Source organism: Musca vetustissima, unplaced genomic scaffold, assembly GCF_032173495.1.
Source record: "Musca vetustissima isolate MV318-11 ecotype Yass unplaced genomic scaffold, APGP_CSIRO_Mvet_v1 utg46367, whole genome shotgun sequence".
Lineage (NCBI taxonomy): Eukaryota > Metazoa > Arthropoda > Insecta > Diptera > Muscidae > Musca > Musca vetustissima.
Genome location: NW_026884756.1, coordinates 1 through 58717, shown reverse-complemented (window position 1 = coordinate 58717; position 58717 = coordinate 1). Strand labels below are relative to the sequence as shown.

General features: G+C 36.5%; 1 protein-coding gene across 1 annotated transcript; it reads left to right on the top strand.

Moving 5' to 3' along the window:
- Nucleotides 1-13941: 13941 nt before the first annotated feature.
- On the top strand, nt 13942-58652 carry LOC133331727 (discoidin domain-containing receptor 2-like; the record flags this gene model as incomplete). The annotated part of the gene is made up of 4 exons (XM_061540104.1): nt 13942-14118; nt 35379-35518; nt 51148-51355; nt 58515-58652. Coding segments are annotated over 4 exons (663 nt in total), but the record flags the coding sequence as incomplete, so codon positions are not given.
- Nucleotides 58653-58717: the final 65 nt, after the last annotated feature.

The window sequence follows — 58717 nt, the reverse complement described above, 5'->3', positions numbered from 1 at the left end:
CAAGGTCCTACATAAGGCGTGGATTTTTTAAATAATTTTTTAAATAATTTTTTCAAGTCCTACATAAGGCGTGGATTTTTTAAATAATTTTTTTTTTAAATAATTTTTTCAAGGCCCTACATAAGTCGTCGATTTTTTAAATCATTTTTTTTCAAGGGCCTACCCAAAAGGCGTGGATTTTTTAAATAATTTTTTCAAGGTCCTACATAAGGCGTGGATTTTTTAAATAATTTTTTCAAGGTCCTACATAAGGCGTGGATTTTTTTAAATAATTTTTTCAAGGTCCTACATAAGGCGTGGATTTTTTAAATAATTTTTTCAAGGTCCTACATAAGGCGTGGATTTTTTAAATAATTTTTTCAAGGTCCTACATAAGGCGTGGATTTTTTAAATAATTTTTTCAAGGTCCTACATAAGGCGTGGATTTTTTAAATAATTTTTTCAAGGTCCTACATAAGGCGTGGATTTTTTAAATAATTTTTTCAAGGTCCTACATAAGGCGTGGATTTTTTAAATAATTTTTTCAAGGTCCTACATAAGGCGTGGATTTTTTAAATAATTTTTTCAAGGTCCTACATAAGGCGTGGATTTTTTAAATAATTTTTTCAAGGTCCTACATAAGGCGTGGATTTTTTAAATAATTTTTTCAAGGTCCTACATAAGGCGTGGATTTTTTAAATAATTTTTTCAAGGTCCTACATAAGGCGTGGATTTTTTAAATAATTTTTTCAAGGTCCTACATAAGGCGTGGATTTTTTAAATAATTTTTTCAAGGTCCTACATAAGGCGTGGATTTTTTAAATAATTTTTTCAAGGTCCTACATAAGGCGTGGATTTTTTAAATAATTTTTTCAAGGTCCTACATAAGGCGTGGATTTTTTAAATAATTTTTTCAAGGTCCTACATAAGGCGTGGATTTTTTAAAAGTAATTTTTTCAGGTCTACATAAGTCGTGGATTTTTTAAATAATTTTTTTTAAAAGGTCCTACATAAGGCGTGGATTTTTTAAATAATTTTTTCAAGGTCCTACATAAGGCGTGGATTTTTTAAATAATTTTTTCAAGGTCCTACATAAGGCGTGGATTTTTTAAATAATTTTTTCAAGGTCCTACATAAGGCGTGGATTTTTTAAATAATTTTTTCAAGGTCCTACATAAGGCGTGGATTTTTTAAATAATTTTTTCAAGGTCCTACATAAGGCGTGGATTTTTTAAATAATTTTTTTAAGGTCCTACATAAGGCGTGGATTTTTTAAATAATTTTTTTAAGGTCCTACATAAGGCGTGGATTTTTTAAATAATTTTTTTAAGGTCCTACATAAGGCGTGGATTTTTTAAATAATTTTTTCAAGGTCCTACATAAGGCGTGGATTTTTTAAATAATTTTTTCAAGGTCCTACATAAGGCGTGGATTTTTTAAATAATTTTTTCAAGGTCCTACATAAGGCGTGGATTTTTTAAATCATTTTTTCAAGGCTCTACGAAAAATTTTTAAAATTGTATGGAAACCCTCATAAATTGGACATTTATCCGTCATAGTGGTCAGCTATTTCATGTAGTGGCTAATTTCAAAAATTGTGTTTGCTTGCCGTTCCGAATTTCGGGTGGGGGAGGGAAGTGGACTTTGTGGCACACACACACAAAACCGAAATAAATCAGATTTCATGTTATGTAGTTTTGTGTTACATCAGATTTTCTCCCCCCAAATCAGTTATGAATGCCATTGTGTGTATGTATGTGTGTGTGTTGCTGTGCACTGGTGTTTGTTGCTCTGTGGTAAAATGGAATTATACAAAACAATTCAATTTTCGGGTACCTAGTTATGGTTTTTTTTCGGGAGGTGGCAGCAAAATTGAAAAGGAAATCAATAAATTTCGTTATCATATTTAATTATAGAAAAATACCGAAAAAAAAAACAACAAATATCAACAAACGAACCAAAAATTGTATAACGAATTGCCAAAGCTGAAAATCAAAACCTTGGCAACGAAACCGTATGTTTTAAAAATTTAATGGAATTTTGTGGCAATTTGTGAAAATAAAAACGGAATTTTTGATATGACATGAAACGTTTTGGCAAAGCGATTGGTTCGCTCAGATTGGTGGTCACACATAATTGTAGTGGTTTGTTGGTGCGAGTGGGTTTTGATGTTAGTTGACAAATATTTTCAATGGGTCAGTTGAAAACCAAACATTATAGAGGGTCTAGAAAAAAATATTTGAATAATCCACGCCTTATATAGGGTCTAGAAAAAAATTATTTAAGTAATAAAAATGTATAAATAATCCACTCCTCTTGTAGACTAGAGAATTGAATAAATTCCGCCTCTTTGGGAGCCTATAAAAATTCCTCATGGTAGATTTTTTTATACCCTTCGCCACACTGTGGTACAGGGTATTATGTCTTCGTGCATATGTTTGTAACAGGCAAGAGGAAACGAGATAGACCCATAGTTAATTTTGAGAATATACATAGAATCACATTCTGAGTCGATTTATACATGTCCGTCAGTCCGTCTGTTGGTGTTAAATTGTAAACAAAGTACAGGTCGCATTTATAATCCGATTTGGATGAAATTTGGCACAAGTCACTTATTTGGCCCAAGGACGAACCCTATTGCAATTGGGAAAAATCTGTTCAGATTCAGATATAGCTCCCATATATATTTTCGTCCGATTAAATATAAATCGTGCACCAAAGTCGCTATATACTTTTCGACTTGCACGAAATTTGACACAGCTTAATGAATTAGGTCTAGAATGATGTGTGTTAAGTTTCCTGAAAATCGATTCAGATTGAGATATAGCTCTCATATATAGTTTCGTCCGATTTTATGTAAATGGTGTACCAAAGTCCCTTAATATCTTTCGGTTTGCACGAAATTTGGCACAGCGTACTGAACTATGTCTAGAATTATGTCTGCGAAGTTTCGTGAACATCGGTTCAGATTTAGATATAGCTCCTATATATAGTTTCGACCGATTTACTGATATATATATAAATAATCCACTCCTCTTGTAGACTAGAGAAAAAAATATTGAATAAATTCCGCCTCTTTGGGAGCCTATAAAAATTCCTCATGGTAGATTTTTTTATACCCTTCGCCACACTGTGGTACAGGGTATTATGTCTTCGTGCATATGTTTGTAACAGGCAAGAGGAAACGAGATAGACCCATAGTTCCTTTTGAGAATATACATAGAATCACATTCTGAGTCGATTTATACATGTCCGTCAGTCCGTCTGTTGGTGTTAAATTGTAAACAAAGTACAGGTCGCATTTATAATCCGATTTGGATGAAATTTGGCACAAGTCACTTATTTGGCCCAAGGACGAACCCTATTGCAATTGGGAAAAATCTGTTCAGATTCAGATATAGCTCCCATATATATTTTCGTCCGATTAAATATAAATCGTGCACCAAAGTCGCTATATACTTTTCGACTTGCACGAAATTTGACACAGCTTAATGAATTAGGTCTAGAATGATGTGTGTTAAGTTTCCTGAAAATCGATTCAGATTGAGATATAGCTCTCATATATAGTTTCGTCCGATTTTATGTAAATGGTGTACCAAAGTCCCTTAATATCTTTCGGTTTGCACGAAATTTGGCACAGCGTACTGAACTATGTCTAGAATTATGTCTGCGAAGTTTCGTGAACATCGGTTCAGATTTAGATATAGCTCCTATATATAGTTTCGACCGATTTACTGTAAATGGTGCACCAAAGTCCCTCCAAGTCTTTTGATTTGCACGAATTTTGGTAAAGGGTACTGAATTACGTCTAGAGTGATGTCTGAGAAATTTCGTGAAAATCGGTTGAGATTTAGATATAGCTCCCATATATATTTTCGTCCGATTTAATGAAAATGATACACCAAAGTGCTTATATATCTTTCGATTTGCACGAAATTTGGCATAGGGTAATGAAATAAGTCTAAAATTATGTGTGTTAAGTTTCCTGAAAATCGGTTTAGATTTGGTATAGCTCCAATATATATTTTCGTCTGATTTAATTTCAGTGGTGCACCAGTGTCCCTATATATCTTTCGATTTGCACGAAATTTGGCATAAGGTACTGAATTGAGCCTAGAATGATGTCTGAGAAATTTCGTGAAAATCGGTTGAGATTTAGATATAGCTCCCCTTATATAGTTTCGCCCGATTTTAGGTAAAAGGTGTACCAATGTCCCTGAAAATCATTCGATTTGCACGAAATTTGGCACAGCGTTATGAATCAGGTCTAGAATGATGTGTGTTAAGTTTCCAGAAAATCGGTTCAGATTTATATATAGCTCCCATATATGTTTTCATCCGATTTAAGGTAAATGGAGCACCAAAGTCCCTACATATATTTCGATTTGCACGAAATTTGGCTCATCGTAATAAATATGGTCTAGAATGATGTGTGTTAAGTTTCCTGAAAATCGGTTCAGATTTAGATATAGCTCCCATATATATTTTTGTCCGATTTAATGTAAATGGTGTACCAAAGTCCCTTTATATGCTTCGATTTGCACAAAATTTGGCTTAGCGAACTAAATTGAGTCTAGAATGATGAGTGGTGAGTTTCGGGAATATCGGTCGAGATTTCGATATAGCTCCCATATATGAATGTTCGTCCGATTTTAGGTAAATGATGCACCCTATATATCTTTCGATTTGCAAGAAATTTGGCATGACGTACTGAATTGAGCCTAGAGTGATGTCTGCCAAGTTTCCTGAAAATCGGTCCAGATTTAGATATAGCTCCCGTATATAGTTTCGTCCCATTTAATGTAAATGGTGCACCAAAGTCCCTATATATCTTTCGACTTGCACGAAATTTGGCACAGCGTACTGAATTAATTCTACAACGATGATTCAGATTTCCATATAGCTCTCATATATATTTTCGACCGATTTTAGGTAAACAGTGCGCCAAAGTCCCTTCATATCCTTCGATTTGCACGAAATTTCGCATAGTGTACTGAATTAAGTTTAGAAAGATGTGTGATAATTTTCGTGAAAATCGATTGAGATTTAGACATAGTTCCCACATATAGATTATATTTTTAATGACGCGGCATACCGAATAACGTGTATCAATTTTGCTATAAATCGTTTTCCATCAATTTTCCCCCTTTTATGCAGACGGCTCTAAATCTGCTCGAACGAAAATAAAGTTAGCATTGGTAGGAGAAAGAGGGAACATGGCCATGCAATTGTTAGGATACATATGTAGAATATACCCAAGTGAAGGGTATCATATAGTCGGCCCGTCCGACTTTACTCCTTCCTTACTGTTTTTTTTTTTCTTGTTTAATTTTTTTAAATTAAATGTTCCATTTTAATTGAAAATAAATTACAACCCCCTGATTTCTACTCTGTGATTAACTTCAGATTTAATTCAAGTCGCTATTCAAAACATTTTAACAACATGGTTTCTAAGATTATGGTGTTGCATGTTGTAACAGTAGAAGTAGAACGATTTAAAGCCGTAACAAAACTGCTGGTCACTCAGTCAGTCAGCCAGCTAGCCGGGTTTTGGAATTTAATTTGTTAAACACGCAATTGTAAGAAACTGCAACCAACATGAAGTTGGTTAGTTGCACACAAATTATATGCTTTGCTGGAAAATTCGAATGTCTGGTTGTTGTTAAAAGGCTACGGGTCCGACATTGTTTGCACCTTGTACATGTTAAATGCAGATTATGCTCAATTCAGAGACAACATAAGCATTTGGAGATAATCATGAGCTGAAAGGCATAACGAGTGAGGATATTATGATGGAATAAAATATTTTAAAAAAATATTTAAAAAAATCTACGCCTCTTTCTCCAACCTATCCTAACTTTAATTTCATTCGAAAAGTTTTAGAGTCGTCTGCGTAACATGGGGAAAACGATTTATATTCAGTACACAACGTTGTTAAAAATATAATCTATATGTGGGAGATATATCTAAATTTGAAACGATTTTCATAAAATTTAACACACATCTTTCTCGACTTAATTCAGTACGCTATGCCAAATTTCGTGCAAATCGAAGGATATATATAGGGACCTTGATGCACCATTTACATAAAATCGGATGAAAATTTATATGGGAGATATATCGAAATCTAAACCGATTTTCCGAAACTCACCACCCATCATTCTAGACTCAATTCAGTACGCTATGCCAAATTTCGTGCATATCGAAGCATATAAAGGGACTTTGGTGCACTATTTACATAAAATCGGACGAACATATATATGGGAGCTATATCTAAATATGGACCGATATTCACAAAATTTAACACACATCGTTTTAGACTTAATTCAGTACGCTGTGCCAAATTTCGTGCAAATCGAAGGATATATAGGGTCGTTGGTGCATCATTTACATAAAATCGGATGAACATATATATGGGAGCTATATCGAAATCTCGACCGATTTTCCCGAAACTCACCACTCATCATTCTAGGCTCAATTTAGTACGCTAAGCCAAATTTGGTGCAAATCGAAGCATATAAAGGGACTTTGGTACACTATTTACCTAAAATCGGACGAAAATATATATGGGAGCTATATCCAAATCTGAACCGATTTTCCAGAAACTTGACACACATCATCCTAGACCAAATTCATTACGCTGTGCCAAATTCCGTGCAAATCGAAAGATATATATGAACATTGGTACATCATTTACCTTAAATCGGACGAAGATATATATGGGAGCTATATCTAAATCTGAATCGATTTTTCCCAATTTAAATAGGGTTCGTCCTTGGGCCAAATAAGTGACCTATGCCAAATTTCATCCAATTCGCATCAAAAATGCGACCTGTACTTTGTTCACAAAAATAAATGGGCGGTCGGACGGACGGACGTATGGACTGACGGACGGCAGACGGACATGCGTAAATCGACTCAGAAAGTAATTCTATGCACATTCTCAAAAGGAACCATGGGTTTATCTCGATTATTTTTGCCTGTTACAAACATATGCACAAAGACATAATACCCTGTAACACAGTGTGGTGAAGGGTATAAAAAGGAGGGGTTATATGGGGACTACCCCCAAAAAGGGGTGAACATTAATAATTTTTGGTTGGGAGATTTGTTACCATATACGACTACAAAATACCAAATTTCAGCGAATTCGGTTGAAAAACGCGCTCAAGAACCTCAAAATATCGAAAATTGGGGGTACCATTATATGGGGGCTACCCGAAAAAATTGACCTATATTTATAATTTTTAGTACCGAGATTTTCTACCCAATAAGAACTCAAATTACTAAATTACAGCCAGTGCGATTGAAAAACGCGCTCAAGAACACCAAAATAGCGATAATTGGGGGGACCCTTATATGGGAGCTACCAGAAAAAAAATGACCTATTTTAATAAATTTTTGTAGAGAGATTTGCTACGCAATAAGAACTCAAATTACTAAATTACAGCCAATTCGGTGAAAAAATTCGGCCAAAACCACCCCCCGCCCCAAAAAGTGGGAATTGGGTGGTACCCTTATATGGGGGCTAGCAGAAAAAGTGGGCATTTATTTATAATTTTAGTGGGAAAATTTGGTACCCAATAACAACTCAAATTACAGCGAATTCGGTGAAAAAACAATCGATTTTATGAGGGCTACCCGAAAAAATTGACCTATATTTATAACATATTTATAGAGATGGGCAGTGGGTAAATACCCAAAGGGTAAATACCCGGTAAATTGGGTAAATACCCATTTGTGGGTATTTATTTGGGTATTTACTATATTGAATCGGTAATACAACATCTTGCACCCTATTTCCGGGTTTCTGTTATTAAATCGATTTAGAATGGATAGTTTTACGATACTTTAAAGACGTGGGTAAATACTTGGGTAAATACCCGAGTTTTTACCCAAAAATTGGGTATAAACTCATTAACTGCCGAACCACTTGACATAGGCGGCCAAAATTTTGCACACATGTTTCTAATGACAAAGCAAATATAGAAATCCAACACGGGGTCCCTGGGTCCAAGTTTTGATATAGCTCCCATATAACCGTATCTCCCGATTTAAGGTATTGTTTGTCTATTAGACACATTTTACAACCAAATTGGCTGTAATTTGGTACAGAGTGTTCTTTTTGGGTACCAAATGTCCATGCAAAATTGTATGTATGTAGGCCCACGTTTACTGGTAGCCCCCATAGCAAGGTAACCATATTTTGAGTATTTACCCAAAAATTGGGTATAAACTCATTAACTGCCGAACCACTTGACATAGGCGGCCAAAACTTTGCACACATGTTTCTAATGTCAAAGCAAATATAGAAATCCAACATGGGGACCCTGGGTCTAAGTTTTGATATAGCCCCCATATAACCGTATCTCCCGATTTTAGGACATTTTTATCTATTAGCCAATTTGATTGGCTGGAATTTGGCTTAGAGAGTTCTCTATGAGTACCAATTGTTTGCTCTGGTCAACTTTTTCTGTCCTATATAGCGGTCCTGATTTTGGGTATTTATATATATATTTATAAACTCTTTTACAGCCGAACTATTTGACGTGTGTTTTGAAGACCCCTTTTCCCATACAGGAAATAATATTGATTTTAAACCATGTGTGTCAAAAACCACATTTTGCATGAATATTTTGTGCAAAAAAAATCTCACTATGCCAAATTACAACCAATTTGATCGTAAAAGTACCTTAAATCGGTAGGTACGGTTATATGGGGGCTATATCAAAACTTGGACCCAGGGGCCCCATTTTGGATTTCAATATTTGTATTGATATAAAAACCATCTGAGCCAAATTTTGGCCGCCTATGTCAAGTGGTTCGGCAGTTAATGAGTTTATACCCAATTTTTGGGTAAATACTCAAAATAGGGGTGCCTTTGTATGGGGGCTACCAGTAAACGTGGACCTACATACATAAAATTTTGCATGGATATTTGGTACCCAAAAAGAACACTCTGTGCCAAATTACAGCCAATTTGGCCTTAAAATGTGTCTAATAATAGGCAAAAAATACCTTAAATCGGGAGATACGGTTATATGGGGGCTATATCAAAACTTGGACCCAGGGTCCCCATGTTGGATTTCTATATTTGCTTTGACATTAGAAACATGTGTGCAATGTTTTGGCCGCCTATGTCAAGTGGTTCGGCAGTTAATGAGTTTATACCCAATTTTTGGGTAAAAACTCGGGTATTTACCCAAGTATTTACCCACGTCTTTAAACTATCGTAAAACTATCCATTCTAAATCGATTTGATAACAGAAATCCGGAAATAGGGTGTAATATGTTGTATTACCAAGTCAATATAGTAAATACCCAAATAAATACCCGCAAATGGGTGTTTACCCGGTATTTACCCACCCCTTGGGTATTTACCCGGTAAATACCCGGTAAATACCCGGTAAATACCATCTCTACATATTTAGTACAGAGATTTGCTACCCAATGAGATCTCAAATTACTAAATTACAGTCAATTCGGTCGAAAATTGCGATCAAACCCCCCAAAATACCGCAAAATTGGGGGTACCCTTATATGGGGTCTATCCGGAAATATAGACCCATATTTATAATTTTTAGTGGAAAGATTTGCTACCCAATAAGAACTCAATGTACCAAATTTCAGCGAATTCAATTGAAAAACGCGCTCAAGAACCTGAAAATACCGCAAAATCGGGGTATCCTTATATGAGGGCTATCCGAAAACATGGACCCATATTTATTATTTTTAGTGGAAAGATTTGCTACCCAATAAAAACTCAATGTACCAAATTTCAGCGAATTCAATTAAAAACCCCGCTCAAGATCCTCAAAATACCGAAAATTGGGGGGATACCCTTATATGGGAGCTATGCCTAAACGTGGATCGATAAAACTCATCTTTGAACTTGACCTGAGGCAAAAATAAAATGTGGACTGAGATAAATCTGAGTTTTTAAATATGAATTCAGCTTCACCTTTGTTAAGGAAAAAAGTAGATTCAGCTAAATATTACTGTCGATAGAATTAAAGCAATATTCTTTTACATAAAACAATGTAAATTCCCTCTTGAATCCTTAATTCAACAGCGTTTTTTTCGTAGAAAATAAGAATTGAATAGTATTTCTCCCTTGGAAAAATCAATTCAACAAAGATTCTGTTTAAAAAATATGAATTCAGCAAACTTTTTCTATGGAAAACGTCAATTCAGCTAACTTTTTCTATATGGCAAAAGGACTTTGCATTAGAACGCGCAAATTCAGCAACAATTTTCATAGAAAATATTAATTCTGCAACATTTTCCCCATAAAAATGGTAATTCAGCAAACATTTTCTACAAAAAAAAAAAATCAATTCAGCACAATTTTCACGCCCGAGAAGCTAATCCAACAGAATCTTCTTATATAAAAACTATATTCAGCAAAGTTTTTCTTAAGACAAATTCAATTCAGCTAAGTTTTTCTTAAGAAAAATTCAAAAAGTTTTCTGACGAAAAAGTGAATTCAGCGAACTTTTTCAAACCAAAACGTCAATTCAGCTAACATTTTGTATAGAAATTTTCAATTCAGCTCATATTTTTTATAGAAATTCTCAATTCAACTAACTTTTTTAAGAAAAAAATAAATTGCTGCAGACAAAAGGCGACTCTATGCTAAATTTTGGCGATGTATCTCCATTCGTTTAGACTTTAGAGTGATTACAACAGACAGACGGACATAGTTATATCGCCATAGAATTTTACGCTGATCAAGAATTTATATACTTTATAGGGTCGGAAATGATTATTTCGATGAGTTACAAACGGAAAATCAAAATTGATATACCCTTTATAGAGCCCTCAAAAATATCCACGCCTTGTATAGAGCCCTGAAATAATTATATAAAAAACTAGCATATACCCGGTACTTCGTTAGCGGATGTGGGATGTGTTTAAAACCACTCTATATCGACCATTATTAAAATTTTAGAACCATTTAGTACCATAGTATGTTATCAAATATACCTCTGTATCTCAACCCTACACGCCCATTCCGGCCGCAACAGAAATCTACCTCTATACTAAATTTGGTGTAATTTTTTACCATTTGTACTCTTGTTATACTTATTTAAAAAAAAAATCACCCAAATCCAAATTGAGTATCGGTTAGTGCACATTAATATAAATTTCCATAACTTCCTACTTTAGCAATCAAAAGTACGAATTTCCAACACTTCCCACATACCCCAATCTTAATTCCAAATTTCAGGATTCTATCGGTTCACTTAAATCCAATTTGTATCACATTTAGTACCATTTAGAACCCATAAGTAAAAATTTCCACTACCACCTACATCAAGCAATCAAATTGAAATCATGAATTAGATAAAATCTTAATTATAATCCAAATAGCATCAAATTTACTACACAGTAGTACGAATTTCTAAAACTTCCTACTTAACCCAAACATACACTTCCACAGTGATCCTAAATCCAAGTTTCAGGATTCCAACTCTATTGGTTCACCCACAATTCAAATTGTAGCAAATTTAGTACATAGTTGTACCAATGTCCAAAACTTCCTACACCCCCACAGTCATCCTAAATCCAAGTTTCAGGATTCCAACTTTATCGGTTGACCCACAATTCAAATTGTACCAAAGTTAGTACACAGTAGTACCACTTTCCAAAACTTTCTACATTGTACCAAATTTAGTACACAGTAGTACGATTTTGCAAAACCTCCTTCTTAGCCCAAACCAACACCCCCACAGTGATTCTAAATCTAAGTTTCAGGATTCCAACTCCTTCGGTTCACTAACAATTCAAATTGTACCAAATTTAGTACACAGTAGTACGAATTTCCAAAACTTCCTACTTAACCCAAACCTTCACCCCAGAGTGATACTAAATCCAAGTTTCAGGATTCCAACTCTATCGGTTCACCCACAATTTAAATTGCACCAAATTTAGTACACAGTAGTACGAATTTCTAAAACATTCTACACACCCCAATCATACCCCCACACTGTTTCTAAAACAAAGTTTCAGGATTCCAACTCTATCGGTTCACCCACAATTCAAATTTTACTAAATTTAGTACATAGTTGTACTAATTTCCAAAATTTTCTACATACCCTAATTCTACACCTCCACAGTGATCCTGAATCAAAATTTCAGGATTCAAACTTTATCGCTTCACCCACAATTTAAATTGTACCAAATTTAGTACACATTAGTACAAATTTCTAAAACTTCCTACATATTTCAATCTTACACCTCAACAGTGATCCTGACTCCAAATTTCATGATTTTAGATCTATTGGTTCACCTAAAATTCAAATTGTACCAAATTTAGTACACATTAGTACAAATTTCTAAAACTTCCTACATATTTCAATCTTACACCTCAACAGTGATCCTGACTCCAATTTTCAGGATTTTAGCTCTATTGGTTCACCTAAAATTCAAATTGTACCAAATTTAGTACCATTTAGTACCCATAAGTATTATATTCTTAAACTGAATCCTGACCCTAATCCTACATCCCTACAATGATCCTAACTCCAAACTTCATTGTTCCAGCTCAATCGATTCACCCAAATCCAAATTGTACCAATTATAGTACGATTTAGTACTTTTCGTACACGAAAGTAAAAAATATACATATCCCTATACTAAACTCCGATAGTAATGTTAATTTCAATTTTCAGAATTCTAGCTCGATTTGTACCTCCAAATCAAATTTGTACCAAATATAGTACCATATAGTACTTTTCGTACACATGAGTACACGCATTCCACACTCTCCTCATATCGACCCTACTTCTCAACGTTATTTTACATTCCAAATTTCAAGTTTTTAGCTCAATCCATTCACATGCTACGAAATTGTACCAAATTTAGTACATTTTCGTACTTTTCAGATAGTTATAGTTCGAATTTCCAAAAACCCTTTAGTACATCTATCCTACAGTCAATCAACGACCACCAACCCAAATTTCAGAGTTCTAGCTCCACCGGTTCGCCAAATACAAATGGTATCACATTTAGTACTTTTTTGTACTTTTCGTTCCGTTCAAGTACGAATTTCCAAAAACCCAGCCTTATCTGTCACCTTTGGACCAAGAGTGACCCTCACCCAAAATTTCAAGATTCTAGCTTCAGCCGTTTCGTCTGGGCGTTGATGAATCATTAAATCAGTCAGTCAATCACTTTACTCTTTTATTAGTATAGATTCACGCCCTATTAACATTCTAGAAAATAATTATTTAAAAAAATCTGCGCCTTATATATGGCTTTCAAAAATTATTTAAAAAATTTACGCTTCATAATTTTGAATCTACATGGCAATTTACATAAAATATGTTTTTTTTAATATTGCAATTTTAGACAATTATTTATTGTTTAAAATTCATTGAAGCTTTAAAATTAATTACAAATAATTCAAAAAATTTATATAAATTTTTGCGCACATGTTTGTTTGCATTTAATTTCCTCTGACGACCAGCCTTTGAGCCATCCGAACGACCACAAATTGTTAAAGACCTACTCCCAACTAACAACACAGGAGTAGTGGAAAATTCCAAACTGTTGATAAATTATTATGGTATTAAATATCCAAATTTAAATAATTTAATTTGATAAACTGGTTGCTGTGAAGGCAGCTGGGCACATTATGCAGATTACCGGTTAGAGATGGCTTAGTCGGAGATAGCCTTCAACTGAGTCCACAATTGAAGGATATTAGTAGAATAATGTGTGGTTTACATCAGAGGCGAGGAGGGGAATACATATTATTAATAATCTGATTTAATCTGCCTTATTGTATAAGAGAAAGAACAACAACAACAACTCAATTAATTCCATCCACATAGAACAACAACATCAACAAAAACCACACCCAATTCCCGAACATTTATCAATTAATATTTAATTTGATTGCCATTTTCTTCCATCTTCTCATTTTCCACATTTTTTTCTTTCTCTTCTCTTTTGCAGAGGGTATTCTCTCGTACAGCATTCCCAAGGGTATACCTCGTGGCATTGAAATCGATTTATCCGATAAATCATACGATGGCCACGAAGAAGATGAACGTTATGTCGATGGCCTGGGTCAATTGGTTGATGGTCAAAAGGGCAAAGATAATTTTCGTTTGGATCAAGGATTTGGCAAAGGTGAGTACACACGATATTTAATTAAAAAATAAATTTAAATAAAAAATAAATTAAAAACCAGTAAGGAAAGTAGTAAAGTCGGACGGGGCCGACTATATGATACCCTTCACCACTATGGGTATATTAAACAGGACTATTAACATGAAATATATATGGGAGCTATATAGACCGATTTTCTCGAAACTTGGCAGACATCACTCTAGGCTCAGTTCAGTACGTTATGCCAAATTTCGTGCAAATCGAAGGATATATAGGGACTTTGGTGCACCATTTATATGAAATCGGACGAAACTATATACGATTTTCACGAAACTTAGCAAATTTCCAAATTTCGTGCAAATCGAAAGATATATAAGTACTTTGTGGCACCATTTACATGAAATCGGACGAAACTATATATGGAAGCTATATCTAAATCTAGACCGATTTTCTCGAAACTTGGCAGACATCACTCTAGGCTTAATTCAGTACGATATACCAAATTTCGTGCAAATCGAAAGATATATAGGGACTTTGGGGCACCATTTACATGAAATCGGACGAAACTATATATGGGAGCTATATCTAAATCTGAACCGATTTTCTCAAAACTTGGCAGACATCACTCTAGGCTTAATTCAGTACGATATGCCAAATTTCGTGCCAATCGAAAGACATATAGGGACTTTGGGGAACCATTTACATGAAATCGTACGAAACTATATATGGGAGGTATATCTAAATCTGAACCGATTTTTTTAAAACTTGGCAGACATCACTCTAGACTTAATTCATTACGTTATGCCAAATTTTGTGCAAATCGAAAGATATATAAGGACTTTGGTTCACCATTTACATGAAATCGGACGAAACTATATATGGGAGCTATATCTAAATCTGAACCGATTTTCACGAAACTTGGCAGACATCATTCTAGACCTAAATGATTAGGCTGTACCAAATTTCGTGCTAATCGAAATATATATAGGGACTTCGGGGCATCATTTACATGAAATCGGACGAAACTATGTATGGGAGCTATATCCAAATCTGGACCGATTTTCACGAAACTTGGCAGACATCATTCTAGACCTAAATGATTACGCTGTACCAAATTTCGTGCAAATCGAAAGATATATAGGGACCGTTTACATTAAATCGGTTAAATATATATATGGGAGCTATATCTAAATCTGAACCGATTTTTCCCAATTTCAATAGGGTTCGTCCTTGGGCTGAATAAGTGACCTGTGCCAAATTGCATCCAATTCGGATCATAAATGCGACCTGTACTTTGTTTACAATTTAACATGCACAGACAGACAGACGGACGGACATGCATAGATCGACTTAAAAAGTGATTCTATGCATATTCTCAAAAGGAACCATGTGTCTATCTCGTTTCCTTTTGCCTGTTACAAACATATGCACAAAGACCTAATACCTTGTACCACGGTGTGGTGAAGGGTATACAAATGCGGTTATATGGGAACTACCCCAAAAAGGGAACGAATGTTAATAATTTTTGGTAGAGATATTTGTTACCATGTGGGACTACAAAATACCAAATTGCAGCAAATTCGGTTGAAAAACGCGCTCAAGAACCCCAAAATGCCGAAATGGACCTATATACATAATTTTTTGTAGAGATATTTGGTACCTATTAGAAACTCTAAATACTAAATTAAAGCCATTTCGGTGGAAAAATACGATCAAAACCCCCAAAATACTTAAAATTAGGAGGTACCTTTATATGGGGGCTACCAGAACAAGTGGACCTATATTTATAATTTTTTGTAGGGACATTTCGTACCCAATAAGAACCCAATGTACCAAATTTCAGCGAATTCGGTTGAAAAACGCTCTCAAGAACCGAAAAGTGGGGGGTGCCCTTATATGGGAGCTATGCCAAAACGTGGACAGATATATTTCCAATCTTCGACCTTGACCTGCCTTCAGACAAAGACAACTCAAATTTCAGCACCCTATCTTAATTCCTTCAGAAGATAGCGTGATTACAACAGACGGACAGACGGACGGACGGACATGGCTAGATCGTCTTAGAATTTTACCCTGATCAAGAATATATCAGGGTCGGAAATGAATATTTCGATAAGTTACAAACGGAATGACAAAATTAATATACCCTCCATACTATGGTGGAGGTTGTCGCTTTGGCGGTTGTACTCAAGAAGTACAAAGCCGATATTATTGCCTTACAGGAAATACGATGGAAAGGGACTGGTGCAAGTAAATTAGATGATGTATTATAGCTGCCATGAAACGAGACATGAATTTGACTGTGGATTTATGATTAACAGGAGAATAAAAGACCACGTCTCCAGATTCACTCCAGTAGATGAGCGAATTGCTATAATCCGTATAAAAGCGAAATTCTTCTACATCAGTCTCTTTTGCGACCGAAGATAAAGATGAACAGACCAAAGACATGTTTTACGAGCGCCTAGAAAGTCCACCAATTTATGGTTAACAGGAGAATAAAATACCTCGTCTCCAGATTCACTCCAGTAGATGAGCGAATTGCTATAGTCCGCATAGTAACGAAGTTCTTCTACATCAGTCTTATTAGCGCCCATGCTCCGACCGAAGATAAAGGTGAACAGACCAAAGACATATTTTATGAGCGGCTAGAAGCAGCATATGACAGCTGCCCTGGCCATGACATTAAAATTCTGGTAGATTTTAATGCAAAAATCGGAAGGGAAAATATCTTTGGCACCACCGCCGGAAAATTCAGCCTTCATGAAGAAACATCATACAAAGGCATGAGGTTGATTGACTACGCGCCAGCAAAAAAAACAAAAAATGGTAGTTAACAGCACCAGATTCAAGCATCTCAATATACACTTGGATTCCTCCCGATCGAACAACGAGAAATCAAATGGATCATGTTGTGATAAACGGAAGGCATTTATCCAATGTTTCAGACGTCTGAACGATCCGGCGAGCGAATATCGATTCGGACCATTACCTTGTGGCGGCCGAGGCCTACTTCGCTCAACATACCCAACTGCTTGACGAAAGCACCCCTTGTCCTGATAATAATATAAAAGCACAATGACAGAGAATTGCCCACTCCCTACAAACTGCAGCAAAAGCGGCACTTGGGTACCAACGACCACCATCAAGACATCCGTGGTACGATCAATAGTGTCGTAATGTTGCTGATATGAAAAACTCAGCGTATAGGGCAACCCTGCGGACAGTAGCAACACGTAATGCGATGGAGAACTATCGAGAGAAAAGGCGAGAGGAAAATCGTATTTTCAGAAAAAAGAAGAAAGAGCAATAAAAACGTGAGCGTGAGCAAATCGAGATGTACAGGAGTCAGAATGAAGTCCGAAAATTCTACCAACGCGTTGGTAAAAGGCTTGGAATGAAGTCCGATAATTCTACCAACGGGTATAACACCAAACCGAAGGGCTTTGGTGCAGGCACATCCTCCTGTAGAGATAAAGAAGGAAACCTGGTGACAGATACAGACAGCGTGCTGAGGATCTGAAAGGAGTATTTTGAACAAATTCTGGTATCAAATAGTAGCAGTGAAGTGGATACCCCAGAACCAATAATAGATGACCGTATAGTGTGTATAGCACCTAGCCAAGATGAGGTCAATGAGGTCAAAGCAATTAATCGGCTCAAGAACCATAAAGCAGCAGGTGCCAATGGGTTACAAGCCGAACTATTCAAGACTGGTGGTCAGATGCTGATAAGGAGCATGCACCAGCTGATTAGTACAATTTGGCTAGAGGAATGAATGCCCAATGATTGGAACCTCAGCATCCTTTGACCCGTGCACAAACAAAGAGACAATACGATATGTGCCAACTATAGAGGCATAAGTCTCCATCCCATCACATATAAAAATGCATGCCCAATGATTGGAACCTCAGCATCAGCAACGTACACAGGATTTCATTTCGGGTGACCCGGTAGTACAAAATGAAAAAATTCGCTGTTGCAAACACAAATTTACTGTGAGAAAAATTCATTTCCGCCCCCCCCCCCTGTGTCGACCCTGCTCAGCATCTATGTCCCGTGCACAAAAAAGGAGACAAGACGATATGTACCAACTATAGAGGAATAAGTCTCCTTCCCATCGCATATAAAGTGCTATCCAGCGTACTGTGTGAACGATTGAAGCCAATGGTCAATGACATCATTGGACCATACCAATGCGGCTTCAGACCTGGCAAATCCACCATTGACCAGATTTTCACTCTGTGCCAAATCCTCGAAAAGACCCACGAAGAACACTTCGACACATTCCACCTATTCGTCGACTATAAAGCCGCATTCAACAGCCCTATCCGTTCAGGGGTGTATAAAGCCATGTCTGCGTTTGGCAAATTAATTCGGCTATGCAGCATAACTTTAACAGGCACAAAATCAGCAGTTATAGTCGGAAAGGAACTCTCGGAGCCCTTTAATACCGAACGAGGTTTCAGACAAAGTGATAGTTTGTAGTGTGACCTTTTTAACATCCTGCTGGAAAAGGTCATACGAGAGGCAAAAGTGGAACTGAAATTGCACTCTGTGGCACAAGATCAGCAGTTACAGTCGGAAAGGACCTATCGGAGCCCTTTAATACCGAACGAGGATTCAGACAAGGTAATAGTTTGTCGTGTGATCTTTTGAACATCCTGCTGGAAAAGGTCATACGAGAGGCAAAAGTGAAGAGAAATTGCACTCTGTACACCAAACAACACATGTTACTCGCCTACGCCGATGACATCGACATAATGGGTCGAACATTGAGAGCCGCAACAGCATCCTTTGAACAAATTGAAAAGGAGTCTGCAAAAGTGGGTCTGACAGTAAACGGCGAGAAGACCAAGCTGATGGTATCAACGTGTAAGACGTCCAGTAGACTCGGACCAACTGTGGAACTTGAGAATTACAGCTTCGAGGTATTTAAAGGTTTTATATACCTTGGTACCGCCATAAATAAAACGAATAACATCACTTTCGAAATTCGGAGAAGGATTGTGATGGCCAACAGATGCTACTATGGTCTAAGTAAGCAGTTTAGAAACAAGGTCACCTCCCGCCAGACCAAACCCACACTTTACAAGACGCTGATACTACCCGTGCTGTTATATGGATCTGAAGCATGGGTATTTACGCAAGCAGATGAGGCAGCTCTGTTTGAGAGAGGCAGGAGTGTTTGAGAGAAAAATTCTCCGAAATATCTACGGGCCGATCTGCGTTGACGGTGAATATCGCCGTCGAATGAACCATGAGTGGCACCAGCTATTGTCGGACATCGACATTGTTAGACGTATTGAGCTGCAGTGACTACGATGTGATTCACTGCTTACAACTCAAAAGCAAGGCCACCTCCCGCCAGACCAAACTCACACTCTACAAGACGCTGATACTACCCGTGCTGTTATATGGATCTGAAGCATGGGTACTTACGCCAGCAGATGAGGTAGCTCTTGGGGTGTTTGAGAGAAAAATTCTTCGAAAGATCAATGTGCCGATCTGCTTTGACGGTAAATATCGCCGTCGAATGAACCATGGGTTGTACCAGCTATTCTCGGACATCGACATTGTTAGACGTATTGAGTTGAAGCGACTACGTTGGCTAGGTCATGTTGTGAGAATGTATGAAGAGGCCCCAGCCCAGAAGGCATATAATAGCGAACCAGCTGATGGTTCACGCAGAAGGGGAAGGCCAAGAATACGTAGGAAAAGTCAATTCGAAGACAACATCGCCGAAAATGGTCTTTCATATTGGACAAACTGCACAAAAGACCGACGCGCCTGAAAATCTTTTCTAAGTTCGGCTTATGGAACGAAAGTTCTGTCACAAGCCAGCTAAGTATATGTCAGCGTATCTCTATTAAGGGGATTGTAAATATTTTAGATTTTTTTTTATAACTACCCTCCCTATATCAGTATTGTGGGTGTTTGGCCATTAAGATATCCACTAATGTTGTCGTTCAAGACAACTTTATAAATATTTTAGTCGATTTGTGTTGCTCTTTTGTTTTTCAATATCCTTTATAATTATCCTGTCGTGCTATGTTTCTATCAACAACTTTGTTTTGTGCCTTCGCCCATTTAATATCCTGGCAGTTAAATTATCATCGTTGATGACTAATTTTCTATTTGATGTTCAACTATGAGAGTGGATGGATATGAGGGTTGAATTTCCATTTCATTGACCGACCTATTCCCAGCAGACCTAATTTTAGTCTTAAACAAACTTTCAGTTTCATTTTTAATGATTTGTTTATTATTTGCTGGGCGGTTGCATATACGTGAGTGTGTGTAATTGCATGTATATAGTACAAGTGTTTATATGTGTGTGGTTATTTGTCTTTAAAGGGAGGGGTAGGGTGGGAATTGGGAGAGAGAATTTAACAACATTTAATTTTTTTTTATAAATTTTTAAAATTTATAAAAAAAATATAAAATGTTATAAATAATTTTTTCGAGGCTCTATACGAGGAGTGGATTTTTTAAAGATTTTTTCGAGGCCCTATACAAGGCGTGAATGTTTATGTATGCGTGTTGTGAGTTGCTGAGAGAGTTGCTGGTGTCTATACGACTCCTAATCTCCAGGTCGATCAGTCTTCCGAAAGTCTTGAGGAGAAAGGATAATAAGCTAATGGGTCTATAGTTCTTTGGTGGAGTGTTGCTTGGTTTCCCGCTATGGGAATGTAAGTAACCTTTACCTCGTTCCATAGATCCGGAACATAGGAGAGAGTCAAACCCACCGTATAGATTCTCTCAAGAATCAGATATATACTTGGCGAGGCAAGTTAAAGCATCGCCGGTAACATTCCATCTGGTCCTGGCGATTTATACGGTTTGAATGTATTGACTGCCCATTGTATCTTATTTCTTTTAATCACCTTGCCAATGAGATCCAAATCCGGAGTCACAAGAGGCTGAGTGTCATCACGTTCACCGTCGATGGTACCCATGTTTTTACAACCTGCCAAATGAGTCTCAGCTAGGAGATTAAGAGTCTCAGAACCAGAGTCCGTCCACGTCGAATACTGCTACTTGACACTTCCGATGGACTTCGGATCCTTGGATAGTAGTCTTCGAATCCTAGCAGCGTCGTTGACGCCTTCTATTGACTCACAGAAATTTACCCAAGACTTTTTCCTTGCGCGTTTTATCTCACTCTTGTATTTGTTGAAACTAGCTTTGTAGGATTCCAATCAATATCGAGTTTTGTCGTCTGGTCGCTTTTCTGAGCTCACGACGTTCCTTGTTCCACCACACTGACTGAAATTTTTCCCAGGTTATGTACGCGGGCAGGATTCCTTACGGCATCTGAGAAGAACGTCCGTTAGATTATCCACGCTTCCATTAAGTTCCACAGCTGTTCCTAAGTTTGTATTAAGAGTCAGCTGGGAGTTCGTTAGCTCCGTGAATTTCTCCCAGTTTGTTCTCCTTGGATTCCGATAAGGCTGTTGTTTACCCCCGTCAAAAGAGACCTCGAAGAAAACCTTTGAATGATTCCTTATGGCATCTAAGAAGAACGTCCATTAGATTGTCCACGGCCCCATTAAGTGTCTCAGCTGTTCCAAAGTTTGTATTAAGAGTCAGATGGGAGTTCGTTAGCTCCGTGAATTTCTCCCAATTTGTTCTCCTTGGATTCCGATAATGCTGTTGTTTACCTCCGTCAAATAAGACCTCGAAGAAAATCTTTAAATGATCCGAAAACGGACATTCATCAGATACCCTCCAATTGCTGATGTCGGAGTCATCTAGCTTTTAGAGTGTTAAGTCAATGACCTCCTCTCTATCCCTAATTTTAAAGGTCGGATCGCTACCCCTATTACATATACATACGTAAATTATAGGATAGAATTAAATCGAAAATGAACTCACCTCGCTTATTGGATTTAAACTCTTCTTACCTACTATACATGTCCTCACCTTGTCCACATGGACGCGGCGAATATGTCGAAGTTGGCATTTCTTAATCCAGAAACCATATTTTTATAAATATATGGCTGCGATTTTTATAAATATATGGCTGTGAGGGACAGAAGTAGTTCGGCGGCTGCGGCCTTGCAATGATGCAGATTGATCTGCAGGATGCGCAGCCTATGCCGCTTTCTTACTCCTATTGAGTTTCGGTGGATGTGTTCAGTCGAAACCGAACTCATCCTGAACCGAAATTTAATTTTCCCTCACGCTCTCTGAGATACGCTTCCCCGGTGGGTCAACTGCAATTCTTGCAACCATCCCTCCATCATCGTGGATCAACCGCAACTCTTGCAACCATCCCTCCATCATCGTTACAAGGTACTAGACTGACAACAGTTCAGCTCGATGTAGTGAGGCTGGGATTTTGCAGCGCCAACATTTTCAGCAGGATCTCCTTGTCCACTGAAGGTGGGGGAACCCAGGCTAAGAGAATCCGTCTGGTTGGGATATCGGATAGGGAGACCGCAGCAAGTTTGGCTCCTTCCCAGAGTACACCAAAGCCGCCAACGGGTTCCACGAACATATATAACCGTAGAGTTAAACAGGGCGTTCCCCAGGGTGGTGTGATTTCACCACGCCCTCCGGACGGCATAGAAATAATTACATATGCAGATGATTGTAACGCCTATATCATCGATTTAGCGGCATTCTTCAAAGCGAGGAATATGAAAATATCCGCCTCGAAGTCGTCAGCCACACTATTCACCGCATGGACTGCATAGATGAGAATGCCGTTTAATGTGCAGGTCGAGGGGCATACTATTCCGACCACCAACTATCCCAAAATACTCGGGGTCACATTCGACAGCATGTTCAAATCGACCACGCAAACCACAGCTCTCTGCGATAAGTTGAAAAGTAGGAACAAGGTTATGGGTTCCAGTGTGGTCTGCGAATTCCAGTGATACGCATTGGAGAAGTATTCAGACGTGTCAGAATGCCGCCCGGAGGACAGCGACAGGGTGCCTCCTCATGACACCAGTGGACCATCTTCATGAGGAGACGAAGATCCTTCCCGTACGTCAGCATAGCAATATGCTTTCGTTGCAGTACCTGCTCGGGTGTTTCAGGGACGATCATCCCAACCATCATATGGTGGATATGACACCCCCACCCAGGCGTGTCAGGCGTGGTATTCCAGGCTGGTTGGGATTTCGGATAGAGAGACCGGAGCAAGGTTGGCTCCTTCCCAGAGCGCGCCAAAGCCGCCAACGGTTTTGCCAAGTAAATCCTTGGATTTCTTGTTTAGACAGTTGATGACTTTGGCACCCTTCTGCATGCATCCCCTTGGTCCGACCGCCGGGCTACTTCAAAGAGCAACCAATGACTATCACTGATCCTGCCATGAGGATCAGATTTGTCAATGATTGTCACTTGAAGGTCTTCATCAGTGGCTACCTTGGTCGGCCTGTCATATGACTTACGCCGTCTTTGGTTACTTTGGAGTTCGCCTTTCCAGAGGAGGTTGATGACTTCTCTGTACTAAGCTGTTTCTCCGCTGTTTGTTGTCCAGCGACAGCCGCATATGAAGTAGAATGGTCTGCCAGACGAGATGTCATCGTCTTCTTGGGTAAGGGTTGCGGGCCTTCTGAAGAGCGGATGCGCTTTACAGATTTGCTCTGTGGGGTAATATTTGCTCCCCCAGCAGACGATGGTTCCTTGCCTGACTTTCCATCATTCCTATTTCGGACACTAGTGGATCCACCCAAAACTTTTGCTTCACCTTTGTCGCTGGGCGTGTAAAATCGGGCTTTGAGACAGAGCCCTCCACACGTTGTTCACCCTTATTGGTTACATTTTGCTTCGGGATTTTCTCAATAGCCTTTTCCTGTGCCTTCTCACTAGGGTTCAGCTACGAGTTGGGCTTCAGGTAAGAAGCCGGCTAAGCATCTTTGTCAGAGGCAGTGGGCTACGCCAATTCTACCACTTTTGTGCGAGCAGTAGGATTCGGGAGGGAGATCCTGTCCATCTCGAGTTCACGATGGAGAGCGTGCGGATAGATTCTTTCCAACTTCCTTCGCATCAGCTACTTCTCGGGCCTACCCAACCTTCGAGCCGCTGTCCGTTGCTGGGGTTTCGACAAATTCCCCATCGTCGGACATCCCTCCGTCGCAGATTGCTTCTGAATTTTGAGGCTCTATACAAGACGTGGATTTTTTAAAGAATTTTTTCGAGGCCATCCATCATTCCTATTTCGGCCACTAGTGGATCCACCCAAAACTGTTGTTTCACCTTTGTCACTGGGCGTAGAATCGGGCTTTGAGACAGAGCCCTCCATACGTTGTTCACCCTTATTGGTGAAATTTTGCTTCGGGATGTTCTCCATAGCATTTTTCCTGTGCCTTCTCACTAGGGTTCGGCTTCGATCTGGGCTTCAGGTCAGAAGTCGGCTTAGCACCTTTGTCGGAGACAGTGGGCTTCGTCGATTCTACCACTTTTGTGCGAGTAGTAGAATTCGGGAGGGAGATCCTGTCCATCTCGAGTTCACGGTGGAGAGCGTGCGGATAGATTCCTTTGAACTTCCTTCGCATCAGCTACTTCCCGGGCCTTCCCAACCTTTGAGCCGCTGTCCGTTGCTGGGGTCTCGACAAATTCCCCATCGTTGGGCATCGCCTCCTTCGCAGATTGCTTCTGAATTTTGAGGATCTATACAAAGTGTGGATTTCTTAAAGAATTTTTTCGAGGCTCTATACAAGGTGTGGATTTTTTAAAATATTTTTTTTTTTTTTTTTTGCAACCATACCATCCTCGTTTTTTTCCTTGTGTATATTTATTTCCCATTACGACGATTTGACATATTTTGTGTTTGTTTGCTATTTAAACAAAATTTTAAATGTCAACAAAGTGAAGGCAAATATAAATGTCGCATTATAATATTATTTTGTTTCTTTTATTGTCCTCTAATAAACAGTTGTTATTGCCTCTGTCGTTCTTATAATCTATTCTCAGTATCCTTTTTTGGAAAGGATACGGAAAATATTGTTGACTTCATCATAAATATAAACCATTTGTAATGGTAATGATGACAATTTATGTTTGCATGTTGAAAACTATTTACTTTTCGGTTTCAAGGTCCAAACACACAATATATACAAATATACACCATAATAAAATGGAGATATTAATGAAGATCCAGTAAGCGGAGCAGTACAGTCGGACGGGGCCGACCATACGATACCCTACACAACTACCACGGAACTCAAATTTTCTGCGGATGTTTATTCCGAGTCTGGGCAATATTTCGTGATATTTGCACCCTCTTGCCCGATTAGAGGTAAACAGCACCTCTTCCTCACACTGACATATTTTCCGAATATTACGAGTATTCAGTACAGCTATTGTAAAGATTCCCTTCGCCGTGGGTTGTGTTGTGATGTTCGGCTTTTATTTTTGGTCTATAGATCGACTCGAAAATAACACAAAAAATTAAGTTTTCGGTCCAATTCATCCCAAAATTATTATCTGATCATCACCGAAAATTGAACATTTCAAATCGATCAGCGCTATAGTTCCGCTCTCTAGAGTGATAATGGGTTACTAAATAATATACGAATACGGAGATACCTGTAAATATTTAGGTGTAACTCCCACATCCGAGAACATACAACAATATAATTGGTATTAGTTTAAAAGTCAACCACTCCTCTTGGATATAATATCAACTTCTCGGGTCTATGTCCTTCAGAGGTAAATATCTACGCCATAGAATACAAATTTTGTCATTTTTCACACAAAAGTCAGGGTCCATTTGACCTGCTAAATATTGATCGATCTTTATCAAAACAGGAATGCTTATTCTTTGGCCCGATCATCTTCTCCATACAAAATTTCACGATTTTCAGATCATAACGGCGGCCTCTGGAGCGACCAGATAAACCGACAAAAATTTAGTATTTGGTCCATTTCATCCCCTAAATATTAACCGATCTTTCCCAAAAACAATAGGGATCTTCATTGGCCAGAACCCATCCTACATGCAAAATTTCGTGAAGATTGGTCCATAACTGTGGCCTGTATCGTGTTTACAAATTATAATGGACAGACGGACGGACACACATGTCTAGATCGACTCAGCTAGTCGAGATATGACGATCGGTATACTTAAGGGTGGGTCTAGGACCAATATTTAGCGGCGTTACAAACTTTTGGGGCTGCACAAAGCTATAATACCCTGACAACATAGTTGTGTAGGGTATAATAAGAAATAAAAACAGTAAGGAAAGTAGTAAAGTCGGACGGGGCCGACTATATGATATCCTTCACCACTTTGTGTATATTCAACAGATGAATCCTAACAGACGTCGCATTTTTAAAGGACCAGTAAAATGAAATTTGATTCATAAACATGTCATTCTGCAACCGATACTAAATTCTTCATTTGGCCAGATATAGAACCTATATATAAATCTAAATCGATTTTAACGAAACTGAACAGACATTATTCTAGACTTAATTCAGTGCCCCATGCAAAATTTCGTGCAAATCGCAAGGTATATAGGGTCTTTGGTATACCATTTACATTAAATCGGACGAAAATATATAGAGGAGCTATATATAAACCTGAACCCATTTTCACGAAACTTAACATACATAATTCTAGACTTCATTTGGTACACCATGTACCTTAAATCGGACGAAAATATATATGGGAGCTATATCTAAATCTGTACCGATTTTCAAGAAATTTTACACACATCATTCTAGGCTCAATTCAGAACGCTATGCTAAATTTCGTGCAAATCGGAAGATATGTAGGGACTTTAGTACACCATTTACATTAAATCGGACGAACATATATATGGGAACTATATCTAAATTTGAACCGATTTTCAAGAAATTTTACACACATCGTTCTAGCCTCAATTCAGAACGCTTTGCCAAAGTTCATGAAAATCTAAAGATATATAGGGACTTTGGTGCACCATTTACATTAAATCGGATGAAAATATATATGGGAACTATATCTAAATCTGGACCGATTTTCAGGAAACTTAACACACATCATTCTAGACCTAAGTCAGTACGCTGTGCCAAATTTCATGCAAATCGAAAGATATATTGGGACTTTGGTACACCATTTACATTAAATCGGACGAAAATATATATGGGAGCTATATCCAAATCTGAACCGATTTTTCCCAATTTCAATAGGGTTCGTCCTTGGGCCAAATAAGTGACCTGTGCCAAATTTCATCCAATTCGGATTATAAATGAGATATGTACTTTGTTTACAATTTAACATGGACAGACATACGGACGGACGGACATGCATAAAGTGACTTAGAAAGTGATTCTATGCGGACGGAAAAGGAACCATGTGTCTATCTCGATTCCTTTTGTCTGTTACAAACATATGCACAAAGACATAACACCCTGTACCACAGTGTGGTGAAGGGTATAAATATCGTCATGTCAGAAGTTATAGAATTGGATGAAACCTTATTTCAAGGATCTCCAAGAGACGTAGAGTTTTTAAGAATATTTTTTGAAGGATGTCCACAAGGCCTTTTTTTAAAAAATATTTTTCTTCAAGCATCTCCCCAAGACGTGAATTTTTATACCCTACACAACTTAGTTGTCAGGGTATTATAGCTTTGTGCAGCCCTAAGAGTTTGTAACGCCGCGAAATATTTGTCCTAGGCCCACCTTTAAATATACCGATCGTCATATCTCGACAAGTTGAGTCGATCTAGACATGTATGTCCGTCCATCCGTCTGTCCATTATAATTTGTAAACACGATACAGGCCACAGTTATGGACCAATCTTCACGAAATTTTGCATGTAGGATGGTTTCTGGCCTATGAAGACCCCTATTGTTTTTGGAAAAGATCGATTAATATTTAGGGGATGAAATGGACCAAAAACTTTATTTTTGTCGGTTTTTCTGGTCGCTCCAGAGGCCGCAATTATGGCCCGAACATCGTGAAATTTTGCATGTAGAAGGAGATCGGGCCAAAGAATAAGCATGCATGTTTTGATAAAGATCGGTCAATATTTAACGGGTCAAATGGACCCTGACTTTTGTGTGAGAAATTACAATTTTTTTATTCTGGGGCATACATACTTGCTCCTGAAGGACATATACACGAGAAGTTGATAGTATATCCAAGATGAGTTGTTGACCTTCAAATTGATACCAACTATATGGCTGTATGTACTCCGATGCGGGAGTTATACGTAATTAATTAAAGGTGGCTATGTGCATATTATTACTATTTCTCCATTAGAGGATGGAAATCTCGCGCTGATCGCTTTGAAATTGTACATGAAGTTCCGATTATGGTCAAGGACGACGCTTATAAATTTCGGTGAAGTTGAGATTTCATTCAGGACGTACAATGAACCGAAAACTTTAATTTTGCCAGATTTTCTAGTCGCTCTAGAGGCAATTATTATATACAGAACATCACATATTTTACAAGGTGAAGGGGATCTGACCAAACACTTAGAGCGGTTGTTTAGATGATGATCGGTCAGGTTTCCGAGTGTCAAATCAACCAAAACCTAAAGTGACCAATTTTTTATTGTATGGCGTAAAAATTCAAATTCATTTCAAGAAAAAACATTTTGGAAAATATGCAAGACTTAGAAAGAGGAGTTGTTGATCTATAATCGGTAAAAAGGGTGCAAGTATCACGAAATATTGCCCAGGCTTTTCGTAGTAGTTGTGTAGGGTATCATATGGTCGGCCCCGTCCGACTATACTGCTCCGCTCACTGGTTTTTTGTGTTTTTTTATGAGTCGATTTATAGGCCACTATTGAAAGCCGGACATCACAACACAACCCACGGTGAAGGGGATCTGGGCAAGTAGAAGAGCTGTACTGAATATTAGTAATATTTGTAGACGTCTAGTCGATCAAGGGGGAACAAATATTGCCCAAGCTCAGAATATCGAACCAAAGAAAATTAGATTTTCGTGGAAGTTGTGTAGAGTATCATATGGTCGGCCCCGTCCGACTATACTTCTCCGCTTACTGGTTTAAGAATAACTTTTGAAGGATGTCCACAAGGCCTTTATTAAAAAAAATATTTTTTCAAGCATCCCCCCAAGACGTGGATTTTTAAAGAATATTTTTTCAAGGATCTCCACAAGGAGTGGATTTTGAAAAATATTTTTTCAAGGATCTCCTATAGGCGTCAATGTGTAAAAGGTGTTTTGTATTAGTGTATGTGCATATTTTAAATTCTGACTCTAACATTCCGCTGCAGCTAATTTATTATTCAAAAGCATAAATATGTCGATTTCCCACAATAGTTTATTATTTATGGGCAGGCGTTGAGCTAGAAAAAAAACACAACAACAACAATCACCACATTCTTCTTCTTCTATTGCTGCCTTTAAATTGTAAATTATTTCACATCAACAATGCAAATTGCCAATAATTCAGATAAACAAAGGGACACTCACACACACACATACAGGCACATGAAAAACAATTACAACAATTACCGGTATTTGTTGAAAGTTGCTGGTGTTGTTGTTCTTGAAATTGTTGTCGATTGAAAAATTCATCCTGCAGTTGTTGTTATTTTGTTTGGCTGCCTAGAAATAAACCATTATCCTTTAAATAAACATTTGCATTGGGCTGGCAGAGTGACTGACTAGCTGGTAGGTGGACTGTATGTGTGAACGTATATCTGTGTGTGTGAGTGTGTCATAATTTGTATTTATTGGCCAAAGTACTGGCCAACAAAACGGCCATTAACAGAAAGGCAATAATCATCTTTTGTACATTGACTAAATAAATATTGACTTTAATTGTTGTTGTTTTGTCGTTGTTGGGATTTTCTCTAGCCTTTGAAGTCCTATAAGGCTGGTGGATTTAAATGAAGATGTGTAAATATAAAATAGAGTCTTCAGAAAAAAAACTTGACATTATTAAAATTAGATAACAAAATATAAACAAAGTTTAGAAATAAAAATAATGGATAATAAATAAATAAAAAAAAACAAAAACTTGTGGTCAACAAGGATGCGATGCGATTTTTAACGAATATTTCAAGGCCTACCCAAGGCGTGGATTTATTAAAGAATATTTTTTCAAGGCCTACCCAAGGCGTGGATTTATTAAAGAATATTTTTTCAAGGCCTACCCAAGGCGTGGATTTATTAAAGAATATTTTTTCAAGGCCTACCCAAGGCGTGGATTTATTAAAGAATATTTTTTCAAGGCCTACAAGGCGTGGATTTATTAAAGAATATTTTTTAAAGAATATTTTTTCAAGGCCTACCCAAGGCGTGGATTTATTAAAGAATATTTTTTCAAGGCCTACCCAAGGCGTGGATTTATTAAAGAATATTTTTTCAAGGCCTACCCAAGGCGTGGATTTATTAAAGAATATTTTTTCAAGGCCTACCCAAGGCGTGGATTTATTAAAGAATATTTTTTCAAGGCCTACCCAAGGCGTGGATTTATTAAAGAATATTTTTTCAAGGCCTACCCAAGGCGTGGATTTATTAAAGAATATTTTTTCAAGGCCTACCCAAGGCGTGGATTTATTAAAGAATATTTTTTCAAGGCCTACCCAAGGCGTGGATTTATTAAAGAATATTTTTTCAAGGCCTACCCAAGGCGTGGATTTATTAAAGAATATTTTTTCAAGGCCTACCCAAGGCGTGGATTTATTAAAGAATATTTTTTCAAGGCCTACCCAGGCGTGGATTTATTAAAGAATATTTTTTCAAGGCCTACCCAAGGCGTGGATTTATTTTTTTAAAGAATATTTTTTCAAGGCCTACCCAAGGCGTGGATTTATTAAAGAATATTTTTTCAAGGCCTACCCAAGGCGTGGATTTATTAAAGAATATTTTTTCAAGGCCTACCCCAGGCGTGAATTTATTAAAGAATATTTTTTCAAGGCCTATCCCAGGCGTGGATTTATTAAAGAATATTTTTTCAAGGCCTACCCAAGGCGTGGATTTATTAAATAATATTTTTAAAGGGCCAACTGAGGCTTGGATTTATTAAAGAATATTTTTCAAGGGCCAACTGAGGCGTGGATTTATTAAAGAATATTTTTCAAGGGCCTTCCCAAGGCGTGGATTTATTAAAGAATATTTTTTCAAGGATCCCAAGGCGTGGATTTATTAAAGAATATTTTTTCAAGGCCTACCCAAGGCGTGGATTTATTAAAGAATTTTTTTTCAAGGCCTACCCAAGGCGTGGATTTATTAAAGAATATTTTTTCAAGGCCTACCCAAGGCGTGGATTTATTAAAGAATTTTTTCTAGGCCTACCCAAGGCGTGGATTTATTAAAGAATTTTTTTTCAAGGGCCAACTGAGGCGTGGATTTATTAAAGAATTTTTTTTCAAGGGCCAACTGAGGCGTGGATTTATTAAATAATATTTTTCAAGGGCCAACTGAGGCGTGGATTTATTAAAGAATTTTTTTTCAAGGCCTACCCAAGGCGTGGATTTATTAAAGAATATTTTTTCAAGGCCTACCCAAGGCGTGGATTTATTAAAGAATATTTTTTCAAGGCCTACCCAAGGCGTGGATTTATTAAAGAATTTTTTTTCAAGGCCTACCCAAGGCGTGGATTTATTAAAGAATATTTTTTCAAGGCCTACCCAAGGCGTGGATTTATTAAAGAATATTTTTTCAAGGCCTACCCAAGGCGTGGATTTATTAAAGAATATTTTTTCAAGGCCTACCCAAGGCGTGGATTTATTAAAGAATATTTTTTCAAGGCCTACCCCAAGCGTGGATTTATTAAAGAATATTTTTTCAAGGCCTACCCAAGGCGTGGATTTATTAAAGAATATTTTTTCAAGGCCTACCCAAGGCGTGGATTTATTAAAGAATATTTTTTCAAGGCCTACCCAAGGCGTGGATTTATTAAAGAATATTTTTTCAAGGCCTACCCAAGGCGTGGATTTATTAAAGAATATTTTTTCAAGGCCTACCCAAGGCGTGGATTTATTAAAGAACTAGCATCGCTACTTCGTCAGCGAATGTGGGAAGTATTTAAAACCCAATACCAACCAATATTAACACTTTTAAAACCGTTTGGTACCAATGTTCTCTTATAGTACTCAACCCTACACACAAATTCTGACCGCAAAATAAATCAAGCACTATACAAAATTTTGTGTCATTTAGTTAAATTTCCAAATTTCAAATATAGCTTCACCCAAATCCAAATTAAGTACCAGTTAGTAAACATAAATATATAAATTGTCATAACTTCCTACATTAACATACGAATTTCCAACACTTCCCACATACCCCAATCTTAATTTCAAATTTCAGGATTCTATCGGTTCGCCTAAATCCAATTTTTTCAAATTTAGTGCCATTTAATACACATAGGTACAAATTTGCATTACTACCTACATCATGCAATCCAATGAAAACCTTATTACTCAATTTCAAGATTTCAGCTCTATCGGTTAACTTTTAATCCAAACTGTGCCAAATCTAGTGCCATTTAGTACACATTTCCAAAACATCCTACATACCCCATTCGAACCCCCCAACAGTGATCCTAACCACCATTTGGTACCATTTAGTAAACATTATTACGAATGTCCAAAACTTTCTACATAGCTCAATACTACACCCCGACAGTGATCCTAACTTCAAATTTCAAGATTCTAGCTCTGTCGGTTTACTCAAATCCACATTTGGTACTATTTTGAAACTGTAACCCTAACTCCAAATTTCAGGATTCCAGCTGTATTGGTGCACCAAAAATTTAAATTGTACAAAATTTAGTACACATTTGTACGAATTTTTAAAACTTCCTACATACCCCAATCCTACACCCCCACAATGATCCTAAATCCAAGTTTCAAGATACCAATTCTATCGGTTCGCCCACAATTCAAACTGTATAAAATTTAGTACAAAGTAATACAAAAGTTCAACACTTCCTACATACCCCGGTCCTACACCCCAACAGTGATGCTAAATCCATGTTTTAGGATTCAAACTCTATCAGTTCACTCACAATTCAAATTGTACCAAATTTAGTACACAGTAGTACTAATTCCCAAACTTCTTGCATACCCCAATCCTACCCCCCACACTGATCCTAAATACAAGTTTCAGGATTCCAACTCTATCGGTTCACCCACTATTTAAATTGTACCAAATTTAGTACACATTAGTACAACTTTTTAAAGCTCCCTACATATCTCAATCTTAAACCTCAACAATGATCCTGACTCCAAATTTCATGATTCTAGCTCAATTGGTTCACCTAAAATTCAAATTGTACCAAATTTAGTACCATTTAGTACGAATTTCCACAACTTCCTACTTAACTCAAACCAACACCCCCACAGTGATCCTAAATCCAAGTTTCAGGATTCCAATTCCATCGGTTCACCCACAATTAAAATTGTACCAAATTTAGTACACATTAGTACAAATTCTTAAAACTCCCTACATATCTCAATCTTAAACCTCAACTATGATCCTGACTCCAAATTTCATGATTCTAGCTCAATTGGTTCACCTAAAATTCAAATTGTACCAAATTTAGTACCATTTAGTACGAATTTCAAAAACTTCCAACTTAACCCAAACCAACACCCCCACAGTACTTCAAAATCTAAATTTCAGGATTCCAACTCTATCGGTTCAACCACAATTCAAATTGTACCAAATTTAGTACACAGTGGTACGAATTTCCAAAACTTCCTACTTAACTCAAACCAACACCCCCACAGTGACCCTAAATTCAAGTTTCAGGATTCCAATTCTATCGGTTCACCCACAAATTAAATTGTACCAAATTTAGTACACATTAGTATAAATTTTTAGAACTCCCTACATATCTCAATCTTACACCTCAACAATGATCCTAACTCCAAATTTCATGATTCTAGCTCTATTGGTTCACCCATAATTCAAATTGTACCAAATTTAGTACCATTTAGTACCCATAAGTAATAATGTCTTAAACTGAGTCCTGACCCCAATCCTACACCCCTACAGTGATCCTGACTCCAAATTTTATTGTTTCCGCTCTATCGGTTCACCCAAATCCAAATTGTACCAATTATAGTACGATTTAGTACTTTTCGTACACATAAGTAGCAAATTTCCAAAACTACGTACATATCACAATCCTATACTCCGACGGTAATGTTACTTTCAATTTTCAGTATTCTAGCTCCATTTGTACCTCCAAATCAAATTTGTACCAAATATAGTACCATATAGTACTATTCGTACACATGAGTACACGGTTTCAAAACCATCTCCTTATATCGACCCTACTTCCCAACCCTAATTCGCATTCCAAATTTCAAGCTTTTAGCTCTATCCGTTCTCATGCTACAGAATTGTACAAAATTTAGTACATTTTCGTACATTTCGGATAGTTGTAGTTCGAATTTCCAAAAACCCTTTGGTACATCTATCCTACACTCCATCAGTGACCCTCAATCCAAATTTCAGAGTTCTAGCTCTACTGGTTCGCCAAATACAAATGATATTATATTTAGTACTTTTTAGTACTTTTCGTACCCTTCTAGTACGAATATCCAAAAACCCAGCCTTATCTGTCACATTTGGGCCAAGAGTGACCCTCACCCAAAATTTCAAGATTCTAGCTTCAGCCGTTTCGTCTGGGCGTTGATGAATCGTTAAATCAGTCAGTCAATCAGTCAGTCAGTCAATCACTTTACTCTTTTATTAGTATAGATATTTTTTCAAGGCCTACCCAAGGCGTGGATTTATTAAAGAATATTTTTTCAAGGCCTACCCAAGGCGTGGATTTATTAAAGAATATTTTTTCAAGGCCTATCCCAGGCGTGAATTTATTAAAGAATATTTTTTCAAGGCCTACCCAAGGCGTGGATTTATTAAAGAATATTTTTGCAGGGCCTTCCCAAGGCGTGGATTTAGTGAAGAATATTTTTCCAAGGCCTACCCAAGGCGTGGATTTATTAAAGAATTTTTTTTCAAGGCCTACCCAAGGCGTGGATTTATTAAAGAATATTTTTTCAAGGCCTACCCAAGGCGTGGATTTATTAAAGAATATTTTTTCAAGGCCTGTCCCAGTCGTGGATTTATTAAAGAATATTTTTTCAAGGCCTATCCCAGGCGTGGATTTATTAAAGAATATTTTTTCAAGGCCTATCCCAGGCGTGGATTTATTAAAGAATATTTTTTCAAGGCCTATCCCAGGCGTGGATTTATTAAAGAATATTTTTTCAAGGCCTATCCCAGGCGTGGATATATTAAAGAATATTTTTGCCAAGGCCTATCCCAGGCGTGGATTTATTAAAGAATATTTTTTCACAAAATTTAATTAAATTAAATTTATTTTCTATTTTCCAGGTTATGAATGGGTTGGCTGGCGCAATGATACCCCAAATCTCCAGGGCCGTCCCGTGGAGATCACATTTGAATTTGATGGGGTGCGAAATTTCAGTGCTGTCATCATACACACAAACAACATGTATATTAAAGATGTTCAAGTAAGTATTGAAAATTCTCCATCCCCTTTAAAATTTATTACTTAAATCTAAAGTGTATCCAAGTAGTTTTTTCTTCGGGTCATAATTCATTGAAAATGTTTTTTGTTAAATGGACACAAATCGAATTGTCATAATTTTGTGTAGATTTGACTATCATAACTCATTTTAATGATTAAAACAAAGAGGGGTTATTTAGTTTTTTTTATCACAAAACGATTTAAGTCATTTATCATAAATAATAATGTTATTATGTCTCCCCTCCCCCTCCAAAAATGAAAACTCATCAACCTCCAAAAATTATGGTTGCTTGTTTGTTTTGTTGTAATTTATGGTGACACAAAAAGATAAGTTTGTGTGCGTTGCTTAAAGGGTTGGGGGAACTATTTTTGAAAACCCTTTCAATTATAGTTCCACCAAGTGGCATGCCAAGTGGAAAAGCGTTAAAACATTTATGGTAATGATAACAGTCAAATGGTTTTTCCTATAAGTGGAAGATAAGTGTTGGTAAAGAGAGGGAGGAGGGGTAGAATCAGATAAATTGTTCAAATATTAGCTTTTGTTTTGTTTTTTTTTTTTTTGGGAATCGAACATTGGTCGTTCATCGATGATTAATTTGTTTTAAATTTGACACACTTCTTCAGCACACAGGGTAATCATAAACCGTTTCCCTTCCTGGGGTGGGGTGGGAGTGGTAGTACGGAACAACCAACGAGTGTTAATCGAATTATTACTCTTGGGGGGTAACAAAAAATAAAACATTGTAACGAAACGATTTATGACGAGCGGTCACTTTGAAATTGTTGCGGAATGATTTATTTATAGGATCATAAATAATATTATCGGAGAAAACTTCTACGGTCTGCAATAAATATTTTTTCAAGAGCCTACACGGGCAGAGGATTTTTTAAAAAAACTTTTTCTCCACCCTAAAATAGGCTTGGATTTTTAAAATAATTTCTTCTTGAGCCTAAAGGAGGCGTGGATCTATATAAGGCGTGCATTTATTAAATATTTTTTTCTCGAGTCTATATAAGGCGTGGATTTTTAAATAATTTTTTTCTCGAGTCTATATAAGGCGTGGATTTTTAAATAATTTTTTTCTCGAGTCTATATAAGGCGTGGATTTTTAAATAATTTTTTTCTCGAGTCTATATAAGGCGTGGATTTTTAAATAATTTTTTTCTCGAGTCTATATAAGGCGTGGATTTTTAAATAATTTTTTTCTCGAGTCTATATAAGGCGTGGATTTTTAAATAATTTTTTTCTCGAGTCTATATAAGGCGTGGATTTTTAAATAATTTTTTTCTCGAGTCTATATAAGGCGTGGATTTTTAAATAATTTTTTTCTCGAGTCTATATAAGGCGTGGATTTTTAAATAATTTTTTTCTCGAGTCTATATAAGGCGTGGATTTTTAAATAATTTTTTTCTCGAGTCTATATAAGGCGAGGATTTTTAAATAATTTTTTTCTCGAGTCTATATAAGGCGTGGATTTTTAAATAATTTTTTTCTCGAGTCTATATACGGCGTGTATTTTTAAATAATTTTTTTCTCGAGTCTATATAAGGCGTGGATTTTTAAATAATTTTTTTCTCGAGTCTATATAAGGCGTGGATTTTTAAATAATTTTTTCTCGAGTCTATATAAGGCATGGATTTTTAAATAATTTTTTTCTCGAGTCTATATAAGGCGTGGATTTTTAAATAATTTTTTTCTCGAGTCTATATAAGGCGTGTATTTTTAAATAATTTTTTTCTCGAGTCTATATAAGGCGTGGATTTTTAAATAATTTTTTTCTCGAGTCTATATAAGGCGTGGATTTTTAAATAATTTTTTTCTCGAGTCTATATAAGGTGTGGATTTTTAAATAGTTTTTTCAAGCCACTATAAGAGGCCTGTGTTTTTGTATTGAATTTGTTTACCAAGTTTTAGTCATGTGGAGAATGGTCATTGGCTGTTGTGGTCTAAACGTTCCTCCTTGGAGATATTGAAATTTGAAATCAATATTTCAATAATGAAAATCAACACCAAAAACTCGCATTACATACCACCCAATATTCATTTTATCGTTTTGTTTAAACACAAATACAATATTAAAAGATTAGCCAAATGTAAACAAATATGAAATTAATAAATGTTCAAAAAAGTATTGTTTATTTTAAGATATTGAAAATAAACACGATTTTATGGCAAACTAATAAAAACAACAAATGGTGTTGCATTCAACATAGAATTCGGGAGGTCTACACCACAGAGAGTGGCTGCCCGCTGATATTTCACCCAGTTTTTGGTTGTTGTTTTTACATCACAGATTACACCTGAACACAAAAACACAGATAAAGGGGCCGGTATGCAGCTGTCCCAAATTAGCCACAAAATATTGTTTCTATTTTTTAATTTTCAACCGGACTCGATATCATAAAAAATCAACATCAGAACCAATAACCACAACAACTTTGTTTATGGCTAACAAATTGAAACTGTCATGTCACGCGAAGAGGTGTAACTAGTCCCAGAAACAACACCGATCGATGGGCAATAAAAAATTGACATTTCCAAGTGTTTATTTGACAGTTTAATAACTTTTTTGTTACAAATTCATTTCAATTTTTTTATTGTTGTTTTTGATCTTTTATGAGCGATAATGTAAAAAAGTGAAATGTAATAATGTGATCGGGTGATAGTGGGGCCTGTGATAAGGGACGGACAAAAACTATCTCAGGTGTGTTGACTGATTAGTGAAAGTTTTGTGGATGGAGGGAGAACATTAAAGAAACATTTGTTGATGGTTTTGGTTTTTTTTCGAATAAAAGAGGTGTTAAAAATAAATAGATACGGTAATGATCTATCGGTTTATTTACACAATAAATGTTTATTTTTTACGAGTTACAAATTCAAATATTTGTAGTTTAACACCAGGTCAGAAAAAACCCATAAAAAAGTATTTGATACCCATCGCCGCTTTGGGTATATTTTACATATGTCTCCTAATAGACGTTACGAAACTTAGCACAAATCAGTTTAGACCCAATTCAGTACGCTATGCCACATTTCGTGCAGATCGAAAGATATATCGGGACTTTGGAACACCATTTAGAAAAAAAAAATCGGAACAAAATACATATGGAAGCCATATCTAAATCTGAACCGATTTTCAAGAAACTTAACAATTCGGAACCGATTCTAATTCGTTCTAATTCGGAACCGATTTTCACGAAATTTAGCACATATCATTCTAGGCTTAATTCAGTACGTTGTGCCAAATTTCGTGCAAATTTCGTGGTGTACCATTTACATAACATCGGACGAAAATATATATGGGAGGTATATCTATATCTGAACCGATTTTTACGAAATTAAATACACATCGTTCTATACTTAATTCAGTACGCTGTGCCAAATTTCGGGCAAATCGAAGGATATATAGGTACTATGGTACGCCATTTACATAAAATCGGACGAAAATATGTATGGGAGCTATATCTAAATCAGAACCGATTTTTACGAAATTTAACACACATCGTTCTAGACTTAATTCAGTACGCTATGCCAAATTTCGTGCAAATCGAAAGATATATAGGGACTTTGGTACACCATTTATATTAAATTCGAACGGAAATATATATGGGAGCTATATCTAAATCTGAACCGATTTTCACGAAACTTAACACACATCGTTCTAGGGTTTATTCAGTACGCTATGCCAAATTTCGTGCAAATCGAAGGATATATAGGGACTTTGGTATACCATTTACATTAAATCGGTCGAACATATATATGGGAGATATATTTAAATCTGAACCGATTTTCAAAAAAAAAAAAAAAAATACACACATAATTCTAGTCTCAATTCAGTTCGCTATGCCAAATTTGGTGCAAATCGAAGGATATATAAGGACTTGGGTGCACCAAAGTCGGACGAAAATGTATATGGGAGCTATATCTAAATCTGGACCGATTTTCAGGAAACTTAGCCCACATCGTTCTAGGGTTTATTCAGTACGCTATGCCAAATTTCGTCAAGAATTTAACGATACATTTAATCGGACGAAAATATATTTGGGTGCTATATCTAAATCTGAACTGATTTAGAAAAAATATTTCAAAAAAAATCCAACCCTGCTATATGTTTTAAAACCCACACTGCTTTGTGAGCCTAGAAAAAAAATGTTTCTTTTTTTAATAAATCCACGCCTCGTTGGGAGCCTTGAAAAAATATTTTTTTTTTTTTTTCAATAAATCCACACCTCGTTGGGAGCCTTGAAAAGATATTTTTATTAAATCCACGCCTTTTTGGGAGACTAGAAAAAATCCACGTCTCTGTTGAAGAAAAAATGTTAAAAAATGCGCCTATGTGGAGCCTAGAACTATAGACAGTTGCGGGTCTATATTCTGTACCTGGGCAATATTCCGCGATATTTGCACCCTATTGACCGATTGGAGATCAACAGCTACTCTTCTTTATACCAGCATATTTTTTAGGAATATTTTTTCCCTGGGTGAAAATTTTTTGTCATATAATGCAAAGAGCGGTCTTTGTTGATTTGACCGATCAAAACAGCCATTCTAATTTGTTGACCAGATTACCTTCCCCATGTGATATGTTGGCACATCCGGCGTATTATTGTGACCTCTAGAGCGGCAAACATTATGTTTTTTTATCCATTTAATCACCTAAATATCAGTTGATCATATCCGAAAATAATAGACGTCATCCTTCGTGCAAAATTTCAATTCGATTAGAGCAAAATAAATACCCACATTTGGCGTGTTATTGTGGCCTCTAGAGCGACAAACATTAAGTTTTTTAGGTCCATTTAATCCCCTAAATATCAGCTGATCCGATAATAATAGACGCGTCGTCCTTGACCATAACCTAAACTTCGTGTAAAATTTCAATTCCATTAGTGCAGAATACATACCCTCTTGTGTGGTAATGATAATCAAAATAGGTCGATCTCTGTGAATATTTAGATATAACTCCAACGCCCGAGTACATACAACGATATTATTGGTATTAATTTAAAGGTCAACTACTCTTCTTATTCTATGGTCAGGCCCCTGTGTGATATGAAAAAATAGTATTTAAAAAAATTAAATCCTTTTGTAGACTCAAGAAAAAATTATTTAAAAAATCCACACATCTTGTAGCCTCTAGAAAAAATCCACGTCTCTTGTAGACTCGAGAAAGAATTATTTAAAAAAATCCATGCCACAAAATAGATTTTTAGATGAGATAATAAAACACACCATAGTTGTTGTTATTAAAAAATAAACCATATCAATTGGTTACAACCTATTTTAAAAACAGGCCAACACAACACCCCTCCCACCCTATATATAAAAATTATCGAGTACCTACAATTGTGTTTTACTATTTATCATTAAATTAAAATCCAAAAATCTAAACAATTCCCCTCTGCTCTACAATTGTTCGTACAAACATGTTTAAGATTAATTTAAAAATATCTACCAAAAAATCGTAGACAATATGACTCCAGTCTAATCAAACGTGGAACTAAGCAACAAAAAAACAATTCTCCCTACGGGCCATCAACACCTTTTGAATTAAAACCAAAATGCATGTTCGGACAATCGTTTTCTAACGAATATAGACTAAAAGTGTGGTTTACCGCTGTGTTTTTTGTTAGTGTCTGTCAGCCGATACTAAGTCAAATGTGCACCCAGCCAGCCATCGAGGCAAAGTAATTCATCGACCTCAAGTGTCTACCCCCAACCAACCAACAAAAAGTACTGACAAATTCAATTGTTTATTTAAACATGAATTGTTGATGTGTTGCGAGCCAACCAACAAACAATCGGACAAAATAATCAGTTCACTGTTGTTGTGCTTAGACACCTTCCTCTATGTCGGATTTTTGTTGTGTGTTTAGAGCATTTTATTGGCAGTTTTTCACAGTTTTTTTCCTAAAGATAAACAATCGTATTGTTAATGCTTGGCACAGTGTTTTGAATTCTTATTCTTCTCTTATTCTTTAATAAATCCACGCCTTGTATGGACGGACGCTTGAAAAAATATTCTTTAATAAATCCACGCCTTGTATGGACGGACGGACCCTTGAAAAAATATTCTTTAATAAATCCACGCCTTGTATGGACGGACGGACCCTTGAAAAAATATTCTTTAATAAATCCACGCCTTGTATGGACGGACGGACCCTTGAAAAAATATTCTTTAATAAATCCACGCCTTGTATGGACGGACGGACCCTTGAAAAAATATTCTTTAATAAATCCACGCCTTGTATGGCCGGACGGACCCTTGAAAAAATATTCTTTAATAAATCCACGCCTTGTATGGACGGACGGATCCTTGAAAAAATATTCTTTAATAAATCCACGCCTTGTATGGACGGATCCTTGAAAAAATATTTTTTAATAAATCCACGCCTTGTATGGACGGATCCTTGAAAAAATATTCTTTAATAAATCCACGCCTTGTATGGACGGATCCTTGAAAAAATATTCTTTAATAAATCCACGCCTTGGATGGACCCTTCAAAAAATATTCTTTAATAAATCCACGCCTTGGATGGACCCTTCAAAAAATATTCTTTAATAAATCCACGCCTTGGATGGACCCATGAAAAAAATATTCTTTAATAAATCCACGCCTTGTATGCTCGGATCCTTGAAAAAATATTCTTTAATAAATCCACGCCTTGTATGCTCGGATCCTTGAAAAAATATTCTTTAATAAATCCACGCCTTGTATGGACGGATCCTTGAAAAAATATTCTTTAATAAATCCACGCCTTGGATGGACCCTTGAAAAAATATTCTTTAATAAATCCACGCCTTGGATGGACCCTTGAAAAAATATTCTTTAATAAATCCACGCCTTGTATGGTCGGATCCTTGAAAAAATATTCTTTAATAAATCCACGCCTTGTATGGACGGATCCTTGAAAAAATATTCTTTAATAAATCCACGCCTTGTATGGACGGATCCTTGAAAAAATATTCTTTAATAAATCCACGCCTTGTATGGACGGACGGATCCTTGAAAAAATATTCTTTAATAAATCCACGCCTTGTATGGACGGACGGATCCTTGAAAAAATATTCTTTAATAAATCCACGCCTTGTATGGACGGACGGATCCTTGAAAAAATATTCTTTAATAAATCCACGCCTTGTATGGACGGGACGGACCCTTGAAAAAATATTCTTTAATAAATCCACGCCTTGTATGGACGGGACGGACCCTTGAAAAAATATTCTTTAATAAATCCACGCCTTGTATGGACGGACCCTTGAAAAAATATTCTTTAATAAATCCACGCCTTGTATGGACGGACGGATCCTTGAAAAAATATTCTTTAATAAATCCACGCCTTGTATGGACGGACGGATCCTTGAAAAAATATTCTTTAATAAATCCACGCCTTGTATGGACGGACGGATCCTTGAAAAAATATTCTTTAATAAATCCACGCCTTGTATGGACGGACGGATCCTTGAAAAAATATTCTTTAATAAATCCACGCCTTGTATGGACGGACGGATCCTTGAAAAAATATTCTTTAATAAATCCACGCCTTGTATGGACGGACGGACCCTTGAAAAAATATTCTTTAATAAATCCACGCCTTGTATGGACGGACCCTTGAAAAAAAAACTTTAAAGAAAACCACGCCTCCTACAGAGGCTTGATAAAATATTTTTTAATAAATCCATGCCCTCCAAAAAATTGTTTTCAATCACTGTGCCCAGCATATCCTCTCCTACAACAACAATTACTGCCCCCTTTCGGCTGCCATGCCGCCAATCAGTCTGCCACGATCATGTGGCTTCTTGGCTGCAGGGCAATATAAATGCAGCACCATGCCAACCTGCCAGCAACCCACATACGATTTTTTTCCTAATCGACTATGCCCCTTGTCATAGTTAATATTCAAGTGGAGTACACTGCGGTACCTTCACATAAGTGTGTTCATGTGTTTGTTCATATCGGTTTATTTTGGTTGTCCAATTTATTTGTTTACTTAAGCGTGATGTACTTGTTGGCTTGCTGACTTCGAATGGATACGAGTACGAGTAATAAATATTTTAATCATTTCAGTTTTTTTCTTGTTTGTCTATTTTTGTTGTTGTTTAGATAACAAAAAATAGTTTTTTTTCTGATGATTTTATTTATTTTTTTTTTTTATTCCTCTTCCCAGTTTTTTTATGATCTCATATACAGAACGCAGGTTTTAAGTTTTCAATGGGTTATAAATTTTTATTAGCCGACCACATAATCGTTCGATTTTACAGCTATTCTTTTTTATTATTATTTTTTTTTTTTTTGTATTTTGGTGTTGAATGTTTTACATTTATTATTTGTGTTTTCTTGTTTTTAATAGCGAAAGGAAGTTGCTATTCTTTTTTAGATGTATGCATTAGCGGAATTAATATGCCGTTTGAAAACTCTATTGACCATAAAACACGTCCTGATTCATGTTTGAATGCATTACACCCATTTGTTAAATTTATTAAAGAATAATTTCAAAAATCTAGAATTTATTAATATGCATGTAATTTCTAATAAATGTCCATACATAAGGCTCTATATAAGGCGTAGATTTTTTAATAATTTTTTCCAAGGCCTATATAAGGCGTGGATTTGTTAAATATTTTTTTCAAGGTTCTGTTTTTTTTTATACTTTTCACGACACTGTGGTACAGGGTATTATGAATTTGTGCATATGTTTGTAACAGGCAAAAGGAAACGAGATAGACCCCTAGTTCCTATTGAGAATATGCATAGAATCACATCGATTTAGGCATGTCCGTCCATGTATTTTTGTGAACAAACTACATGTCGCATTTTATTTGGCATCGGTCACTTATTTGGCCCAAGGACGAAACCTGTTGAAATTGGGAAAAATCCCATATATATTTTCGTCCGATTTAATGTAAATGGTCCACCAAAGTCTCTATGTATCTTTGGATTTGCACGAATTTTTGTATAGGGTACTGAATTAAGTCTAGAATAATGTTGCCAAGCTTCGTGAAGAGATCCATAGCTAGGCCGATTTACACAACGTACTGAAGTAATATAAATTAGTCTCTGGCAAGTTTCCCTGAAATCGGTTCAGATATAGATATATAACAAAAACGCGTCGTCTATTAGGATACATATGTTGAATATACTCAAAGTATTTAAGGGTATCATATAGTCGGCCCAGTCCGACTTTACTACTTTCCTTACTGGTTGTTTGTAGGTTGGGGTAGACACATGAGGTCGATGAATTACATTTGACTTAGTATCGGCAGACAGCCACTAAAAAAAAAAACACACACACAGCGGTAAACCACACTTATAGCCCATATTCGTTAGAAAACGATTTGCGGATATGCATTTTGGTTTTAATTCTAAAGGTGTTGATGGCCCGTAGGGAGAATTGTTTTTTGTTGTTTAGTTCCACGTTTGATTAGACTGGTGTCACAGTGTCTACGATTTTTGGTAGCTATTTTTAAATTAATCTTAAACTTGTATGTCCGAACAAGTGGAAAACAGAAGGGGATTTGTTTAGATTTTTTAGGGTTTAGGTTTTAGGGTTTTAATTTAATGATAAATAGTAAAACACAATTGTAGCTACGAGATAATTTTTATTGTTTGGTTGGGGAGGGGGTTGAGTTGGAGTATTTTAAAAATAGGTTGTAACCAATTAAAATTTTTTATTTTTTAACCAGTAAGGAAAGTAGTAAAGTCGGACGGGGTCGACTATATGATACCCTTCCCCACTTTGGGTATATTCAACAAATGAATCCTAATATATGGGGGCTATATCAAACTTCGGTCAAACTTTGCGTCTTTAAAATCGGAAGAAAATATATATAGGAGCTATGTCTAAATCTGAACCGAAACTTAGCACACATCATTCTAGACTTAATTCAGTACGCTATGCCAAATTTCGTGCAAATCGAAAGATATTTGGGGACTTTGGTGCACCATTTACATTAAATCGGACGAAAATATATATGGGAGCTATATCTAAATCTAAACCGATTTTCACGAAACTTGACACACATCATTCTAGAGGTAATTCATTACGGTGTGCCAAATTTCGTGCAAATCAAAGGATATAAAGGGACTTTGGTGCTCCATTTACTTTAAATCGGACGAAAATATATATGGGAGCTATATTCAAATCTGATCCGATTTTCAGGAAACTTGACACAAATCATTCTAGACCTTATTCATTACGCTGTGCCAAATTTCATACAAATCGAAATATATACAGAGACTTTGGTACACTATTTAACTTAAATCGGACGAAAATATATATGGGAGCTATATTCAAATCTGAACCGATTTTCACGAAAATTGCCAGACATCACTCCAGGCTCAATTAAGTACGTTATGCTAAATTTCGTACAAATCGAAATATATATAGGGACTTTGGTACACCATTTACCTTAAATCGGACGAAACTATATATGGGAGCTATATCTAAATCTGAACCGATTTTCAGGAAACTTGACACACATCATTCTAGACTAAATTTTGTACGATATGCCAAATTTCGTGCCAATCGATAGATATATAGGGACCGTTTACATTAAATCGGACGAAAATATATATGGGAGCTATATCTAAATCTGAACAGATTTTTCCCAATTTCAGTAGGGTTCGTCCTTGGACCAAATAAGTGACCTAAGCCAAATTTCATCCAATTCGGATTATAAATGCGGCCTGTACTTTGTTTACAATTTAACATCGACAGACGGACGGGCGGACAGACGGACATGCATAAATCTACTCACAAAGTGATTCTATGCTTATTGTCAAAAGGAACCATGGGTCTATCTCGATTCCTTTTGCATGTTACAAACATATGCACAAAGACATAATACCCTGTTCCACAGTGTGGTGAAGGGTATAATTAACAACATATATGGTGTTATTTTTTATCTCATGTAAAAATCGGTTTTGAATAGATCGGTTTTGAATGGATTTTTTAAATATTTTTTTTTCTAGAGTCTACATAACACCTGCATTAATCGTGGCTTCAAAAGCGCTACCGCTTCCCAGGAAGTTCTTATGGCCAAAGAGGAGACCCAAAAACCATAACGAATACAAAATTGGTCTTGTCTTTGCCGAACCAAACAAACTGGCTTATCATAAATTAAAAAATCTTATTACGAATAGGAAATGTATTAATTAAATGGATCAGACCTTACCATACCTTGTTGTGGTCTCTTTAATTTATTCATTAAAAATACAACAACAACGACAACAACAAAATTATACAACATTTCTCTCCTTATGCCGTTTAATAACAATGTTATTAATATTTTCATATAGCCAGCCTATAAGCCTGGTTGGCTGATCGTATAATGTGAGTGTGTTTGTATTTGTGCGTCTTTATGAGTGTGTATTTGTAAGCCGCGGTATTGTCAATGCCAATGCATTGCAAGTGACTTGCCACTGGATTTTTGTTGTTAATATCTTTTCATGCATTTTTATTCTTCATTTATGAATCACTGGTCTGTGAAGTACTCCGAAGGGGTGGTGGAGGGGCATACAGCAAGTGGGCGGGTTCTGGCCAACATGACGGGCAAGTTATAAACAACCAAATTAAGGTTTTTAATATGCGATCAACGCATTGCATATTAATATCATTATAACGTTTAAAAGAAGAAAATCATTCGAAGTACTTGAATGTGTCTCTCAGTCGCTGAATATGGACTCACACACATACAGAGACATATCCAATGACAAGACACTTGATTATATAAATGAATATTACAGAAAAAGAACTTAATATCATGGTCGAATATATGCCTCCGAATTATACCCCAAATAAGTAGGGGGGGAGGGGGTTCGGGATAGGAAATAAATGAAAAAAGACAAAAAATATTAATTTCCCCATATGTATGACGTATGACATACGTCGTAACATGGGAAGCGACATGACGGAAGCAAACGTATGAACACTTATAAGAACAAAGCACCAAAATGAACACAAAGTAGGCAAAGCAAAAAAAAAAAAAAAAAGAGTAAAAGAACCGAAGAAAGCGAAGAAGAACAAGCATTATTATTACACTTCATTTCCGCCGTTTATTTCGGATAAATGTGACAATGCTTCTTTTTATCGTTACATTTTCATAATGGGATTGTCAATGTCTGAGAGTGTATGTGTGTGTGTGAGAGAGAGATTTTTTCCATTTTAATATATTCATTATGAAAACTGACGGGAGACTTAACTAAACGTGTTTGGTAAAGAAAATCCAATGAATGTTAAAACTTCCGGAAAAATTAAGGGGACATCGATTTTTTAAATAATTTTTTGCGGGACGTAGATTTTTAAAATAATTATACCCTTCACCACACCGTGGCACAGGGTATTAGGTCTTTGTGCATATGTTTGTAACAGGCAAAAGGAAACGAGATGAACACATGGTTCCTTTTGAGAATATGCATAGAATCACTTTCTGAGTCGATTTATGCATGTCCGTCCATCTGTCTGTCAATGTTAAATTGTAAACAAAGTACAGGTCGCAATTATGATCCGATTTGGCTGAAATTTGGCACAAGTCACTTATTTGGCCCAACGACGAAACCTATTGGAATTGGGAAAATAGGTTAAGATTTAGATATAAAGAGTGATTTGTTAAGAGCTTGATAACTTTTTTTTTTAAAAACGCATAAAATTTGCAAAATCTCATCGGTTCTTTATTTGAAACGTTAGATTGGTCCATGACATTTACTTTTTGAAGATAATTTCATTTAAATGTTGACCGCGGCTGCGTCTTAGGTGGTCCATTCGGAAAGTCCAATTTTGGGCAACTTTTTCGAGCATTTCGGCCGGAATAGCCCGAATTTCTTCGGAAATGTTGTCTTCCAAAGCTGGAATAGTTGCTGGCTTATTTTTGTAGACTTTAGACTTGACGTAGCCCCACTAAAAATAGTCTAAAGGCGTCAAATCGCATGATCTTGGTGGCCAACTTACCGGTCCATTTCTTGAGATGAATTGTTCTCCGAAGTTTTCCCTCAAAATGGCCATAGAATCGCGAGCTGTGTGGCATGTAGCGCCATCTTGTTGTAACCACATGTCAACCAAGTTCAGTTCTTCCATTTTTGGCAACAAAAAGTTTGTTAGCATCGAACGATAGCGATCGCCATTCACCGTAACGTTGCGTCCAACAGCATCTTTGAAAAAATACGGTCCAATGATTCCACCAGCGTACAAACCACACCAAACAGTGCATTTTTCGGGATGCATGGGCAGTTCTTGAACGGCTTCTGGTTGCTCTTCACTCCAAATGCGGCAATTTTGCTTATTTACGTAGCCATTCAACCAAAAATGAGCCTCATCGCTGAACAAAATTTGTCGATAAAAAAGCGGATTTTCTGCCAACTTTTCTAGGGCCCATTCACTGAAAATTCGACGTTGTGGCAGATCGTTCGGCTTCAGTTCTTGCACGAGCTGTGTTTTATACGGTTTTACACCAAGATCTTTGCGTAAAATCTTCCATGTGGTCGAATAACACAAACCCAATTGCTGCGAACGGCGACGAATCGACATTTCACGGTCTTCAGCAACACTCTCAGAAACAGACGCAATATTCTCTTCTGTACGCACTGTACGCATTCGTGTGGTTGGTTTAATGTCCAATAAAGTAAACTGAGTGCGAAACTTGGTCACAATCGCATTAATTGTTTGCTCACTTGGTCGATTATGTAGACCATAAATCGGACGTAAAGCGCGAAACACATTTCGAACCGAACACTGATTTTGGTAATAAAATTCAATGATTTGCAAGCGTTGCTCGTTAGTAAGTCTATTCATGATGAAATGTCAAAGCATACTGAGCATCTTTCTCTTTGACACCATGTCTGAAATCCCACGTGATCTGTCAAATACTAATGCATGAAAATCCTAACCTCAAAAAAATCACCCTTGGTCCAAATGGTGTACCGGTTCAGAAATATAGCTCCAATATATATTTTCTATATATGGTGTACCAAAGTCCCTATATATATTTCGATATGCACGAAATTTGGCGCAGCTTAATGAATTAGGTCTAGAACGATGTGTGTTAAATTTTGTGAAAATCGGTTCAGATTTCGATATAGCTCCCATAAATATTTTCCTCCGATTTAAGGTAAATGGTGCACCAAAGTCCCTATATATCATTCGATTTGCTGGAAATTTAGTATAGTGTACTGAATTAAGCCTAGAGTGATATCTGCCAAGTTTGGAGTAAATCGGTCCAGATATAGATATAGCTCCCATATATAGTTTCGTCCGAGTTCATGTAAATGGTGCCCCAAAGTCCCTATATATCTTTCGATTTGCACGAAATGTGGCATAACGTACTGTCTGCCAAGTTTCGTGAAAATAGGTCAAGATTTAGATATAGCTCTCATATATAGTTTCGTCCGATTTCATGTAAATGGTGCACCAAAGTCCCTATATATCCTTCGATATAACGTACTTAATTGAGCCTAGAATGATGTCTGCCAAGTTTCGTGAAAATCGGTCCAGATTTAGATATAGCTCCCTTTTATTATTGATTGATTTTAAGTAATTGACGTACTAAGGAACCAATAGGAACAAAACGTTCTGAAATTAGTACAACCTAACCTGTGACAAGTTTGTTTGAAATCGCTTAAAATTTGGATAGAGCTTCCATATATATTTTCGCCCGATTTCAAGTAAATTGGGCATCAAACTCCTCATGTTAGTCAGATTGACATCAAATTTTGCACAACGTACAAAATTGAGCATATAATTGCGTAGATGCGTTTTCTAGAAGTACCGACATAGTCCAACGGATGACCTATTTATACTTGTTTGAAGTCGATTGACATACTTTATGGATAGATCTAGGTAGATTCACATTTAGATAAATATCACATATTTTTTTTTCATCCAATTTTATGTTAATAGTCCTGTTTAATATACCCATAGTGGTGAAGGGTATCATATAGTCGGCCCCGTCCGACTTTACTACTTTCCTTACTGGTTAAATAATTTTTTGAGGGACGTAGACTTTTAAAATAATTTGTCCTTGGGACTAGACAAGGCGTAGATTTTTTAAATAATTTTTTCTGAGGCGTAGACAAGGGCACCTAGGCATGGCGTAGATTTTTTAAATAATTTTTTCTAAAGCGTATTCAAGGGCACCTAGGAATGGGGTAGATTTTTTAAATATTTTTTTTTTTTTGGCGTGGATTTTTTAAGTAATTGATTTTTGTTAACCACTGTGCAAAAAAACCTTTTAACATTTTATACCATTTGCGAATCATTTTTGTTATAACTGAAACCCATTAAAATGACCAAGTGACCAGGCCATTGAAACACCCAACTGAGCAATGTCCAAGTCACCAATTGGTCAACTGATCACTCCATACCCATACCCGAGTAGAGTATGTGTGTGATTTAATTTAATTGTTAATGCCACTCACGGTGCCTTGTACACGTGTGCAAGTTCTCCTCAATGGGCTCTGCAGAAGTGGTAAAACCAGACATCCAGTCAGCCAGTCATACAAACATAACTTTTGGCACCTGTTTAACCCAAAAGACACTTTCACAGAACGGAAGAAAAATACGGTGCATATTCTCCCCACCATAGTAAACACCCCTGTCTCCCCTCTTTCTCTCTTCCAGGTATTTGTTCATGCCAAGGTCTTCTTTAGCATTGGTGGACGCCAGTATATCGGTGAGCCGGTGCAATTCTCGTACATGCCTGACGTTGTATTGGATCACGCCCGAGACGTGACAATCAAATTACATCATCGTTTGGGCAAATATCTGCAATTGCATTTATACTTTGCAGCACGTTGGCTCATGTTAAGTGAGATTACATTCATATCAGGTAAGTTATACTTTAGTGCAAAGAGAACTTCTTTTCAGCTTTTCTGAGGGGGGGAGGGGCTTTCTGAAAAGGATACTCTTTTTATGTGGGGAGGGCAACATTTTTGCGGAAGATGACATTGTGAACTTCATCGTTTTGATGGGGGGTGGAGGGGAGTGGGACTGCTGGTGTAGCAATCATTTGTAACAAATTGTTTAATACAAACTTGCCACGCTTTGTTGTTGTGACAAATTTTGAAAATGTATTTCAACACCACCATTGAAAATCTGCAGGTCAACTCTTAGCAGTTGCAGACAAATGGATTTAAATAAATAATAGCATTCAACGGGGAATTTTGAGTAAAAATAAATTGTAAATTGTTTTAAAAGATATTTCTCAGGGCTCAATATAAGGCGTGGATTAAAAAAAAATATTTTTTAGGGCTCTATACAAGGCGTGGATTTATTAAAGAACATTTTTAGGGCTCTATACAAGGCGTGGATTTATTAAAGAACATTTTTAGGGCTCTATACAAGGCGTGGATTTATTAAAGAACATTTTTAGGGCTCTATACAAGGCGTGGATTTATTAAAGAACATTTTTAGGGCTCTATACAAGGCGTGGATTTATTAAAGAACATTTTTAGGGCTCTATACAAGGCGTGGATTTATTAAAGAACATTTTTAGGGCTCTATACAAGGCGTGGATTTATTAAAGAACATTTTTAGGGCTCTATACAAGGCGTGGATTTATTAAAGAACATTTTTAGGGCTCTATACAAGGCGTGGATTTATTAAAGAACATTTTTAGGGCTCTATACAAGGCGTGGATTTATTAAAGAACATTTTTAGGGCTCTATACAAGGCGTGGATTTATTAAAGAACATTTTTAGGGCTCTATACAAGGCGTGGATTTATTAAAGAACATTTTTAGGGCTCTATACAAGGCGTGGATTTATTAAAGAACATTTTTAGGGCTCTATACAAGGCGTGGATTTATTAAAGAACATTTTTAGGGCTCTATACAAGGCGTGGATTTATTAAAGAATATTTTTTTGGGCTCTCTGCAAGGCGTGTATTTTTAAAGAATATTTTTTAGGGCTCTCTGCAAGGCGTGGATTTATTAATGAATATTTTTAGGGCTCTATACAAGGCGTGGATTTATTAAAGAATATTTTTTAGGGCTCTCTGCAAGGCGTGGGTTTATTAAAGAATATTTTTTTCAAAAAACTGCCCTGAAGATAAGGCGTGGATTTATTTTGGGGCGTGTATTTATTAAAGAATATTTTTAAAGGGCCAACTGAGGCGTGGATTTATTAAAGAATATTTTTAGGGCTCTCTGCAAGGCGTGGATTTATTAAAGAATATTTTTTGGGGGTCTCCAGTAGGCGTGGATTTATTAAAGAATATTTTTTGGGGGTCTCCAGTAGGCGTGGATTTATTAAAGAATATTTTTTGGGGGTCTCCAGTAGGCGTGGATTTATTAAAGAATATTTTTTAGGGCTCTCTGCAAGGCGTGGATTTATTAAAGAATATTTTTGGGGGTCTCCCTGAGGCGTGGATTTATTAAAGAATATTTTTCAAGGGCCAACTGAGACGTGGATTTATTAAAGAATATTTTTCAAGGGCCAACTGAGGCGTGGATTTATTAAAGAATATTTTTCAAGGGCCAACTGAGGCGTGGATTTATTAAAGAATATTTTTCATAATTCTTAAATTTATTCAGATTTAACTTCTTCGTTGTTTTTTGCCTATCCAGCTCACTTAATATTCAAAGTATCTTTGCTGATTATTAATGCACTGGAGGAATGAGAGGAAAAAACAGCACATCTGAGAACAAAACAGAAAAAACGCCAAGTAAAGAGGAATATCGTAACTACTTTGTAAATCTTGAAAATTCAATTAGTAAAGATTATGCATGAAAAAATGCCAGCAGATAAAACTGTTCCAAAGGCGGATGGGGGAGGGGGCGTAGCTTTGGAAATTGCCATACAGTAAATGAAAATGAATATTGATTTGCTGCACAAAAATATCTAATGGAATGAAATGGAAATTGATGAAATGAGTGAACAGCAGCAGTAAAAGTAATGCACAAAACGCACACTACTTCGATTAGATTAAGAACGAATCGTCGATGGCTGAATGGATGGATAGATAGATGATCAATTGATAAAAAAAGAACGTCAAACAAATAAAAAAACGGCGAACTGAAATTAGGATGAACGCTCGGTGAGATTTCCTCTCTCTCTCTCTGTTCAAGGTACTAACTATGCGAAGTAAAACAACGATTACGATTCAAGCACATAGTTCCATTAGCGTTATTGCTTTCTGTAATAACAACAACGACAAAAAATCCTTTCCTTTGTTGGCTTAAATTGTGCGCATCGCTTGTGCCCGATTCCGCTCACCCACTTTAAGCTCCACTTGCGTGATTTTACTTTTTCAAATATTCATATATGGCAAATTCTAAACTCATTTTCTTTTTTAAAACACACACACCATCACATAAGTGTGTGTGTGTGTGTTTCAGTGTGAAAATATTTGTTCATATCTTAGCATAGTTCCACACATGCCCCATTATCTCAATGCTACTGCATATATCAATCGTCGTCATCGTCATTCTATTCGATTGTTATTAGTTTTTCCGTATGAAATGCTAACTTATTTTGCAATATTATCTTCTGAGCAAAATTAAATGGGATATCCCTTTGTCTTATTCTAAGTATTTTGAAATAATTTCGTTTTTCCGTGTATCGTTTTGTTTTTTTTTTCGATGTTCAATAAAAAACACTCATCTAAGAACAGGGAAGCTTTGATGAATGGAAAAAGATTTGAAAAAAAAATATTCTTTAATAAATCCACGCCTTGTATGGACGGACCCTTGAAAAAATATTCTTTAATAAATCCACGCCTTGTATGGACGGACCCTTGAAAAAATATTCTTTAATAAATCCACGCCTTGTATGGACGGACCCTTGAAAAAATATTCTTTAATAAATCCACGCCTTGTATGGACGGACCCTTGAAAAAATATTCTTTAATAAATCCACGCCTTGTATGGACGGACCCTTGAAAAAATATTCTTTAATAAATCCACGCCTTGTATGGACGGACCCTTGAAAAAATATTCTTTAATAAATCCACGCCTTGTATGGACGGACCCTTGAAAAAATATTCTTTAATAAATCCACGCCTTGTATGGACGGACCCTTGAAAAAATATTCTTTAATAAATCCACGCCTTGTATGGACGGACCCTTGAAAAAATATTCTTTAATAAATCCACGCCTTGTATGGACGGACCCTTGAAAAAATATTCTTTAATAAATCCACGCCTTGTATGGACGGACCCTTGAAAAAATATTCTTTAATAAATCCACGCCTTGTATGGACGGACCCTTGAAAAAATATTCTTTAATAAATCCACGCCTTGTATGGACGGACCCTTGAAAAAATATTCTTTAATAAATCCACGCCTTGTATGGACGGACCCTTGAAAAAATATTCTTAAATAAATCCACGCCTCAGTTGGCCCTTGAAAAATATTCTTAAATAAATCCACGCCTCAGTTGGCCCTTGAAAAAATATTCTTTAATGAATCCACGCCTACTATTGAGCCTTGAAAATATATTCTTTGAAAAATCCACGCCTTCTTTGGAGCCTTGAAAAAATATTCTTTAATAAATCCACGCCTCTTTTGGAGCCTTGAAAAAATATTCTTTAATAAATCCACGCCTCTTTTGGAGCCTTGAAAAAATATTCTTTAATAAATCCACGCCTCTTTTGGAGCCTTGAAAAAATATTCTTTAATAAATCCACGCCTCTTTTGGAGCCTTGAAAAAATATTCTTTAATGAATCCACGCCTTGTATGGACCCTTGAAAAAATATTCTTTAATAAATCCACGCCTTGTATGGACCCTTGAAAAAATATTCTTTAATAAATCCACGCCTGTCGACTGCCATCTGTACTTATTGTGCGCCTGAAAATATGCTATTCATAGCATGCACAATTGCATATAACAGCAATAATCTTCACGAACAGAGGCGGTAGCAGCAACAGCACACACACTGAACAATGCCAACGTCACTTCTTTCACACTCACACCAATAACTGAACGACCGAACAACAGCACCAACAACAACAAAAGTAATTTAGTAACTATCATCATTGAACGAATATTAAAACAGTTAAGTTCTTTTGTTACCATGACAGAATTGCAACAGCATCGCCTTCCTTTGCCAGAGTCTCGGCAACGAAAACAAATTGCTCGGCAATGGTGCATTCTCGTCTTGCTTCGGCCCCCACCAATTTAACCAACAACAACAGCTTCAGCATTGATAGTAAAAATTGATTTTAGGTATTGTTCAGTTATTGAAAGAAAAAATGGCACGAGCAGGAGAGAGTGCAGTGCAGGGCTGAGCAGAACAGAGCAAGTGAACAACACCAACAACAAATATTAAAACAAAAATGAGCAACAACAACAAGAATGAAACGAAAAACACGGTTAAGAAGAATATGAACGGAAAAAGTACGACGAAGAATACATTAAAACCCCTGCACATAGCTTGTGATTGTTCGAACTGCTGGGTATTAAAGATTTAATAGAGCAGAATAAATTAAAAGTAAAATTTTATGAAGGATATATTTTTGTTGTTGGTATTGTTGCTGTTCATTTTTCTGCACATTTTCCCTTAATATCATATTTGTTCGGCGAACAAATGAAATATAGCTACGGGGGGATAAGAGGACAACTGCAACTAATCTCTAGGAGGGAATAATTTAAGAAGGAAAAATTAAAGAATATTTTTTCAAGGGTCCGTCCGTCCATACAAGTCGTGGATTTATTAAAGAATATTTTTTCAAGGGTCCGTCCGTCCATACAAGGCGTGGATTTATTAAAGAATATTTTTCAAGGGCCAACTGAGGCGTGGATTTATTAAAAAATATTTTTTCAAGGGTCCATCCATACAAGGCGTGGATTTTTTAAAAAATGTTTTTTCAAGGGTCCATCCATACAAGGCGTGGATTTTTTAAAAAATATTTTTTCAAGGGTCCATCCATACAAGGCGTGGATTTATTAAAAAATATTTTTTCAAGGGTCCATCCATACAAGGCGTGGATTTATTAAAGAATATTTTTTCAAGGCCTATCCCAGGCGTGGATTTATTAAAGAATATTTTTTCAAGGCCTATCCCAGGCGTGGATTTATTAAAGAATATTTTTTCAAGGCCTATCCCAGGCGTGGATTTATTAAAGAATATTTTTTCAAGGCCTATCCCAGGCGTGGATTTATTAAAGAATATTTTTTCAAGGCCTATCCCAGGCGTGGATTTATTAAAGAATATTTTTTCAAGGCCTATCCCAGGCGTGGATTTATTAAAGAATATTTTTTCAAGGCCTATCGCAGGCGTGGATTTATTAAAGAATATTTTTTCAAGGCCTATCCCAGGCGTGGATTTATTAAAGAATATTTTTTCAAGGCCTATCCCAGGCGTGGATTTATTAAAGAATATTTTTTCAAGGCCTATCCCAGGCGTGGATTTATTAAAGAATATTTTTTCAAGGCCTATCCCAGGCGTGGATTTATTAAAGAATATTTTTTCAAGGCCTATCCCAGGCGTGGATTTATTAAAGAATATTTTTTCAAGGCTACCAAAGAGGCGTTAAGAAATATTGGTTCAAGGGTCCAGGCCTTGATTTTTAAAAATATTTATCAAGGGTCCGTCCATACAAGGCGTGGATTTATTAAAGAATATTTTTTCAAGGCTACCAAAGAGGCGTATTTTTTCAAGGTTCCCAGGCGTGGATTTTTAAAAATATTTATCAAGGGTCCGTCCATACAAGGCGTGGATTTATTAAAGAATATTTTTTCAAGGCCTATCCCAGGCGTGGATTTATTAAAGAATATTTTTTCAAGGCCTATCCCAGGCGTGGATTTATTAAAGAATATTTTTTCAAGGCCTATCCCAGGCGTGGATTTATTAAAGAATATTTTTTCAAGGCCTATCCCAGGCGTGGATTTATTAAAGAATATTTTTTCAAGGCCTATCCCAGGCGTGGATTTATTAAAGAATATTTTTTCAAGGCCTATCCCAGGCGTGGATTTATTAAAGAATATTTTTTCAAGGCCTATCCCAGGCGTGGATTTATTAAAGAATATTTTTTCAAGGCCTATCCCAGGCGTGGATTTATTAAAGAATATTTTTTCAAGGCCTATCCCAGGCGTGGATTTATTAAAGAATATTTTTTCAAGGCCTATCCCAGGCGTGGATTTATTAAAGAATATTTTTTCAAGGCCTATCCCAGGCGTGGATTTATTAAAGAATATTTTTTCAAGGCCTATCCCAGGCGTGGATTTATTAAAGAATATTTTTTCAAGGGTCCGTCCATACAAATCGTGGATTTATTAAATAATATTTTTTCAAGGGTCCAGGCAGTGATTTTTAAAAATATTTTTCAAGGCTGCCAAAGAGGAATGGATTTGTTTATTTGTCTCCTTTATAAATTGTCTTTTAAATGTATTGCCCTGATTGCCTAACACTCCCCTTGATTTGGAGAAATCCATGATAAATGTCCTTTAAACATAAATAAACTGCCGGAAAATATTTTAAAAATTCCCCTCTTGCCCACCTCACCCTCTGTCACCCTAGCTCGCATAGTTAAATACTTCAAAGTGTAAATATATGCAAACTAAATGTAAATAATCGTTAGTCTTCCGACACTCAGACAAAACAAAAGCAACAAAGTCGTTTTCCAAGAAGGACCACAGCAGCAACAAAAAGCAAAAAAAGGGGGAAGTACCCAGAAGCGTGAATAACTTGTAAGATTCCTTGAAATTCCTTCAAGCTGCTACGACAATGTCAAGTCAATGGAAAAGCTAGGCAAAAAGAAAATCTCCAGCGATCTGATGTTGCTGCTGCTTCTGCATAAACAATAAAAAACAAATGTTGACATTGAATATTTTAAAAATTTAAGTCTCGGAAATCATGACTGGACTCAGCTGCCGTCCGTCAGTTGAGCTGGGAAATTAACATGAAAAAGGATATTGAGAGGAAAATTTCCTTCCTTCTTCTTTTTTTTTGGCAAAATATTTAAATGTTGAAGAGCAATAAAATCCGTAGTTTAATATATTTTAAGATTTTGTATGGCAAATTTTTTCTTCATTCCCTTCTTCTTGCAGCTCCTGTTACGGGGAACTTTACAGATGAAGAATTTATGGGCGCCAGCGGTTCACAGGATAATTCAGAATATCCATTTCAAAGAGATGAAGTGGCCAGGATTCCGTACAACAAAGATAGGAGTGGTTACGAGAATTCGGGTGAGTAAAATTTTAAAGAATTTTTTTTCTAGGATTTTTAAAAATTAAATTTCAAGGGTCATCAA